General features: G+C 38.3%; 4 protein-coding genes across 5 annotated transcripts; 3 read left to right on the top strand and 1 right to left on the bottom strand.

The window, feature by feature from the left end:
* Positions 1-15,769: 15,769 nt before the first annotated feature.
* LOC149024892 (transcription repressor MYB6-like) lies at positions 15,770-17,333 on the top strand. 2 transcript variants are annotated; one of them, XM_089143019.1, is made up of 3 exons: positions 15,770-16,034; positions 16,129-16,258; positions 16,414-17,333. In XM_089143019.1, exons 1-3 carry the CDS (start codon positions 15,893-15,895, stop codon positions 16,841-16,843), a joined length of 702 nt encoding a protein of 233 aa, XP_088999145.1. In that variant the 5' UTR covers positions 15,770-15,892; the 3' UTR covers positions 16,844-17,333. The 2 variants fall into 2 exon arrangements, with proteins under 2 accessions (XP_088999145.1, XP_088999147.1); XM_089143021.1 differs by having other exon boundaries at positions 15,771-16,022; positions 16,414-17,332.
* A 12,008-nt stretch (positions 17,334-29,341) lies between these two features.
* On the top strand, positions 29,342-32,383 carry LOC149024891 (U-box domain-containing protein 11-like). The gene is made up of 4 exons (XM_089143018.1): positions 29,342-29,702; positions 30,154-30,270; positions 30,339-30,785; positions 30,900-32,383. Exons 1-4 carry the CDS (start codon positions 29,415-29,417, stop codon positions 31,968-31,970), a joined length of 1,923 nt encoding a protein of 640 aa, XP_088999144.1. The 5' UTR covers positions 29,342-29,414; the 3' UTR covers positions 31,971-32,383.
* A 4,666-nt stretch (positions 32,384-37,049) lies between these two features.
* Positions 37,050-40,904, top strand: LOC149024890 (uncharacterized protein At1g66480-like). Its single transcript, XM_089145088.1, has 2 exons — positions 37,050-37,901; positions 40,542-40,904. The coding sequence occupies exons 1-2, from the start codon at positions 37,194-37,196 to the stop codon at positions 40,587-40,589; spliced, it is 756 nt and encodes a 251-aa protein (XP_089001214.1). The 5' UTR covers positions 37,050-37,193; the 3' UTR covers positions 40,590-40,904.
* Positions 40,905-42,216: 1,312 nt separating this feature from the next.
* LOC149024889 (putative 1-phosphatidylinositol-3-phosphate 5-kinase FAB1C) lies at positions 42,217-52,881 on the bottom strand. Its single transcript, XM_089145087.1, has 11 exons — positions 51,323-52,881; positions 50,373-51,140; positions 50,105-50,258; positions 49,667-50,011; positions 46,000-46,812; positions 45,580-45,911; positions 45,370-45,496; positions 44,944-45,093; positions 43,262-44,803; positions 42,902-43,168; positions 42,217-42,799 (listed from the first exon to the last, which is right to left on the bottom strand). The coding sequence occupies exons 1-11, from the start codon at positions 51,805-51,807 to the stop codon at positions 42,554-42,556; spliced, it is 5,229 nt and encodes a 1,742-aa protein (XP_089001213.1). The 5' UTR covers positions 51,808-52,881; the 3' UTR covers positions 42,217-42,553.
* Positions 52,882-63,562: the final 10,681 nt, after the last annotated feature.

The following is a 63,562-nucleotide window of genomic DNA, read 5'->3' as shown; positions in this document are numbered from 1 at the left end:
GGGTTTAAAATAGCATGGGGTGGGAAAGGCCAACAAGGTCCTGATGGGAACCTGTTCCCTTTCCCACCCCAAGCCAACACTCTACCATTTTGGATTTAAAGGAAAAGTAAGAAATTTACCTTTTTCGTTTTCCCCTCCTTTTCCCACCCCACCTTTTTCCGCACGCGCCTTGCATTTTTACTTTAAAAAGCACTAGAAACAGTTTTGATTATTTTTGGAAACATAAACCATTTTTTTTGGCAATTTAATAAAATTTGCTTCTGGAAGAAAAACAATTTCAACAAGGTTTTAACAGAGTTCTTAAGTTTAGGATGTCAACTATTTATTATTGTGTCAAAATTTTTACTTGAGGAAGAAACTTTCATAAATTTCAATTTATATTTCAAAGATCACCTAAAACGACACAACAAACAATTTTTTAGATTTTCTATTTCTCAAAACAACAAACACCGACAACTGTTTTTCGATGAATTATCATCAAATAGGTCCATGCCCATCGCTCACTTCCTCCATTTTTGAGCTAGAGATGCAAGAATGGTGTCGACCATCCAGATCACAGGATTGCAGTAGCCCCATAGTCTACTGCCAATGGCTAGGATCTGACCATGTATTCAAAAACAAATTGGACTGTTGTAAGACAAATTGCGGGGGTATACATGTAAATGTAAAATTTTATTTTTACATCTAAAAGGTTTAAATTTTCGGAATCTACAAAATCAAGCCCCTAACTCTACCTGATTCAATCCCCAAATTTCCCAGACGCTATGTGCTCCTCCACTCCACCTCCTTCTCCAGCCATCATCATCGTTCCACCACCACCGCCACCTGCAGATGGAGATGTGATTTGAATCCGTTGTAAATCTCCTAGATTCTCTACTTCCCATTCTCCCTTCTATTGGCTTGATCAATCTTCTTAAAATCACTTACCCAAGAAAAAAAAAAAAGAAAAGGAAAAATCTTCTTCAAACTAACGATTCAAACTCTTATAAACTTGTTGCAGTTCTTGAAACAAATCTTCTGGATACATCTTTTTCATATATATATATATATATATATATATATATATATATGCGTGGTTTATTGGACCCTGACATGGGCATTGCTGCTCTGAAGCCATTCATCGATATCCTTGTCTGCGATCTCCACCTCCACCCATTTGTCCTTTAAACCTTTGTTAGGTTTTTTATTAAAATCTATATTATCTATATATTAAGTTTCAAAATTAGTTTTGCATTCTTTATTAATTGTTTGTTTGGTGGGGACCCGAGGTGGGTGGAAGAGGCACCAGAGGTAGGGTGGAAGAGGCACCAGAGTAAATGAGGCCCTCGACCTGGTTAAGGAGGCCCCATGACTTGGTGGGCTCTCGCTGATCTGGGTCTTAAGGTCTTGACTGGTGAGAGGTGGGCACTTGAAGGTGGATTACTCATTCTACTCTTGCCTTTCTCTTCACTCTGACCTTCTGGCCTTCCTGGTGGGGTGGTTGTGGGTTGCCTTCTTCCAGGTGTTGGGTTTTCCCGGTGGGGGTGGTCGGGGCCTTGTGGAGGGGGCAACCTTGTTCTCCTTGTGGGTTGTTCTCCCCGGGGGGGTGGTTTGGGCCTTCCCTTCCTTGCTGTGGCTTGTGCTCCTCCCCTTTTTGTTTTGTTCTTTTTTCTGGTTGTCGTGTTGTGCTCGCTTGGCTCCTTTGGGCGGCTCCTCTCTTCGTTGGGGTTGCTTATCTTGGGGTGGTGGTGCGCCCTTGGTGTGGGTGTTCTTCCTGCCTCGGTGTGCTCCCTCTCTCGGTGCGTCGGTTGCTCTTCGTCTTTTTGCTGTCTTCTCTCTCTTGTTTGCTTTCCTTTTTGTTTGGTTTGTTCTTCCCCAACACCTTTGAGCCAAAACCTCTAAAACCCTAAACCTGGACTCTAATCCTTGTACCCAATTGACTAAGCACCAAATTGAAGAGATTGAAGGAGAAAAAGTACGCAATGAACCATCTACTGTTGCCGATCTTCCCGATGAGTGCCTAATGTAAATATTTGGGTTGCTCCATTCTGTCAACAAGCGCAACACGAGAGCTCAATTGACACTGCAACAGGACTCGTTGGAGAGAAGGGCATCTCTTGCGCTCTCTAGGGCTTGCAAAATAGGACTTTAACTAGGGAGAATGAGGGGCTCTATTTCATAAATTTTCAAACTTTTAAAACCCTTGAATGTAAAATAGAAGGTCATATTTACAATTAAACCCCTGCCTTTTGATCACACACTGTTGGATTGTCTTTTGTACACTTGACTAGTAGCTAGCAATAGTCATTGCGGCAAATAAAAAACCCACATCGCATCTACCAAGAGTGGGTTCCTCATACATATGGTGGTTGTCAAATCTAAATTTATCTTTTTCCTTTCACTTCTAATGTACTAGCTGGTGCACCTATGAAAAAAAATCCTCTGCTGTGCACATCTCTCTACTGTGCACAATAGTGCATTTTTGTACCAAATGATTGGCTGAGATTAAAAACTTAATTTTAAATTTTAAAAATCCTCAATAGTCTTGTATTAACTTTGTTTTATCAGCCAATCATTTAGTATATATGTGCATTGTTGTGCACAATCGAGACTTGTGCACAACAGATGATGTTTTCCCGCACCTATGTGGTGTATTATATTTAAAATAAACCACTTAGTTTTACCTCCTCTTTCTTTCTCTTCTTCTTTTTTTTTTAACTGACAATTTTATATATTGGGGATGGGTATAAAGTGGGGGCTATATTCCTGGTCTCGAAAAAATTCAAACTCTAACATCCCATTAGGAAGTGTTGATTTTTTCTACCAAGCTGCCACTCGGAGCTAGTAACTATACACTAAAGAAGGTGAAGATCAGTTTACCAAAAAAAAAAAAAAAAGAAGGTGAAGATCAAATCACCCCATAAATGCAATTTCTGATATATCTAGCCGACTAGCACTGTTGCATACGACTATGATAAAATGGCTTTCCAAAATAACAAGGGAAAGGTGTCCCGAGACTCAGTACTTAACTGTTCGTGAAGGGTTCACATATAGGTTGGTGGTTGCAACACTTCCACATCGAGTGGCTACAGTCTATAAAAAATTAAAGAGTTAGTTGAATGGTTCATCTCAACCTTTAAATGTAAAATCTAGCTGTCGAGTCATCAACATGACTTTCTACCCCCAAAAGAAATAGGTGTACAGTAAAATATATTCAGTGGCAAATGGAAACCACTGTTTGTCTTCAGGACTTATTGTTTCGTTTTTGTTGATAAAAGTTCTTCTAGACTAGTAGGTAGATGGGAATTGCACATTCCTACAGTCAAGTCTCAGTCTTCATCTTGCTGGGAAAATTACTTAATTAGCTACAGTTAGGTTTGTGTTAACAAAAGTAAACACTCCTTGTTTCAATAACAAAAATAAAGTATTTGAAATTTGAGTTTACAAAATTAACCAGAATATAGTGATTATCTCCTTTTTTTTCCATCCGGCAATATTAAGGACTAAGACAAGAGGTTGCTATTAATGAAAACAACCATACTTCAACAGCGATCGCTATCTACTCATCTTCATCTTCTTATTCATTTTTTTAGTTTCTCTATTAACCTGCCCTTTCCTCTACCCTTTACAACTCAATTTTGATTTTATCTGATTTGAACAGGAAATCATGAATGGGATAAAAGAGTTATATAAAGCAAAACCCTAATTGCACAATCATAGGAGCATTTGTTAGGTATTGAAGGGGGTAGTAGCATAGTTTGAGGCTTCCATTTATTCTTTAGTTTAATAGCTACAATTACCACACAACCAGATATAGATGGGTCTTTGAATGAATCATTTTTAACACCTTCTTAGGCTGTCAGTAATATATAATTCTTTTTCTCTTCTACTGATCTTCCAAGCATTTTGAAATCCACAAGTTTGACCTTTCTGCTGGTGTATTGTAAGAAAACAAAGAAGAAATGATGAAACCTTAAAAAAGCCAGTGAACAACGGGCTGAAGAGGTAGCAGCGGCCAGCATGAAGGTCATCGATTTTGGAAGAATAAAAGGTTGGGCTAGGGTGAGAGGCTGTATTGGTGGTGTTGAACAAGCACAGAGGAGTAAAGGTAGGATGGTGCAAAAGATCAGGATAGATGTATAGGAGGAGGCAAAAGATGTAGAGGATCAGAGGATTGGACTCGAGCAACAGGGGAGGTATGTTCATGCGACTCTGCGAGGCATGATCAGTGACCGGGGAATGATATTCTTAAATAAACAGGGCCCAGGGGGAAGTGTTTTGGCCAGTTTTGTAAACCCAAAACTCAAAACAAAAGAGTGTTTACATTTGTTAACACAAACCTCATTGTGGCTAATCAATTAACCTTCCGTCTTTCCTTCAAGACATACATTTGGCAATACAGGGTTCTTAGGGTTTCGCTTAAAAAAATAAAAAAAGGCAAAGGGTTTTTTTAGGGTTTCACATCAAATGCCAGCTGAAGAAAGTGATCTTCTTATTTTCTAAATCTGATTCAGAGGTATGATGCTTCGAGCCTGCCGAGGATTACAACCCATATCGTAGACGTACGTTCCTTGACGCTTGGTTTGATCGATGTCGACCCTCAACCTCTCAGGCTCTTAGTTCTTCCCCTGCTTTGATTACCGTGGGCCGTGGCGCGTAGGGTTCGACTCTATGTGTCAAAAAGGCGATTCTGTGATCTGTTCTTCAGTACTGCTCGTACCTCCAGACATCATCGCTAAGTCACTGATTCAGTTGTTGCAACTTGCAGGTCACTTACCCATGACTCTTACAACCCAACTGGCTCAACGATCCATCTCACCTCCACGTCAAACCCATCTGGTATCAACTCGCGCGCAGCTCAAGGCATGCGCACCGTCGGTGGGGATGCATGGGCCATGCAGTGATATACGACGGTTTTGTCCAAAGGCATAAACACAAACAGTTGTCACGCACCACTGGGACTCTACGCTCATTTGAGAGTTGGCCCTGTCATGGGGAATCCACATTCCACCATCGAGTCTCTTCATTGCATGCCCCGTTGACTGTTAATATCACGTAGAGTTTCCTAACTCGTCGGTCCTTAGTCCTTACCAAACCAAACAGGCAAACACCCACTTAGAAAGTGGATTTACCTATAACAGAGTTACGTTAACAATTTGTGGTAAATGGCCGGTGGCGCAAAGTCTTGGCCGGCCAAGAAATAGAAGACAATTGTACGTAGCAGAGTTCACAGAGAAAGAGCACAAGGCTTTCCATCAATTTTTCTTAGCTTTTCAACAGTTTCTGACTTTGCTAACAGAGTTCACAGAGCTTTAATTAGTCCTGTGCATTTAACGCGTTGGATTGTTTTATGGGTTCCGAAACTGTGGATGCAAAATTTCAGTTGAGCAAGTTCTGAAATTTATAGAAATAGCAAACAAGACAACCAGTTACCGTCAACTTTGTATAGAAATGGATTGGTTGGTGTCAACATGTGGCACCTACTCATTGCCTAACAACTTTTTTTTTCTTCCTTGTCCTGCAAGATCAGGATCCATGAGTCTGAGAAGAATAACCATGAAGCCTCCAAGTCTCCTTGATTCCTCTCTGCCATGAAGCTCGGTTGAAAAAAATTACACATTCTTATTATGATAGGAAATATACTCTCCGAGTCTTCGACTCCATGCAGTCCATATTTTTTCCTATATAGTATTGTTTGTATTCTCTTTGGTCATAAGAATGAAAATCTCCTTTCATTAGATTTCTTCACTAATTTTTTTTAAATTTCTTAATTTGGTTATAATTTGGTCAGAGTATTTTAATATAAATAATCGTTCGCTTGTCTTTCAAGCTAGAACTCAAAAAACAACTTCGACTACCAACAACTAACAACTATACTTTGATGCTTTTTAATGGGGGACCGTTAGTTTATGTTAGAGACTTTTTTTCCATACACCATTAAGATATAAAGGAGACTTTCTATTATCTAGGTGTACGATCATTCAACTTAAATAATAATAATAATGAAAATAATTGTCACTTCATGATCATTCGAAGAATATGAGCTTCTATGAGTGGTCCATCTAGCTAATTCTATAATATAGGGAAAGATTTTTAATTTTAGTTTTAGTCATGTGATGATTTAGAGGACTGGATATATATATATATATGGACATAATAAAGGAGAATATCACCCATTGGATCACTCATGTTATGCATGGTCCCCCGCCCTATGTCTACCTACGAGTGCAAATGACATGATCACCACTGGCCAAAAAAGATAGGAATGAGTAAGATGGGATAATCATTTAGCATGCATGTCAGATGCGTCCAAAAATTGATCAACTCCCGAATCCTTGTAAAACATAGTCAGATGTAGGCCGACTCAACTGTTGGAAAGCCACCTCCGAAGGTTAAAACAATAAGTGAATCACCATAAAGCTCTAGCAAGTTGCAAAACTTAATTGAAAGATGAGAGTGGAGGGAAACCATTCAGTTACCTTTCCTTTGCGTTATGCTTTATTTTATATAGGGGTTATCTCCTATTCTTGACCATTGGATTAACTCGCATGTTTCATATGTAGTCGTTTGATAGTAGGGTTTTCATTTTTCCATGTGCGTTAGTTACAGTTTCCATATAGAGCATGATTGCCTATCTTGAGTTTAGCGGGATCACATCTCCTTCTATAACTGTCGGGTTCCTTGATGCTTACAATACTCTTAGCTTTAATTCTTGAACCGGTCCTGACTAGAATGGCTGAACCGATTGTGGTCGACCTGGTTAATTATTATTTACTCATCACGAGCCCCCCATACCTAGCGATCTGGATCAGGTGATTGATCGCTTGGTATGTCTTTCTCAACCATGAACCTTGGGCATGGTAGGTGGAAGTTTAAACGACCGTTCGTTCTCCGAACGTCGCATTTATTTTCAGAAACAATATGTTTTCTCTAACTGCATTTATTATCACAAATCGTGCCTTTAACACCACGTGCTTGTGGGAATAGGCATCATCATCACACTCTTTCACTCAAACCGCCTTCATCTTTTGACCGTTGATCTTGGATTAATGCCATTCGTTGGATTCCAAGTCTCGAAGTCACCTATTCTCGATTGTCAATCTAAAACAATCTTGTACGTTCAAATCCTCCTTTGGCCTATTTAAGCCATCCTTAGCCTTCGTTTCACTTCTTCACTTTGCGTTCTTACGAACTTGCCTATGTCTGAACATTTTAGCAAGCTCCAATCCATTTTGCCCTTCGTGCACTTTGTCTTCAATTTCACTCCAAGCTTTGAACAAGTAAGTACTTCCTCTACTTGTTCACCTTTTTCCCCTCCTTCATTCTTGCTCTTCTCCCTCGGTTCCTTTTTCTTCTGTGACTCAGGGTTTTGCCCTCTTCTCTTTTGAGTTCATCTTCCTAGTCTTTTCACATCATGGGTAGTGGTGTTCACTATTATATATAGGAGATTCAAGTTATTGTTTCATACTATGAGGGGTTGATCTTTGTCAACTGAGTTTTTATCTATTTTATTCTAAGGACTCAAATTTTTGAACACATTGTGTTATAGTCATTATCTTACATTGATTTATGTTCATATGTTATTCAGTTATTTCCACCTAATTACTTGACTTTTAAATTAGATGAGATAATTTTTAATTTCTAGAACTTGCAGGGTATAATTTAGTCAAAGTATATTCACGTCAAATATCCAAAGCAGTAAATCTTAATGGGAATTATAAGTATGTAATTATATTGTAACAAGTCTATTTTAATAAAATCTTTTGAGCATTTACCAAGCTACACACTTCCTTGTACTTTTCTACCTTCATAACTTGACAAGTAGGATCTTAGTTAGACCTGTAAACGGATTGGATTTAGATCAGATACACTACTATCCAAATAACAAACCGCTATTTGAATCCGGTGGAAAGTTTCAGTAGGTATTCGAATTTGAATCCGAAATTTCATATGATATCCGATAATAATCCGATCCAATAAACTAATCGATTCTTGATGGTTGATTGTCATTTTTTTTTAAATTTCTGATTTTCGATTACTGATTTCCTGGTTACTGCTATTGGTTTTCGAAACCGATTATCAACACTTTTTAGAGAAAATGTATAACACTTTACTCTAACCGGATAATTTCTGATTCTCGATTTTTCGGTTACAGATTATAGGTTTTCGAATCTGATTATCAATCCTTTTCAAAGAAAAAAAATTTAATAATATACTCAAACGGATAAAATTTTATCAAGATATTATTCGAACAGATAAGCAATTATCTGAATTCGATTGTTTATCGACGAAAAAAAAATATTTTTTGATAAGAAAAATTATGGATTCAGACACCCTTAAATGAATACGAATGTGAATTCAAAGGTTAATTTTGGCTGTCTATTTATATGTCTGATCCTGGTAATGTCTTAGTCTATTTCCTCATCAATATCCACAAGACAATCTGAAATTGATTAGGAGCACCCTTAAGTTGATCATGGTCCACACTATCCTTCTCCATGGTTCTTTTTGATAAACCACCTAGTGTTTTTGCTTTGAAATTAAATCACTAGAAACATTTTTGATTGTTTCTAGAAGTAAAAATGCTTTTTTTAAGAATATGATAAAACTTGCTTTTAGAAGCAAACACACTATCACCAAGGTTTTACCAATGTTTTTATGTTTAGTGTGAATATCCCCATCCAAACTTTTTCAATTAAACCTAACTCATCCCCAACTTTTGCTTCGACAACAAATGTTGTTTTCAAAATTGTTTTTTAAACCATCTTTTTTTCTTAAGTTTCAACTTATATTTCAAAATCATCTAAAACAAAATAGTTCTATCAAATCGTTTTCGATTGATTTTTTTATTTCTCGAAGCAAAAAACACCAAAACTGCTTTTCAGTGATGTTGGTGCAGAATTTGCCAGAGTTATGAACTATAAATCACACCAATCTATCTAGATCTGGTTTGACCTGTTCTTGTATCCACTCCATTCTGTAGAATTTACGAAGAACATTAGAAACGAAGCCAATCAGCTGGATCGGTGCTCCGTCTCCGATGATCAAGTCAGTGAGTGAAAAAGGATTAGGGTTGCAAAGCTAAGAGAACTCAGACAGATTTCAATATTTAAGAGCGAGAAAGTGCAGGGTGTTTTGAGTGAATGAGAGTATGTTACCTTCTACCTACGCTTCCGTCCTATTTATAGATTCCCTTGATTGACTTAATCTTGCCTGAGCCGTCGATTGAACGTTGTAGAATCAATGGTTAGGATTAGATCCTTGCGTGGCTTTCAATTTGATCTCATGTCTAGTTTAAACCACCGGTTAATGCCGATCGAGCAAACCGGGTTTTGGGTAATTTGTTCACAACTAGTGAGTTATCAAACAGGTCCATGTACATCGCTCTCTTCCTCCTGTGGGTCATCCAAATTGCATCGACCATGAGTAGAGTTCTCATACATAGGGTGGTTGTCATGTCTAAATGGGTCACATTCGTACTCATATCTTTTTCCTCTCAAATCTGATGTACTAAGTGTTGCACCTATGTGGTGCATAATTATAATAAGTATAGACTAAAGTAGGTAAAGATCAAAAGCATCCTATAAATGCATTTTCTGATAGACAATGTAGAAGCTAGCACTGGCCACACATCCTATTATGATAGAACCGCTTTCCAAAATATTAAGGGAAATGTGTCACGAGACACACTACTTGACTATTCGTAAAGGGTTCATATGTATATAGATTGGTGGCTGCACCACTTGCGCATCGAGTGGCTACGAGTCTATCAAATTAAAGAGTCGGTTGAATGGTTTATCACAATCTCTTAATGAGTTAATGGCACATCAAGCTGTCGATTCATCAACATGACTTTCTTTGTTTCTAGCCCCAGAAGAGGTAGATGTCCAGTAAAATATATTTAGTGGCAAATGGAAACCACTACTGTTTGTCTTTAGGACTATTGTTTCTTTTTGTTGATAAAAGTTCTTCAAAACTAGTTAGTGGGTAGGTGGGAATTGCACATTCCTACAGTCAAAACTCAGAAGGAAAAAAAAAACACATAGGGTTTCACAGAGTTTCAAATCAAATGCCAGCTGAGGACGTACCTTCCTTGGATGCTTGCTGTGATCGATGTCGAGCCTCAACCTGTCAGGCTTCCCTTGCTTTGATGTCCGTGGCGCACAGGGTCCGCCTCTGTCAGTCAAAGACGCGATACGGTCATCTGTTTCACACTATTCGTACCTCCAAGCATCATCGCTGAGTCACTGACGGGCTTGTTGCCCCCGCGGGTGGGGTTCGCCCGCGTCCCGTCGGGCCCGGGTGGGGCGGGGTTTCGGGCGTCTGTTTGGGGCTTGGTTTTTTCGGGGTGTGTGTGGGTTTTTTTGGTTTGGTGTTTGGTCGGGCGGGGGGGTTCTTGGGTGTTCCTGTTTGTCTGAGTGTCTGCGGCGTGTATCTGTTTCACCTATTGTTCCAGCATCATGTGAGTCACTGATTCAGTTCTTTGACTTGTTGCAGGTGCACCCATGCCTCTTAATTTCTCACGCTTGAGGTAGATGATGAGACGGCATTTGCTGGCCAAGTGTTTCACGCTTCACAAGTCAACACAACCCCAATCGGCCCTTCGCTCAACGATCCATCTCTCCTCCACATCAAACCCAGCTAGGTATCAACTAGCAGCTGAAGGCTTAAGCACCGTCGGTGGGGATGCATGAACCATGCAATGATATACGCAGGTTTCGTCCAAAGGCATAAACACAAACAGTTGATACGCACTACTGGGATTCTACGCACGACAATACTGAAAGTCATTTGGGGGTTGGCCCGGTTGGGTAATCCACTTTCCACCATCGAGTCTCCTCGTTGCATGCCTCGTTGACTGTTAATATCACGTGTGGTAGGTGAAACCAGAAATAACTGCCATCCTTTTACGTTACTATCAAGGGTATCTGTGTACGTATGTGAGTGGAAGCCTGGAAGGTGATGCCAGAATCATGACCCAAGTCTGAGCCACTCGTTTTTCAGAATAACATTTTAGAAAAATAGTAGACAGAGCTAAACATACAACACAAAAAGATAATATTTTGATTGAATTAGGTTAATATATATATTTTCAGAATGCCATCAATCAATAGAAACATATTTACAAGCTAAAGAAGCATAGAACAAAATTATACAACATCTTGTGTAGAAAGAAAAAGAACTTATATTTATGTCTCAATCAAGCATCATATATTATATCTCCATGTATGAGATAAAGTGGCAATTTGCATACTCAAAATGAATAACACAAGGTCATGTTTCTCTTGTAAGTTTGCCACAGTGATTTCCTCTCTATAGAGATATACCATGATGAAGTATTCTTTTATATCATATTATTTCTGTAAATTTCTTGAAATATTTATTTTGCTAGACTAGAAAATTTTATACATGTACAAAGAATTATTAAGCTCATTCTGATAATTGGATAGAGATGATCGATGTGTTCTACAGAATTGGGATTTGTGCTTTCCTCACACATCTTCACCACATATACAAGAAATTAAGTCTTCACCTCTAGTCCACCTTGTTAGTGTATAGAAGTGTGTTCCATTCTTAAATATATGGTGGAAGAGTGTGAGGCTCGCATAATGCTCTAACATTGTGGGAAGAAAATCTAGATTTTGTTTCACACTAAGTTTCAACAAAAGTTAGGTGTTAAATTTTCAAGGTACCTGACACATGATGTGTAGAAAGATATCTTCAACTTGCCTTGTGATCATTGAAAAGAACATATTTTATTATTACTAGATAACCATTATGGGTCAACTAAAAAAAGCCATTAATTTTTTTTTCCTTTGTCCAATATTTTTGTGTTGAATCTTGCTCTCTAAATTCTAGAACTATTTTCCACCCATGACTATGAACTTTGTAACCAGCTATATATATTTTCACTACGGTGGAAATCTTTTAATCTGTGGCAGCAGTAATGAGAGGCTTCAGTGAACCGTAAATTTATCCATATAGATAGGAACCTAAACATGCTTTTTAATCCGGAGTCATCTTCACTTAGGTAATGATATATATCCCTGTAGGATCAAATCCTAGGAACAATCACACAATGAATGAAAGAATAAAATGAACACAAAAACATGCAAGAGTTTATGTGGGAAATCCTCAAGGGGATGAAAACCTAGAGCCTCCAAACAATCCATTAATTTTAACAATCTCAAAAATTAGTTACAAAGAGAGGAGAGTTGCATATTTATATCAAAACCCTAAAATTAGATATAATCAATACCGTACATATCTTAGGGTACAAAAAATCAACCAACGGCTCTTTGAGGTGCATTCCCTACAGGGGCTGCACCCTTGCCACCCTCTGCAGTCACGTAGAATGAGGACCAAATATATAACAACTCCCACTTGGGTCCCACTTGGGACTAATTTTCAATTATTTCTTCAAATAGTGGATTGATGCAATGTCTTGCTAGAATCACCTAGCAAGACCAAGAGAAGCATAACAAAATTCCAGCTTCTCCCTTGAGACTAACTTGGTGAGCATATCTGCAAGATTCTTACTTGTGTGAACCTTCTCTAACCTGAAGGAATCCTCCTCAAGGAAAGATTGAAAAATGATATCTGATGTCAATATGCTTGGTCCTCAAATGATATGCATAATTCTTTGCCAAGTGAATTGCACTCTAGCTATCACTCTGTAAATTGCAATCAACCTACTCATACCCTAGTTCTATCAAGAAACCCTACAACCTCATCTCCTTGCAAGCTTCCGCTGTAGTAACATAGTTAGGCTTGGTAGTTGACAAAGCAACAACATTTGTGACACCCAAGAAGATTGTTGCACTACCAAGAGTAAACACATAACCTATCGTATTCTTTCTTCCATCAACATCTCCAACCATGTTAGAATCAACAAAACCATGTAATTGTATATTTTATATCTATATAGTACAATGCCACATCCTTGGTACGTGGAAGATACCTAAGGATCTATTTTATTGCATTCTAGTACTCCAAACTAGGATCAGACTTATACTTGCTCATAATTCCCACTGCATGAGAAATACCTAGTCTTGTATAGACCATGGTGTATATGAGACTACCCACTACTGATGCATACAGAATCTTTGCCATTCTTTTTTATTCTTCTTAGTCTTGGGACCATCCAATCTTTTTTGTTCTTCTTAGTCTTGGGACTATTCATTTTCAAAAGATTCTTGAAATGCCTTGCTAAAGGTGTGCTAACTGGTTTAACACTATCTATGTTAAATCTCTTCAACGCCTTCGAAATGTACTCCCTTTGGCATAATTTCAGCAACTTTGTCTCCCTTTCCCTTTCAACCTTCAATGCCAAATTTGCTTTTGACACCCAAATCTTTCATTTAAAATTCTTTGGACAATTGTTTTTTGAGGTTCCTAATCTCTATCATGTTAGAACTTGCAACTTGCATATCATTCACGTACAGGAGCAAGACAATGTATGAATTTCAACTTATGTTGCAAAAATCATGCAACAAAATCATTTCGATGGGTTATTAGGGTCCCTTTTTACCTGTTATGAATATTTAATAGCGTTCCAGGGTAGAAGAAACCTTTAGCCATCTCGATTTGAGTGATGATGATTTTCTTTTATCCTTTTGCATGATCTCCATGATCTTATTTTGTCCTTCACACAAGTACTACAGCCCATAGAGCCCCTTAATACCTCATGAAAGCATAAATCTCTTTTTGTGGTCATAAGTGGGGACTTTCTTTAGGATAGAGCTTTAGTGTACGCAATTAATGTATAGCACTGAGCTGCGTATGGTGAGAATGGAATGAGTGATTAAGATTGAAATCTTGATCACTCATTTCGATTTTTATTTTTTATTTTTTATTTTTAACCATAACTACATGTAACCCAAAATATATATGCAAAATGAGTGGTCGAGATTTCGACCTCGACCACTCAGTTCAATCGTGGTCATACGCAGCTCAGTGCTGCGCATTATATGCGCTGCACTGAAGTTGAACCCCTTTCTTTATTTGCATTTAATGTAGATTGCATGGGTAAGTACCCATATGATGATTAATTCTATGCAGACTTCATCCAAATGATAGCTTCAAGAGTCTTGAAAAATAAAGCTTAAAGATTCTTTAGCAATTCTTCAATGTGTTATTATCAGGTAAATCAAAGATCAGTAAAGATGCATTCTATATAATAACCTGGAAGAAACTCTTGGCCTAACAACAAAGAGTCTTACAGCTTCCCCTTTGGCTTGCCCATCAGCAATGCCAAAGAAACCATTAATTGTTTAGAGAATCCAACTTCCGCATAAAAGCTAACAGAGAACCCTAGGAAAGTTAACTTCTATCATGGTTGATGGTTGAAGAAGCCAGCTAACTAGAGAAAGCATATCACCCGAGAGAGAACATTAATTGGGTTCTGATCTGTAGTTGGACTAAGGGGGTTGATCTTCTTCTATGCATGGAATGTATCAGTTTGGAGTAGTTGACCGTTTGGTCTGGCTCTTTGTTGTCTTACGGTCATACCCAACCGCTTCTTTGACTCTTGAAGGACAATTTAAATATTGAAAATCTACTACACCAGTAAAATTATGAAGAAAAGCATTTCCAATATAAATTGGTTTTGTTTTAGATATCCTAATAGTAATAAGAAATTATCCAATGACACTGGCTACCACTGATCTACCGACTGGTGAAATTTTGAGCTGAACAACCTACTGGTCCAAACTCATCGAATGGGTGAGATTGGCTCTTGGGGGCTTCAATGGCATTGCAACTAAACCAAGTTACTAACTTCGAGGATTCATCTAATTGCTTTCGTTGTCCTTAGCCAATGCCGTGCGGCACTGCTTCGTAACTGGTTATTAGGGTTCTTAGGGCTACCCAATCAGAAGCTCAACCAGATACGAGACAAATGAATAGAAACAAGCAAGAAAAAGAGGTAAGAGCGTGACAGCAGAGAGAGAGAAGTTCCAAGAGACTTCCTTTTCTCTTAGTAAGTAGTTCTAACTTCTAAGAAGACGAGTACGTGGAAGGGCGTGTTATCTAACACATACCATAGAGGTAGGGCACGTGGGACTCTCCAGGCTCTCATGGCTTCCAAACCCATAGAGAAACCTAGTACAGATTAAACCAGGTGGTTCTCCAGCAGGTGTATAATATTATAATTAGGCATATCTGATACTAAAGTACGCAATAAGGAATGCCTCCATACTATAATGGTAAGTCCTTCAACTCTATCTTACCCAAAATAAAAAAAAAATCCTTCAACTCTCATTTCAAGGAAACCCATGAGAGAACCCACCATAAACATCGGGGTTTCCTGGAATTTCCATCTTCTTGAGAGAGAGAGTGTGTGTTTTTTTTGTTGGTGCCGTAAAGAGTTATTAGGGTTTGGAAGTAGATAACATCGGAAGCTATCAGTCAACGTAAGAACATGTGATTGCGCCAACTTTTCTCTTCAATTGCCCTAATTTGGCCTTTTGGGTGGACTACTGTGGAATCTTATTAGCCCTTTCGATCGTCTTCCTTATTCTATCCACTGCCAACAAAAGACAAGACATACCTAAAAGAAATACATAAAAACTTTTTCCAAGAACCGATATGATTAATCTAATGTGAGTGAGATTAATTAAAATTCAGATAGAGACCTATACTTAACGGCAACTAACAACCTTACTCCACTCAACTTCACCACCTTCTCTCTCTCTCTCTCTCTAACACATCAGTCCTACAACCAAGCAGAGGCCCAAACCGCCGGTCTAAGTCAACTATCAGACCTTCACTGACTCCAACAACGTTATAAAGCAGTTCTTGTAGATTGGATTGAGTGCTCTCTCTCCCAGTCCCTGCCTTCAGTTTCTTAATCTTACTCACACTTGCATCTCTGCATTTTTGCATAATTTCAAGCGTTTCTAAGGGATTCCTGATGAGGAAACCTTGCTGTGATAAACAAGATACCAATAAAGGAGCTTGGTCCAAGCAAGAAGACCAGAAACTCATCGACTACATCAGACTCCATGGTGAAGGCTGCTGGAGATCACTCCCTCAAGCTGCAGGTTCCTCATCTAGTAATAAATTAACACCCAATTTCCCCCTTCTCTTCTTTTTTTTCTTCTTCATCATCTCATAGTACATATTTCCTGGTCTTGTTCATATCATCAGGCTTGCTTCGGTGTGGTAAAAGCTGCAGACTGAGATGGATAAACTATCTGAGGCCAGACCTTAAAAGAGGCAACTTTGCTGAAGATGAAGAGGACCTCATCATCAAGCTGCATGCACTCCTAGGCAACAGGTTTATCATCCTTATCTTTCACAATTCCGAGTAAAAGTTTATATCTTCACTACCAGTATATTAATTAAACCTTATATTAATAGAACCAATTAATACTTTGATAACATGTGTTATCAGTATTTCATGTTGAATAGTTTTCCTTTTGATGGTTCCAGGTGGTCCTTGATAGCAGGAAGATTGCCTGGGCGTACAGACAATGAAGTTAAGAATTACTGGAATTCCCATTTAAGAAGAAAGCTGATAAACATGGGTATTGATCCAAATAACCATCGGTTGAACCAGAAGCTCCCTCGAACCCAAATTTTATCCGGTAGCGACACATCTTCTGAATTAAAGACTGAGGCATGTGAACAGCCATGTAAGCCTACAAAATCTCAAGGGGATAATGATCAGGTGTCTGATGCTGGAAGCTGCCTCGAGGATGGAACCTGCAACTTACCTGATTTGAACCTTGCTCTAACCATGAACAGTAGTTCTTTTCCTTCAATTCCTATGGTGGAGGAAATACCAAAATGTATGGATTCGAATATTACCAGGGAACAACTCGAAAGTGTTCCATCTCCTACACTAGTTCTCTTTAGGTGATGGTATACTATTAGTTAGCAGCTACTTTTTATGTCCTGTGAAATCTGTCTTCAAGCGCAAAGAATCAATGGCATTCGTATTTGTTAGGGTGTCTCTTTGTCGATGGTTGAACAAGGTATAAGATATAACTATGTTTCGGTGCCAAGGGAGAGTCAGTGCCAAACAATCCAAGTCTTCTAGTGGTGAGTTGAGTCTCTCCTTAGATTGATAGATTTTATTACTTCTGTAACAAAAGCTCACTACATATGGGGTGCTTCATTACTTCATCTAAATGAGTAATTACTGAAGTGTATTGTAAAGTTATCTACCAATATAACTGATAGATAATTATATATAGGCACTTGTTCATGTATTCTCCACTTCAAGTTGTGGTTATACCACTGTGGCCATGGAAACTAATGTAGATGAATATCTAAGTTGTTGTTTACTCATCAATTGTACTTGTAGCTTCTCCTTCTCAGAGATTCTCTCTCTCTCTCTCTCTCTCTCTCTCTCTCTCTCTCTCTCTCTCTCTCTCTCTCTCTCTCTCTCTTCCCAGTGATTCTTCACAGGACATAGTTTGATAAAGTTACATTTCTGGCTTTGTGACAGAATTGTGCAAAAGCAAATCATTTATTACCCCCCCCCCCAAAAAAAAAAAAAAAAAAAAAAAAAAAAAAGGGAAGTAGGGATATGTAGAAATCAATTCAGTTATTGCCGGCAAGGATAATAAATTGACAGCATAAAGGTCCGATTCCTCTTCGGATCCATCACTGCTAATTAAGGATGATGTTAATTTAAGTTGAAGGTTTTGGAAGAAAATAATGCCTCTAAGCCGAAACCCTCATCATCTTTATTATCATCAAAAGTGTATCAAGGCTACCGCTCCGTGGGCATCCTCAAGTGCCTCAATTCAGTTATTGCAGGCAAGGATAATAAATTGAAGATATATAAGCAGATATATCCATTTGGTATAAATTAATTTATCCACACATGTGAATAGAGCCAATATTAGGGCTCATGATATTCATATCTAGTGCCTGTTATAAGTAAAATATCAGCTGCCAACACAGAGCTGTTCTAGTGGTTGAAACCAACGCCTCTTAATGAAGAGGTCGTGGGTTTGACTCTCGCTGAGGCATATCAATATCCCCATCCTTCGGCTTAATAAAGCCTCTTTGTACAAAAAAAAGAAGTAAAATATCAGCTGCTCATAATTTCAATTTGTATGCCAGGAGTTTAAAGTTGTATTCTTGACAATGCAAGGTATAGAAATTTGCAAGCAATCCAGCTGGCCCTGAGCAAGAAATGAAAATGCAAGTTGACATAGCTAAATTGAATGCATTGAAGTTGTATTAAGCATTACCAAACATTCAAAGCAAAGATATTCTGGGAAGGTACACGATTATTTGCCAGACTTTCGTTTTTTGCTCTTCGATGGAATAGTTGAATGCGATTCAATCTTCCACTAGCGAAATCTCTCGTGACATATTAATTTTGACCAACTCCGACAAATATTTATGCAAAGCTAGCCATGGGATTTCCCTACACTTCAATCCATCTACCACTCAAAGTGTAAAAAAGAGAAAGTTAAATGTAGAAAATTTATTCTTCTACTGTCTTCTGCTTAAGATTTTTACACTTTTTCTTTTCCAGATACATTTTGGTTTGTCAGCTACTACTTCATCACACTCAGATATGATGGCAAAACTTTGTTAATTTCCAATTTTTTGAGCTCCCCGGAAAAGAGCAAGAGCCCACCTAATTTTACTAGGAGAGAAGATGGGATAACTTGATAGCCTAAGAGCAATTAATTCATTGTTTACTTTTCACTGAAACGAATGGATATTCCATGCTGGAATTGTCGAAAATTAAAATTCAATTCACATTCAAATGGGCATCCAAGGAGGATGAACCAAATTTAAATTCTGAGACTATTAAAGAAGAGGGAAATGAAGAAGCTGCAGCTTCTTGTCTCCTTTTGCTATTTTTTACATCTTCTTTCCCATACCTAAACAACTAAATAGAAAACTGTCTGCGACAATGGAAATTCCAAACTTCGGCTTTAAAACCATAAAACTGGATAGTTTAGGGTCTCTACTCAAACTGGATTATGATAGTCGAGTTTCTTGAAGTTTTTAGGAGATGAAGGGAGTAGTTAGTTAATCAAGAACCACGGGAAGTTTCTGGGTATAGATAACTATCAAGAGACAAAGCCTTTGTTTAGTACAGCAATCAGGGAGAAGCAAATTTTATCTAAAACCCCTTCAAGCATGGAGATGCAGTGATACAGTAGAAAGTTGGCTGCAAGCTTCAATCTTACAGAATGACGAGTATATTTTCCTGCTTTGTTTGTTGTATCCAGAATCATTTTTTATATAAAAAAAACAACTAACTTAAACATCAATTTTCAATACTATAATCATTTTCAGGAGGAAAGTTTCAAATCTTCTGCCCCTTCCGCAGAATAACGAGGCATGTGTAGAGGGCCATCAGCTATGACTGATATGGCTCAAAGGTAGATGAGTTGATCAGCTATGACTTCGATATTAAATTTCAAATCGAAAGTTAAAGAGCAGTGAAGTGATGGGTTAACCTCTGTTCCTGAATTTCAAAGAGTCATAAGTTGTTGTCGTTCTTGTTAGATTGGTGATGTGCCATAACAGAAGATCTTTTCTGACATGATTTGCCAAGTCTAGGCTCACCACATAGCCAATCTTGGTCCAAATATGCTAGTTGTGGTGGGTAGGGTGGCGGGAATGATTTTCCTTAACTGTTTCATAACTGTCTTAAATGAAAATTTGGTATCTCCCAGAAGTGGATTTTGTTGGTCAAAGATATAGTAAACCACAGAAGACATCAATCGAATTTTCTGTTAACGGGAAAACTGTAGTTGGAAGATTAGTTTAGAAGAAGAGTGATGGTAGGATTCACTGTTGCTCCCGGCATTCCAAGTTTTTACAACTGGATGGATCAAGCAGCAGCTTCAGCTTACAATGGATCTGGACCAGACTACCAGGGTTACAACTTAATTATAACATGAATTTACATACAAAAGGAAGATAGCTATGCTAGCAAGAAAAATTAAGTTCAAGAAGAAAGGAAGGATTACTACTGTATAGGAAAAAGCATTATGTGCCGTTGTGTTGCCTAACAGCAGCATTCTCATGAGGTCAGCCCAGGTCCGAGCCTATGGGATTCACCTGGGGTAATCCCGGATGGTGAATCTACGTGCTCGGCTCAGATTTATTCCTGTAGTTCTCTTATGAGAGGGCTTGACCTAACTCCACTCTCATGATTCTATGTAGCTCTCGAAATCGCAAATGAAACCCTTTTACTTTGACCACGAAAGAGATATTAAGACATATGCATGTTAGAGATAATGGATGCACAACCATGAACGAAGAAGAATACAAGCAAAGCACACAAGGGATTTAACGTGGTTCGGCAAAACCCTACCTACGTCCACTAGAGAGAAAAAAAGTTTCACTAGTTCCAGTAAACCTCACACTACTCTCACACCCACAAAGTATTACCCTTTGCTTCGTGTCTCCTAGGCTATCCCACAGAAATTATTTATACGGAAACCTAAAACCCTAATCCCAATGTAATTACAAGTTTACCCCAGTACTAGTAATTGACCCAAACCTTGTTTCAATTATTAATACAACCAAAACCATAATTACATAGACCCACAGAATACAAGACACCCAAACCCAACAATCTCCACCTTGGCTTGAATTCTGCAAATCACCTTGAAGAAAAACCGTTAATGATGTCTCTCTACAATCACCAGTCTCTGTGTATTCTCCACACCTTACCGCATGGCCTACATCCCCTCCAGGGATGCTTTTGTACCGCCATCACTAAACCAGCATGGCGCACACCCTCCACCTGAGGTGTCTCGTACAGCTCGCCGCTATACGATGTGATGTGGCTCCATCTCTCCTGTCACAGCCAGCTCCGAGAGATCACTGCCACTCACCAAATCCAAAGCGAAAGTCACTCGCTTCTTTCCAAATTTGCCCATGTTTTGTGCCCGAACAATCTGCAAATTCTGTCTACCTGTACCCCTTGCCAAAGTGTCAACTAGAGCTCCACCTGTTTCAACACTCCCTGCAAGCCTCTACAACTTAACCAATTGATACGGAAGATTCATACCTGACTGGGTCTACTCGGTCGGGTCTCCACATACACTCAGTCAGGACCATAACCGACTAAGGTTGGTCAAAGCGAGACATATGCTTGACTAATAGGGAAACCGTTCTCGATGAGGAAGGTCAACTCCGTTACGATCCAGACGAGTCCAACGACAAGAAGGCTTGATCTTAGGAGAAACAACAGCCTCCGCTAGGTAGACTTGCCAAATACATAAAAGGTAACACTTACAGTATAAGAACAAAAGCATACCCCTCCGGTAAGCATCCAATACATTTTGAGCAAGTCTTGTGTAATTCTTGCACGGGACCTTATTCTTTCACTTTCTTGACTTAGCCATCGGAGGCGGTTGCCTGGTACTCTAGCCGGCCCGCATCTAACCCTTTTTGCAGGACTCATTGTCTACGGCTGGAAAGTGGCTTAGTTAGGAGCAGCATCATCATAACTGTGACATATCACCAATCATCTTTCCCCGCATCACAACCATTGATCCCCTTGAAACCTTGAGAACTCCACCTTCAAATGACCATCTGAAACCTTTAGAATCTAGAGTACTCAATGAAATCAGATTCTTCCTTAGATCTGGCACATGTCTAACCCCAGTCAAAGTTCGCACAATCCCATCAAACATGCAAATCCGCACAGTCCCAACTCCGACAACCCTGCTTTCCGCATTATTTGCCATCTTGACTGTACCACCTTCACATGCATGATATGTAGCAAACTGATTCCTGACTGAACACATGTGAAAAGAACACCCCGAATCTAAAATCCAATCTGAAGTATTCAAACCTGATGATGAAGTCAAAAGGACATCATCTCCTCCATCATCACTCATAAGACAGCAATAGATGATTCATCACTCTCCCCGTTTGTCCTTTTCCTATCCTCCTTACGCCTTAGACAATCTTTCCTTATATGACCTCCTCTTTGCAATAGTAACAAGTTACTTTGCGACCAACAGACTTTGAGTGACCCCTTGACTTGCTAGACCCCTCCATTCTCCCATTTGATCTTCCTCTACTATGACCACCCCTTACAAGCAAAACACTTCTTTCATCTGACTCCTTATTACTGCTATTTTTCTGCCGTGTTTCATTCATCAGCAATGCAGTAATAACATCGTCAAGTTTCAAAGTATACTTACCAAAAAGTAATGTGGTCACAATGTGATCAAATGACTGAGGTAATGATGCCAACAAAAGTAACGCCTTGTCTTCCTCCTTGATCTTCTCATCAAGAGGCAACAACTCCGTCAAAATCCTGTTGAACTCATCCAGGTGCTTGTCAAAATTTGCTCCCTCTAACAACTGAATGTCATATAACTGTTTCTTTAAAAACAATCGATTTGTCAACGACTTGGACTTGTACTGCTCTCCAGCTTTGCCCAGACTTCCTCTGGATCCGCCAACCCGATGACTTCACGAAGAACATTATCCGCAAGATACAATTGGATCGTACTATTTGCTAGATCCCTCAACTCTTGCCAATTGTCTTCCATCATCGCCTCTGGCTTTTCTGATTTTTTCCTGAGAGCCTTAACAGTCCCTTCCCGCATAAAGATGTTCTTCACCCGTTGTTGCCACAAGGTGAAATCGTTAGGACCATTAAAAAGTTCTATGGAGAAATTAGAACTCTTCACCGCCATCTGATTTGTGCCCTTCATACCCGTCAATAATCCAAAAATCCTGTTCGTTGATCTCCATACGAACTCACAAAATCAATACTAACATAGCGAAATCTCCTCAATTCGTCACTTCCACTGAGTCCAGAACGTCCAAAAACCTTATGAACACTTAACTCCGTACAAAAAAACCTTCACACAAAATCCTGTGGAAACAACTTGTACGGTATGATCAGATAACACAAAAAACAAAAAAAAATCTTTTTTTTCTTCCGTCTTTTTCACCACCAATTTTTTTTTAAAACTCTTCCATTCCCACTTTTTCACGCCAAACTCAAACTCAGCTTTACAACTTCTTTCTTTCTTTCTTTCTTTCTTTTTTTGTTTTTTTTTTTTTGTTTTTTTGTTTTTTTGTGTGTCAAATGAATGTAATAATGATTGCATTTAAACCAAAGAAAAAGTAAAAAAAAAAACTTCAAAAAAACCGCTGAACAACAACCGAACAAACACGTGTTCCTTCTTCTATTTTTTTTTTAATCAAACTACAAGAAAAAGAGATAAAAAAAAAAAAACTTCACGATTCTAGATCCAGAATCGTACCTTCAATCAATCCGTCGAAGCCTTCTCCGTTCTCCTAGCAACTATCCTCTCCTTTTTGGATCTTCGCACACCTCCGGCGACGATCCACCTCGCTCTAATACCACTTGTTAGAGATAATAGATGCACAACCACGAACGAAGAATAACACAAGCAAAACACACAAGGGATTTAACGTGGTTCGGCAAAACCCTGCCTATGTCCACCAGAGAGAAAAAGAGTTTCACTAATTCTGGAAACCTCACACCACTCTCACACCCACAAAGTATTACCCTTTGCTTCCGTGTCTCGTAGGTTATCCCACAGAGACTATTTATAGGAAAACCTAAAGCCCTAATCCCAAAGTAATTACAAGTTTACCCCCAGTACTAGTAATTAACTCAAACCTTGTTTCAATTACAAATACAACAAAAACCATAATTACATGGACCCACATAATATAAGACACCCAAACCCAACAATGCAAGTGCTAACATAGACCATACTCATCTATATAAAACATCTTGGTATAATTTTGTTTCAATCTTGATATGTAGAAGATTGACTACATTGTGAAAAGAAAAGAAAAAGAATTGGGGGGGGGGGGGGGGAGGGTTGTTTACTGTATTTTTTTTTAATTTAATCACAACTCTTTGATGTGACTTATAATGAATTTCAACATTTGATAAGAAGTTGTGACACATGTCATACATCTACAAAGAAATAGACTGTATAAATTTTTGATGTCTAGGAGTTAGAAGGCTAAGGGATGTTAACATGGCATGCTTATCCAAGTTAATTATTATGGATATTAAGCGCTTATATCTTTTGATAGCTCATTTTTTGAATCATGAGGGGGTCTTAATATCAACACATGTCAGATCATCTGTTTTATCTGGTATGGAGAAGGACTGCCATAAAGTCTTAGAGTTTGAGCATTGGACAGTAGGGAAGGGGAACCAGATCTCATTTTGGTCAGATCAGTGGCTTGAGGCTTTTAAAATTTCAGAGGCTTTGCAATTTCCAGCCTTGGTCATCAATCATCTTGAGAGTATGATGGCGAAGTTCCTTTGGAGAGGGGGGCCGACTCAGGTTTTTACAAAGTCTCTTGAATATGTAAACCTGTTGAGGAGGGCGGCCTTGGTGTTAGGAAGTTGGATGACTGGAATCTTGCTGCTATGGCTAGGCATATTTGGTCCTTTTCAACTAAAAGGGAGACTTGTTGGGTTCGATATATTTATAAGAGGTGGCTCAAAGAAGATTCTATTTGGTCTTTGAAGGAACCTCCCCACTGCTCGGTGACTTTCAAAACCATTCTTAAGGCCCGATTTGTTTCTAGTTCTTGTATTAAGTATATGATTAAAGATGGGAATGATACTCTTCTTTGGGTGGACCCGTGGTTGCACGGTGGCCCTATTGCCACCAATGGTATCCTCTTGGTTACAACCTTTGGAAGTAACAAGTTTGATCGGGTGGCTTTGTTGAGGGGTGGGGATGTATCTTGGAGTAATAATAGAAATGACTTAGACATTGCCAACAGATGGCCGGAGATTGTGTCCTGCAAGGTTTACCCTCGCCTCGTTGTTGACACTCCTATTTGGCTGCCTTCCACTGATGGTGTGTTCTCCCTTAGCAGTGCATATGAAGCCATTCGGCGACGTGGTGAGAAAGTTACTTGGAACAACATTTTTGGTTTTCCTCAGCTCAACCTAGGTTTGCCTTTATCACCTGGCTGGCCTTCCTTGAGAGATTAACCACCAAAAACCGTATGGTTGCATGGGGTGGCGTCATTGATTTTTCGTGCTTTTTCTGTGGTATTCATGAAGAAAGCCATGACCATTTATTCTTTAAATGCCCATATACGATGCACATGTGGCGTGATTTCCTTACTCTAAATGGTCTCAGATTTCATGGGCGGGTTTCCTGGCAGGAGGAACGCAATTGGATAATTTCCAAATTCAAAGGGAATTCTCTCATACAGCAGGTTCAGAAATTCAGCTTGAGTGCTTTGATTTATCGGATTTGGGAAGAGAGAAACTCGAGGATATTCAATAGAACCACTGTATGTCCTAAGAAAGTGTTGCATCAAGTGGTTGCCAATACCAGAAAAGATTCTCTTTTCCACAACGGTCAATTCTTGACGATGCCATCTCTAGAAGCTTCTTCCATCGATGGAAAATCAAGGTTAGTTTTACTTTTAAAAAGGCTCTTGCAATGTCTTGGAAGAAGCCGCCTCTTGGGTGGACATTAATTTGTTGTGATGGTTCCGTGAGGAATGAGATGGGCAGCTATGGCACTATAGGCAAAGATTTGCAAGGTCGATGTATTTTTGCTATTTTCGATTGCTTGGTGGAGGGCAATATTCTTTTGATGAAGCTGCAGGTTATCAGAAAGGGGCTTCTACAAGCTATTCAGCTTCACATTCCCCGTGTGATTATCCTTTTAGACTTTGCTACTGCAGTGGTGATGGTGTTGAGGAAGTCTTCAATTCCGTGGAAGGCGGTAGACATTGTGGAAGACATCAGAGTGATGGTGTCGCAATTTCAAGGGTGTTTATTCAAGCATAATTTTTGGGAGGTCAATACTTGTGCTGATTTTTTGGCTGGATTTCTTTTGTGCCGGGGGAGGTGGTCTTTGATTGTAACCTTCTTCCGCCCAGGTTGGCTGAGCTTGTTTATAGTGACACCTCTAGCAGAACTTATTACCGTCTGTAATCTCATGTATAGTCTCTTCTTTTATTAATATTATCACTACTTCTTCCAAAAAAAAAAAAAAATTTCAAGTGGCGCATTGGATGGTACCGTAAGAATGCAAGGGTGAGTGTTTTATTAATAATGGGTGCGTATATGGAATTTTTCCTACGGTAGACTCGGAGACTAAGAATATTTTGGTTGAGCTGATTTGTCAGGTTCAACTCCTAGAAAATGATAGGGAGGATAGAAATCACTTACAGTTTGAGCTTGATGGAAAATTCTTGGTGAGGTTTGCATGGGAGGGGGTTAAAGAAATATTCCAAAAAGGTAGGATGGAGTGGAATAGTGTGGAAAACTAGGTTGATGCCTTATCAAGTGATATTTGGGTGGAAGTTGCTGTTGAAATATGGCTCTTTGAGCATGAATGAATGATAATTGCTCATTAAGGAGATTTTGTGGAAATAAATGCATAAAATAATTATGGACCGTTGGGTATTTTAAATTCCAAGGATGGTCTATGCATGAAATATTAATGAACGTTTGGACTTTACATTTCCCAAGCAAGCTTCATAGATGGAATATTATGGGACTATTCATTTTGCAAGGAACCTCTCATTTCCTAATGTTGGTTAATTAATGACCAAAGCTTTTCATTTCCCAAACTTAATTGATTAATAACCGAAACTCTTCGGTTTCCAAGTTTGGTTGTAAATGACAAAAGCTTTTCATTTTCCCAAGATTGTTAAATAGACATTGATGGTAATATGATATATTCATTGTACCTACCACAGATCTCCACTATAAAGTGGGATCCCCCCTTGATGAAATAGTCTTTGGGACTTTTCTCTCTTCTGTTTTAAAAATCGTGCTAAGATTGCTTTTAGAGTCTTCTTAATATTTTTTGAGTCTTGTTAGTGTTTTGAGAATCCTGTCGATTTGGATTTTATAGTGATTGAAAGAAGACACTTATCAAGTTCGCCATAGCGGTCTACTTTTTGCTAAATATACCGTTGTTTGTCGTTGTATCTCGGGAGACAAACATCCATTGGATCCTCAAGCGCGCATTGCAAGGGACGAATTGTTGTAAATATGTTTACAACTTATTAATGTTATTTTATATAAATATCTGTTTTAATTGTGTCTTTTATCCATGGTTTTATTTAGTCCCACATTGGGTTGAGATGATTTGATTATATGGTTTATATCTAGTAAGGGCTCATGTATTATTAATTTGTGCGACATGAACCGAGCCTGAATCTTGTTGTGACGCTGCCATGGTTATATAGATATATATTTATATTAATAACTCTAGATGACTTGGGACTTGGGGCCTTGTGTCGTGGGCTTTGATCCAGAAGGCCCATTTTGTCATGGGCCCTATTATGGAAAGCCCACTGCTGGGTGAAAACATGGAGATGCCATTAGAGAGGCACTCTCTTGTAGGGAGGTCAACTGGATAGGTACCTTCCTGAAGGGAGTTGAGCTGAAAGGTACCCTCACAAAGAGAGGTGACCTTACCCTTTCACCCACAGCCTTTGGGGCTCTATATAAACCCATTTTCGTGTTCACTCTGGACACTGAATTTTCCTCCTCCTCTTTCTTTCTCTCTCTCCCTGTTGTTGTTCTGTTAAGCATGAACATAACCCTGATACACCTTAAGCAACCTTTCTGGGGTGCAACCTTAAAGGTTGGGCTGACTGATCTTGGGGTGAAGACAGTAAAACCCGTATTGTACAAATCGGGGTGTCTAAATACCTTAAAGAAAGTACCTCTGGTACGTTTCAGCTCAAAAGAAGTATTGTGAGAACAAACGTTCAAGTGTTTTTGCAGATTCCTTAACAACGATTCAACAAGAATCTCTGTTAAGGAAAGCGTTTGATGTGCCTCAACGATTTTTCTTCTTTGTTTTCTGCTTCCGATTCAGGTTCTACTTGGGTGTATTTCATTTATCATGTTTCATATCATTGATATATTCACTTAATTGGTGTCATTTATTCCCTAATTTATTATCAATTTGGCCAACAATCTTAAATCACATTTGAGTTTTAGAATTGTGAGGTTGAAATACGGGTGATGACATGAATGTGAAGGCTTCTTTGGCCCGACTCAATCATTGACAGTTTTGATTCATGTGGATCACCATGAGAAACTTGAAAAGTTTGGAGGACTAAACTTTAAAACTGGACAACAAAATATTTTATTTTATTTAACAACTTTGAATCTTGTGAGATTCTTAAAAGAGGATCCTCCCACTGTTGGAGAAGATGGGTCAAATGCACAAACTTTTGACTCGTGGAAATAATCTAATTTCATATGTCGGAACTATATTATGAACAACTTGACTGAGACACTCTATAGTGTGTATAGCACAAAAAGTTCTACCAAGGAACTATGGGAGTCCTTAGACCATAAGTACAGATCTGAGGATGTTTGTGTTAAGAAATTCCTTGTGGGTTAGTTCTTGAATTTCAAGATGATAGACTCAAAAATTATGATGAGCCAAGTTCAAGAACTCCAAATGATCATTGACAAAATTCATGCAGAAGGAATGACCATGAGTGAGTCCTTCCAAGTAGCTGCAATCATTGAGAAGCTACCCCATGTGTGGAAAGACTTTAAGAACTATTTGAAGCACAAAAGAAAAGAGATGAATGTTGAAAATCTAATTGTTAGACTTTGCATAAAAGAAGACAATAAAAGCTCGTAGAAGAAGTTCTCTATACTTCTTGTTACCAAGGCCAATGTGGTGAAGCATGGTGAAAGCTCCAAGAACAAGAAAGGCAAACAAAAGTTGGGTTTTAATATGAAATCTAAAGGTGGAATTTCTAAGAAACCAATGTTCTAAGGAAAATGTTTTAATTGTGACAAGATGGGTCACAAATCTAAAGGGGCTTTATTAAGCCGAGGATGGAGATATTAATATGCCTAAGCGAGAATCAAACCCACGACCTTTTCACTAAGAGGTATAGTAGAACAGCTCTATGTTGCATACAACCAATATTTTACCTAAAGAAAAAAAAAAAAAAACCGTGGTATCTACGTCTCCATCTAATTTATCTAAGCTCCTGGCACTTGGAAAGACATTCATAAATAAGGGAATTTTTTTTCCTTTCTTTTCTTTTTGGGTATCATTCAATTATTGGGTAAGAAGAGAAAAATTGAAGTTGTTGATTTTTTTCTTTTCTTTTCTTTTTTTGGGTTGTTAAAAGAAGAGGAAAGAGCCATCTGGTTGTCAAATTATTCCATATTTGTAAATAATTGAATAATCCATTCCATGGCCGGCCATCACCTTTGCAGTTGTTGAAACTTGAAAGTTGAGAGTCGAGACTACCACGTTCATATTTTCCACACTCACGCACACAGTCTCAAGCGCTCAGTTGGAAGTGGAATTCACAGTTTAAGAAAACATTGACAGTTTTATTATTATAATTTTGTGAAGTTATTATTATTATTATAATTATCATTCCAATGGATTGTTACCCTACCCAAGGAGGAAGAATTGAAGGCAGAGACAGGGTAGCAGTGAGTGTTCGATCTTACAATGGCCATGGCCGGCGGAGACATTGGTGCCTCGGCTCACCGGCTGCTGGAACTCGTTCACGACGTCGGGCGGATTAATGGGTTCGCAGACATTTACGAGCAAGAGTTCACGGATATAAGCAGGAGAATTGGGCTTCTTTCTCAGTTATTTGAGGATATCAGGGATTTGAAGGGTGATAACAATGCACATCCATTTAGTTCTTCTTGCTTGAAAGATATACTGGGAATACTTCAATCTGCTAAGCGGCTTCTTCTTGTTGATCCAAATTATGATTCCAAAACCTCTCCTGTAAGTGCTTTCCTTGCTTTCAATTCACTTCACCACTGCATTATTGTTGGGTGTGATTCAATTCCAATCTTGGGAGCTTTTAGACTCATCAATTCTATAATCTGTTCATTGTCATTGGAAAAGGGTTTTAATTCTGCAACCTTATACACTAGACTTCCTAGGGTTATTGCGGAAGTAATCTCTTCTGTAAATTATATGGTTTTTCCTTCTTCATATTCTCTTGATTAAATTTGTGTGACTTTACTGGTCTGTGGTCTAATGAGATGACCCACTTATATTACGCCCAAATCCTCACACATTATCAACCCAGGTACATTTTTCATTCCTGGGTATTCTCAGCGCCAAATCTATATCTTCTCAATATAAAATTGCAAAAATGTCCACGGAGAAATCCTTTCTGCCGATGTTTGGCTTGTAACCCTTCAAATGTGCGTTTTACTGGTTGATCTAGGATCTAGCTCGCAAGAAAGTCACCTTCCAGTTGCAATGTATATCACGGAAATTGGAGAGAGCATTGGGTAACATACCATATGATCAATTCAATATATCTGAGGAAGCACGGGAACAAGTAAGAGTTCAGCCATACATAGTGCTTTTGACACTGCTGAACTGCCCTAACATTTTGTCCTTCACCAGGTTGAATTGGTCCGAATGCAATTGAGAAGAGTAACAAAAAGGAGTGGATTCCTGAATCCAGAAATAGTTTCTCGTGCCCTATCGAAGTCTCCTGACAAAATGAATATGCCAGACTTGGGTAACAAAGTAACTGGGAGCTTGTATATTGAGAACATGGGTAAGGTTGATCAACAATCTCAAGCAAGGGTGGACACTATTCCTAAAGTCAATTGTAAGATGGGGCAACCTATGGAACAGACGATACAGGAACTAGAAAGGCCACATAGCCATTCTGCATCTTCTAAGCCACACACTTTGGACAAAGCTGACTCAAACAATGAAGATGAGATGGGTGGCAAGAGTTCAGAGAAAGCTAGAAAGCCTGATACTTCCATTATTCCTGATGATTTCCTCTGCCCAATATCTCTGGAATTAATGAGAGATCCAGTGATTGTGACTACTGGCCAGGTAAGTTTGCTGTCTCATATGTCGAGTAATGTTTCTACACTCAAGTAGCTCCAATTGTGGGCCTCTCAAGCACATAACTTCTTGTACTCATATTTTTCGATCCTTGATATGCAGACTTATGAGAGGTCATTTATACAGAGATGGATAAGCGATGGCAACAGAACATGCCCAAAAACTCAGCAGAAGCTTCAGAATTTGACACTAACCCCAAATAATGTGTTGAAAAATTTAATTAAACAGTGGTGTGTAGAGAACAATGTTGGGTCACCAACATGCCCACTTAACAGTAGGATTGAAAAGAATGATGGATCATTTAAGGTTGTTAGTGGGGAAATTGAAGCTATCAATGCTCTGGTCCGTAAGCTTTCCAGTAAGTCTATTGAGAATCGAAGAAATGCCACAGCTGCAATTCGGTCACTCTCCAAAAAAAGCACAGAAAATAGAATACTGATAGCAGAAGCTGGTGCGATTCCAATTCTGGTCAAGATGTTAACCACAGAAGATGTAAGAACACAAGAGAATGTGGTCACTTGCATACTCTACCTCTCCTTATACGTGAACAATAAATCACTCATAATGCTGGCAGGTGCAGTTCCCTTAATCATCCAAATCCTCAGGGTAGGAAGTGTGGAAGCCACAGAGAATGCAGCAGCAATCCTTTTTAGCTTGTCTCTTGTAAATGAGAACAAAAAAATAATTGGTGAGTCTGGGGCACTGGAAGCTTTAATACAGTTGCTTCAAAATGGAAGCTCAAGAGGGAAGAAAGATGCTGCAGCAGCACTATTCTACTTATGCATTTATAAGGGAAACAAAAGTCGGGCAGTGAGGGCTGGGATTCTTGTGCCTTTGAAGCAGATGCTCACAGAATCCGGCAGCATCATGGTTGGTGATGCTCTCTCAGTATTGTCAGTTCTTGTCAACGACCAAGACTGTAAGGTTGCCATGGCAAAGGCAACGATAATTCCTGCCTTGGTAGACCTGTTGGTGACAGACTTGTCCCATAACAAGGAGAATGCTGTAGCCATTCTGCATTCTTTGTGCAAGAAAAATGCTGAGAACCTTGAATGTATTTCAAGGCTTGGTGCTTTTATACCCTTGAGCAATCTGGCTAAGTGTGGCACAGATAGAGCCAGGCGCAAGGCTTCTTCACTGTTGAATCATCTTCAAAAGTCGCAGATTCTGTAGTAGGGTCATAGCACCGGAAGGATTTTATTCACCCTTTTTACATTCCTACCATCGGAAATTAGTTTTACACTGGATCAAAATTTTGGATGTGAACTATTGAAATAACAAAAGCTGGCTAAGAGTGGGACAGATAAAGCCTAGTGCAAGGCTTCTTCAATGTTAGGGCATCTTCAAAAGTTGCAGATGCTGCAAGGGTATGGTAGCAGTGGAAGGATTCAATGCATCTCTTTTTACATGCCATGGGGAATAGTTTTTAACTAGACCAATTTTATTTTTTATTTTTTGTTTGTGAGAACTGTACAAGATAAGAAGATACAGTGAATAGTTTTTTAGGGTGGATGATGCATTGAACTTACTCCAATTGTTTCCTCTGTTTATTTCTGTCTTTCTTTTGTGACAAAACCATTCAATAGTATCTGGTTTTACCAGGTCAACCAGATGTTCCTCTCTCACCTTTTCTTTTTTACAGTTCTCCCCATAATGATCCTTTTGAATATCTATTCAATTGACACATTGCAATTACTTTTGATTCTTTAGGTCAGCCATTACAAGTATCCATAGCAGAAAATGTCATATTCATACCCTGTTTCTGTCTCTTGAATCCTTGAATCTCTATCCTCTTCTAATTGGGATGCAGTTGAATTTGTCTGTTACTTCTAATTTCCCAATCCATAATGCAGAACGTGTTATGATCAGGAAACTAGCAGGTATTAGGAGGAATTGGAAATGGCAGAAAGATAAAAAGATTAAGTGCAGTTTCCTGAGTATTCTAGTGAAGCCATTATTTATGCTGTCTCTTCTGTGTGAACCTATTAGATTACAAGCATTAGTGAAAACAGGATATCAAGCACGAGTAATGGATGGCTAAGCTCCATAGATACAAAGACTCACTATGAATCTGTTATCCATACTGTCCTTTTTCAGCTTATTTTAGCTTGCAAGTCTTTGAAAGAAGCTCCAAAATTTATCATTTTAAGAACTGCTCCATATGCTCTTTTTGATGGCTATTATGATCACAAAGAGAAACTTGTCTAGAGCATCTGAAGATAGTGACCAAGGGAAGCTGCTCAATTATTAGAAATATCCATTTCAGTGGATAAGATCATGAGATCAGAATTGTATAAATCCTGACCAACGACATAGTCCGAGTCAAAATATCTGATAACCATTGCGCATCAAGAAGGAAAACTCTTCTTGGTAAACAATGACGTGCATGGTGGTGGACTCCAAACTGGATCAAAATGATCAGTCAACCATGCAATAGAAGCCCAGACTTTTATAGGGTTTTTACGACTGCTGTTGGTTAATTTTCTTAGCTGATGTGCTACATATCAAAATTTCAATGTGGCCTAGAAGATTGGAATAGAGAACTACATGAGACTTGCTTTCTCTGGAGCGTTTTTTGGGCCATTCTAATATCTTTTCTTTTCTTTGGTCAAAGGCTGTTCTGATATCACCTTATAGATAAACATGCTAAAAAATTACTTAGAAATTCACATTTTCTTGAAGAGATTAGATTTATTTTATGATTCATTTATTTAGTTAGTTTTCAAACGTGATGAAAACAAATTTGGACACGGTTGAGTGAAAGAAGAACTTTGGTTGTCTATGATGGGGAAAGAGTTATCATTGACGCCGTTGATAGATAGAGTCCGAAATACTATTTTCATTTGGATGGACTATGTCTTAGAGTTTGAAATGAATATTGTATCGTCATAATTTTCTCTCATTTTTCTTCCATGAATCGTATTTTTCCGCGTAGGTAGTTTGATCGTTAACATTAAGGCAAGTCTATTCCTTGTGTACTATCAAAACTTTCTTTTTTTTTTAGAATATCATATGACTATTAATCAAAGATGAAAAATTAGTTGAAAATTTTTGTATTTATTTGAAGAATTAGAATTATCTTTAACCCCCCCCCCCCCCCCCCTAGATCCCTTAAAGGACCAAGCTAGAGCACAACCTTGACAACTAAGAATGCTTTGTAAACAATTGACATAAACCACCCCCCCCCCCCAGGGGGGGGGTTTGTTTAGGCCCCCCCCCCCCCCCCCCCCACGGGGGTCATCTCCACTAAGGAGAATCGGTTTGTCCCCCTCCACTATTGAATCCCCCCCCCCCCCCCCCCCCCCCGCCCCCCCCTTTGTTCCCCTTCCCCCCCCCGTAGCCTGAATGTCATGGAATGAGAAATAAAGGTCAAGAGTTAGAATTTGAGTAATTCCACCATTCAAGTTAGTCCACCTCATCACCATGATCAAGACCTTTAAGACCCATGACCAATGTCATGAAGAGCCTCATAACCAAAGCGCCCATGAGGGCGGGCCCCCCCCCCCCAGGGCCGGGGGGGGCCCCCCCCCCCCCGGGGCCCCCCCCCCCCCCCCCCCCCCCCCTGCCCCCCCCCCCCCCCCCCCCCAAGGGCCCCCCACACAAACAAAACAATTAAATAAAAAAAATCAAAAACTATATTTTTGAATTTTTATTTTTTATATATTATATTTTTTAAAAAAAAAAAAAAATTTTTTTTTACGGGGGAAAAAGGGGGTTTTTAAAATGACAACATAACCATATTTTAAAAATGTGAATAACATTCTCACCTTGCTTGTGGGGATATTTTATTCTTTTTAACAGACACTTGATAAATTTGACTCCTCCACACACCCCCCAGGCCAGGTGATCCATGCACCGAAACTGTTTGGTTTATTGTAGTTTCTTCTACGTTCCTTGCTGTTTCTCTATGATTGATTTGTTAAAGCTAATAGTTTGGAAAGTTTCCACTTTGACTCTCATCATCGATCCTAAAATATTTTATCTAGTAGTTTTGATATTTTATGTGAGATGTTTATCTTCTTTGTTACTTTCATTTTTGTGTCAATCTAGATAACCCATCACAGTCACGATATGTAATAGGTCATATTCAATCATTTTACTATTTCGATCTTCTGTGTATTTATAGAATAAAGGATGAACATTTTGATTTCATCAACTTGGATTATCAATTATTTAAAGGAACTCTTGTTTTGGATTGTGATTCTTTGACTATTTTAAAAACTATGGAATGATCTTTTCAAGTCATATATGATCAAAATTCAAGTTTTCTATACAAGGATTGAGTTCCTGATAAGTTGGCCGATGTATTGGTCCCTTATTATATTCTTGTGATATTTTGGACCATTTTAGGGAGTATTACTTTGATTTTAATATATTATTCTGTAAGAATTAATTCATGGGTTTTTTGTTTTCTTCTAGAAATAAAGGATGAAATTTTAAGGAAGTATTAATTACTTTGATTTTAATATATTATTCTGAAAATTAATTCATGGGTGTTTTTTGTTTTCTTCTAGAAATAAACGTTGAAAATGAAAATTTGAAGTCACAAAATTTATTATTCTAAATGCGTTATAATAGAAACGCCAGAGTCCAAAATCCAATAAGCTATTGATTTCCTAGCAATATGTAATATCTTCACCATGTGTCACACTTTTTTGGGGAACAAAACTTGCACACCAAAGTATTTACGCTTATATTGCAATACTCGTACACCATCTTTGCATGCAGCATGCTACAAATAGAAAGAAAGAAAGTATTATGGTTAAGAAACATTTATGATAAATTATTCTTCCAATCTAAGATATTCGAGTCATTCAATTTTGTGAGCATGGTTTGTTTGAAATGTTTAAAGTTAGACCCTTGACTTAAAAGTTTTTTGTGTATACAACTAGTGCCACGAATCAGTTGGAATTACTTAAAACTTTTAAAATTACTTCTTAAAACACTTCACGTAATCCTGTAAACATAAATTGTAATTTGCAAGCCAAACATGATTAGCTATATGTGGATTATGAGGAATCTGTACGAAACGCCCCAGCGGTTGTTAAAATATCATCATCCAGATATTAATAGCAAGAACATGGTTACAATCAAATTTTTTTAAAGAATTTTGAATTATTTTATTGTAAAGTTTTATATCAACTAGTTAATTATTTATTTATTTATGCATTGGAATAATGTTTTCTCTATAGATTGTTCGTTCATCAATAATGATGTGGCATTATGATTGCACGATTCTAGTTGTTTTTTACTCGTTTGCATATCTATTATTTATAGATCTCCATCTAATCGAAAGAAAAGACTCAATTTTTTTTTATGAATACGAGAATTTTATTTGAAGGACTTAAACTACCCATCAATGATTTCCACCCCATCTAGAACATGTAACGAGCAAGGTCCACATACATCTAGAGTTAATGTCTATCACTCTTCACGTGATAAAACCCTCTATAAGACAAGTTTGAGTCTTTTCTTTCGATGTGTAGAAGATAATGCTTCCTTTACAAATTTCTATCAGTGTTTAGAGGTGAGTCTTCAATGGGTCCTTCTTAAATGTACAGTGTAAAGCTGTGAGAAGAGCACAATTCGTCACCGGAGTTCCCACAAGACATGAATCTCCCATTTGCACAATGCTCACCTATACCAACGAGGGTAGCTGATCTGGATTCGTAGGCAAAACCCTATTATATATTGGAGACGGTTTCCATGTGAGATGATTAATTAATTATATTGTTTAATTAATATGAAACGGGATTTCCATAATCTTTGGGATTTGGTCAGAGGACCAATTAAGATATCCACGTGTATGGCCACGATGCGCGTTACCAGAGAAAGAAATAACATGCATACAGGTACGATGCGTGCTACTGTATAGGGACATACGTGTGTTTCTTACTCACTCGACCATTCTGGCATCAAGGAGAGGAGAGGGAGAGTCCCATCCCATGGGCCTGGCTGAGTGGCTGGGCCTGTCTCTTCGTTGTGGGCCACCACGGTTCACCGTTATAACGGCCTAACCTACATCATCACATGCATCACCAATAAAAAGATGAAAAGAATCTCCCCAAAATTTCACGGATTCACACAAGAACGAGGAAATACTGGACAAACGTTATTCTCTTATCTTTATAGATTAATACGTTAATCAATATTTTAATCACCTCAAAATACGGCCCACATATCACGGGATTTTAATCTCACTCTCCATTTCGTCTTATAAGTAGTGTGTTTGCATTCCTTTTGTCCTCACTTCCTCTGCTAAAGCTAAATTTCATATAGGTTTCAGAGACTCTGAAACCCAAAAAACAGAAAAACAGAGTTTAGTTCCGCTAGCTAGATCGTGTTCTTGGCTTGAAACAACAGCGAGAGAGAGTTGTTTCAGAAAACAGAGCAGAAATGGGGAATACACTAGGAGCAAGGAGGAGAACAGCGAAGGTGATGACAATAGATGGAGAGACGGTTAAGTTCAAGACACCAATGAAAGTAGGGGAAGTAACTAAAGACTACCCAGGTCATGTTCTTATAGAATCAGAAGCAGTGAAGCACTTCGGCATAAGGGCAAAGCCTTTGGAACCACATCAAGATTTGAAACCAAGGAAACTTTATTTCCTCTTGGATAGAAAAAACTTCCCTGAACCAGAGAAGAAGAATATTCTGCAGAGAAAGGTGAGGCCAGGGGTTAGAATGAGTGCAACGGAAAGGATGGAAAGCTTGATGTTAACTCGAAGGTCTGCTTCAGACCTGACGTCGGTGAAGGAAAGAAGCCTAGTGAACGATGCTGGCATGGTGAGGGTGAAATTAAGGGTACCCAAATCGGAGTTATCGAAGCTGATGAATGAAAACCAAGATCCGTCGCAGGCGGCGGAGAAGATCATGGATCTGTGCATCACTAAGACGACAGCGCTGAACATTTCCGGCGACGAGGAGGAGGAGGAGCAAGACGACATGTACACCAAGAGTGGACCTCTCCTCGGTTATGAGTACAAGAGTGGGCCTCTCGTCAGCTACGACTCCAACGACGAAACCAAGAGCGGGCCTATACGACCGCATTGGAAGCCAGCTCTCGGCAGCATCAAAGAGAGTAGCAACCGGCCTCGCCGTGAGGTAATTAAATCTTCCTTCTTTTCTGTCTCACCCACCCAACTCACTGAGTCATGAACTTCCTTCCCCATCTTTTTTTGTGGTTTTTTTTATCTTTTTGAGATGAGTTCAGGCTAGGCTACCTTAAGCCCACCTGGACTGCATCCTTAATTGGTTGGGGTTGTATGAGACGATTCGAACTCTTGTTCTTATACTATGGAAAAAAAATATTTTTGTCAATTAAGCAACTCTCATGGTTAACTCAACTTTTGAAATCAGATCCTCTCCATCTAAGCGGGTTATCTCCCCTCCCCACCCCACTAGCAAGCCCAATTGTGAAGAGGGAAGGACCAAGCCAGTCATAGTGACCTCGGGCTCACAAGGCTAGGGGAGGGGAAAGGTATAGAGAGACAAACTTTAGAACCTTGTGACTTTCTTGGACTTACTCCCTCTATGTAGAAAGAGCTTTATTTGGTCCCTCTACGTATAGCTTTATTTTGGTGTTGTGCATAAACATGTAATTCAGTGCAAACTTATGGACAGTCAAGGCGAAATCTCAACCCACTAAAGCCTTATACACATACCAGAATATCACCACCACTACATCCTCCTCAAGGCGCTTTTTATATAATTAATATAGGCAGGACTTCTCTCTTGGTCCCGAGGGGGTTCGAACTCTGACGTCCTACGTGTAAGCATTAGGCTTTGCTAACTGAGCCACCATTCTAAGGTTTTTCTTAGTATCTCTTATTTTGATCTATTTCATGCTAGACCTTATGATTGGAAATTTGGAACTAATGGTTTCGATCAAGGGCCCGTTTATGTTTCTTACTGAGAAAAAAAAAAAATTGAAAATCAGAGACGAGGATGAGGCGTGAGTCACGGACTCACGGGCGGCCGGCCGACAGGGCGTTAAGAGCCAACAAGAAACCAATCCACATACCAACCTATGCTCAGTCCGTATCTGTGACAGTTGGCTGACGTGACACGTGTATTTTCATGTCTTGTCCTTTTTACCGTTATGTCTGATTTGTCAAATATTCATATCGCTTTACACCAATTTTTTTTTTATATTTAATATATTCATATTCATATTGCTTTATCGTCTTTTATCACACTCTACCAAATTCTTTTTTATCATATATGAAAGGGGGGCCTAGGACTCTCTGTTTTTGGTTGGAAAACAAGGGCTTAGCTATGAACGGTGATAAAATAACCTTCTCTTAATAAATGGTAGGGTAGGGTTTTGTCTTCTACTTTGGAGAGTGGAGAAATACAAACTCATGGCATCTATCTTATGATTAAATGCTATATAAGCAATAATTCTTATTGTATGATAGAGTGTCGGCCTTACAGATTTTGTTTTTTTTTCTTTGGATGACAACTTGAGAATATTAACCTTGGTTCGTTATAGGATGAATCATGCTTGCTATTATGACTAATGGTTGTTGTTTTGTTCTTTTCCTTCGCTCAAAAGATATTTGTAGATATTTGACTTAAATTTTTGTAATAGTTTACCATTAATAGCTTTCAGATTTTCTATGTATGTATTTCCTGAAATGTGATTGGCGAACAATAAACACTAAAGATTACTTGACAATCTTATCTACTTTGATGGGAGTCCTACTTGCAATGTTGGTGTAGAAATGCCTTCGACACTTAGATGTGGAGGGACACACCCTTCTAATATTTATGTCTTTTTCATTAAAAACTAATTTTACTCTCGGTGTTGACTTTAAAGTTTTTCTTTTGGCAACTCTCTTTTTCTTTTGCTTCTTTTGATTTTTAAAATCTCACCAATCACCACAACTTAAAGGCATTGATGTTGGTTTTTCTTTTCTTTTTTAACTTCGAACTTTAGGTTCTGATTTTTTATTTTGGTCAACAGTTTCAACAGCTTAAAAGGCTAGATTTTTCCCCCACCTGAGACATAGCATATTGAAAAAAATCCCCCAACTTATGTAAATCCTAAAACCCCATTTTTCTAATAAATATTTAAATATTTAAATATTACTAATAAATTTGTTAAACGTGGTAAATTTATATTTTTTTTGTGAGATTAGTTAAATATATTTTGAGAAAAAATATTTTATTTTTTTTTTTTTTTGTGAGAGTTTTGAAATAGTAGTGTAAAAGGAATCGTACATTGGACATGAAAATGCTGGCACGTCTCACGCCTGTAAGAGCTGCTCATGCATGACCTTTATGCAGACCCCAGAGCAGCTCATAACCTAGGGAGGGTAAACAAACAACCAGCTTCTTCCATGTAAATTCTTAGATTTTGCCTGTATCCAAACACACCCCAACATGCACTTACGTGAACAAGCAAGCAAACTTGACCATTTTCTTATGACTTTCAAGTGACGCTTGAATGATCTTGAAGCTGTTGAACTTGAACGTGGATTTTTGAGCCACATTCATGTGATGATGTTCTGGGCTTTCACAATTTCAATTTCGTTTTCGTTTGGTTAACATGAATTCTAGTAGGGGTTGCCATCATTGACCCGGATCTGTTTGGCCGGTCTAGATTTCAACCCGGTCTGACTTTTCATGTTGATATTGTGTGATGTTCAGTAGAGGCTGGGGTTCATTGATATCAATGCTTAATAGTTTTCTTCTAGGAATTTCACTCACTTCTTTTGCTTGCATTGTTTGGATTTGCAGAAAAAGGTGAGTTTTAAGTCCATGAAAGACGAAGAAGAATTGGAGTAATTAAGCATATGCTAATTTCTATCTCCATATTTTCTACAAGCGACAAAAGTAACACTCGGAGAATCGTTGATGTGATTGGTAGGATTTCAGTCGGCGGGGTCTTTACAACCAGATCAACCGTCGTACTACAAATTTCAATCTTGGCGTTCGAAAGTTTCTGGTCCCCCCTCCCCACCTTTTTCTTTTTTGGGGTTCACTTCATTTTTTTCGTAAAACATTTTTGTTTTATTTCGATGGTAGCGAACCCGTCAGCTTGCTTACTATACGAACGATGAGTATATGTAAATTCATGTATAATATTAAAGTTTGTCTTTCTCTTACATTCTTCTCATCAAGAAATTGTAATTTTTTTTCCCAATTTTTTTTTCTTGACTAATAATTTTTATTTAAAGCAAATTATTAAGAAAATTGTGCAAAATATTTTCGACAAGGTTCAAACTTCAAAGTTCTGTCTTGAATTCAAAATCCTGAAGAGGCGGAACTACCAAAGAAATCTGCGACCATGAAGATCTTATCAGTCGTCGTCAATTATCACATGGGATGCATGGAATGCATGGGAAACGAAAAAAATCACTTTTTCCTTTTTCTGGTCAGAATCTTGAAACTTTAATTGAAAGAGGCCCAATTAAAAGATCTGGAAGAGGAGGTACAAGGAGGATTTACAACGAAATGGGTTGAATATCCGAATTCGGATCATCACCCTTGACGTTTGTGCTCCTCGACAGGTTTACCACCACAAATTCAATGGGACTTATCGGTAAAAAATAATAAAATAAAAAAATAAAAAATCTCTCCATCACCCAACCCCTGGGTCCCCTGTATTCATGGTGGTAAAGCTGTCGGGGAGCACAAAGTGCTACTCCGACGAGTAGCTGATCCAAACTTGAAATATCCCACCAAGCACGAAACAAACTAAAGAAACGATAGTCTGCTAGAAAATTATCGAACCTAGAAATAAACTGAAAAGCAACTTGTTCAAGATTTTTCCCATAATTTTAGATATTAAAAGTTTGGTTGGTGGCTTTGACTACATATCTTTCACTCATGTGCCGAGTGAGACAAATATAGTTGCAGATGCTTTGGCTAAAGAAGGGGCGTTAACTCAGGAAATTTTTTTATATGTACACACCCCCTACTCATATTAGGTTTTTGAAGCTATTTGATGTTTTATCTTTATGTTGTAATCGTGGTTTTTCTTTCTAATAAAGATATTTCTTATAAAAAAAGAAAAGAAAAGCAACTTGTTTGAAAATTAGAAGCCAAGTTTTGAATCTCTAAAACTAGTCGTCTTACATTAACTAGTTTAAAGAAATATCATAGCTTTTGAAGAGCCAGAGCCATGGATTGGCAATCCGTTTCCAAGAGCAATTTGGAAATGCCAATCGAACTAGCTAAAAGCAAGCTGTCTCTAATTGCTTCTAAACCTGCTAGAGAGGCCAAAGAGGTGAAGATGCTTCTACATTGTTCACACTTCATAGTGTTTGTGTATGAAGCAGTAATCTGGATTTCAAAAGATGGTAATCTGAAAGGAAAAAAATCACCTTTTAACTCATGGAGAATCATTTTTTGAAAGATTTAGTGTACAAAACCTATGAACCCATCTCTCTTTTTACTAGAAATTGCTTGTGGAAGAAGAACTTGGTTTTCATGTTTTGATTCTAAAACCAACCAGAAGACCAGACAGAAATGACTGGTTCATAACTCAGAAACAGAAATTCAAATCACTGAAATCGATATTTAGGGGAATTTCGTTAATAGGTCATGAAAGATACAACTGCTTATAACTTTTAGAACAAAATGGCAGAACTCAGCCTTTTTTTTTTATTATTATTTATTCAGAATGGTAGATTACAATAAATACAATGACACTGATCCCTTGTATTATTCAGGAACAGCTCGTTGTGGGGGAAAAAAATGAAAAAAATAATTGAGGAAGTTAAAAGAAAGCACCCTAAAGACCGGGATCATTGGTCAGGCACTGAAAGAAAATAGTTGGACATTGCTTTTCTGAATCTTTTCTTGTACAGATCAGGAGAGATAACTGTTGGAGGTTCATTTTTGGGTCCACCAAGGATACCTGATGTCTTCACCCATGTCTCCAAATGCTTGTCCCATGTATATTGCCTTATGTAATCAATGATCCCCAGAACCAATTCCTTCCTCTCCTCATCCACCCCAACTAGCAGAGAATAATCCATAACATCAACTGACTGTGAGACAGCAGAACCAGAATAAAGATCAGTATATAATAAGGATATTGAATCACTCAGAGAAATTCTCCTAATCTATATCATGAGTTTATGGGAAATTACCGCTAGAAAGGCTGTATCGTTCCATATTGCTCTCTCTAGGCTTCTCTTGGCCTTGCTTCGAAGAAACATGGGTTTTGTGCGCAGTTCTTCCAATAGATTCGTATCCCATAGGACACTGTCCTTCCCTGATGTATCTGGATTGTAGCGAGATCTAGAAGAGCCCTTTAGATCATAGACTTTTGAGATACTCCTTTCAAAGAAGAGATTCTCCATCACCAATAAATCCATTTTAATCTCCCTTCCGCCTTTCGAATTCCTCACAGTGACCTATCAAAGAGAATATACATATATATTAGCAGATGGGGAAAATGATAATATCTGCAATCAATAATCGACATAGATGATGGATCGAGGCTCAACCTTATAAATACCAAGGATTTTAGCAAGGCAAGTCGGGCTTCCTGAAGTAAGACAGTCTGCCAAATATTTGAAATATTGGGGTGCAAACTCCCCAAAAGAATCCAACTCTGTCTTAGTGACTTGCTTGACAATAAACCTCTCGTCCAATGTCTTTGCAAAATACACATTGCTCTTGCCACCCTGTGCACTCCAACTTCTGCACCGGCTTAATGAACGTATGAAGTCGACTTCATTAGTACAGCATTTCTTCCTAAGAGCATCAAATTGCTTGGCAAAGTAACAGGTCACTGAGAATTTTGCTTTGCCTGTGGAGGATGACTTATCGTCAAAAGAGATCTTGACATGAGGAGATCTCTTGTGATCTGAGAAAAAGTTCCCTATTCTTGACGTCACATCTTCAGATCCATAACTTCGTTGGAGGATGTCATCTGAGTCCAAAGAGCCAAACGACTGCCAACTTGAAAATGTAGATGCAGACGCAAGTTTATAACTAGATGAATTGAGATAGGAATCCTCTTTGTTGCTCTCATTTGCACTCCACCGTCCCTCATGCTCATCCAATTTAGCCATAGATTCCTCATAGTCCTTTGAAATAAGAGCATAGGAAATGACACTGGTGGGTTCATCATCGTAAACAGCAATAACAATGTTATTCCGGCCTGTTTGTGGAAGTAGCAATCGAATCCCTTTGCTAGCAACTCTTGAAGCAGTTGAGATGAAAGAAGGGGATGGATTGACGACATCTATTTTCTTCATCTCTCTTGTCGAGACATGAGAGTAGGTCCTTCGCATCTTAGAAGCAGGATTTCTAGCCACACCCTTGTAATCTCTAGAAGCTGGGAAACACCTAACTGAGGACAAATACGATGTAGACTGTCCTTTCCGTATACTATCTTGGATCCTTAATGCAGAATCAAATGAATATAGTCTCACAGGAGACATGACCCTTCTGCCAGATGGTTGATTCCTGAGACTTACAAGTCCAACTGAGCCACCATCACTCCCATCTGGTTGTGATGCTTGAAGAGAGGTAGCACCCTCAGGTTGTTGCCCCTTGCCCATCCACGCCAGATCTTTCTTGCTAGAAAAATTTGAAGGAGAAGAAGGAAGACTCTCCAAGGATGCATTCTTGACTGGAACCTCTCCGTCCACTTGTATGTCTTGCAGCTGGTAATGATGGCCAGAGGCCATCTCAAGATCTTCATGATTATCACCCTCGATAAACATGTTTGTTGATGGGTCCATTTTGGTCACTTGATTTGAGACAGTCTCCAGGGCTTGCGAATTAGGCTCTTCCATCAGCCCTGACTTATTTTCTTCATGATCGGAGCTGAGTTCATTTCTCCATTGTCGAAACTCATGGGTAGAAGGAGACTTGGAAATTGAGTTCTTCGTTCTAAGAAGTGAGTCCAATGAACATAATTTGCTATCCCAAACAAAAGAACTAAGTAAGAGGCAGCGTCTCAAATGGTTGAGCTCCAAAATGTCAACTGATGTCTGACCTGGGTGCTGATCCTCTATGGTAAATGATGGTAACAAATTCTGTCAATATGCAAAGCAAGACTGATTCAATGTGCATGGAGTCGTTGAAAAAAACACGGGCCTCAAATATATAGACATCAGTTAATTTGAAATTTTGTTAGAAAAAAATGTGTCAGGTCCAATTTTCAACAGATACTTACATCGTATTCATTTTTCTCCTTTCTTAGAAGATCTTTCAGCTCAATAACACGATTATGAAATTCAGTAATATCCACAGATGTGCCTTTCTTTTCAATGCTTTCAAGAACATCAAGTATCTCTACATACAAGGAGTCCTTTTTCTTGGACAGCTAGAAAAAGAATCACTCATCAGCATGAGAATAACTTGGAATAAGAAAATTTACCAAAATACAGAACAGTCACCAAGAAGACCAATAGGATGGGGCAAAATTAACATAAATGATCCCAAAAAAAGTTCATGCATTCAGATCAAATCTTATTGAAGCTGCAAGTGATGATAAATTTAAACACAGCAAGAACAGAATGGTCAAAGCCAAGAAAGAAAAGCCATTATTTATTGAAAATAATTTGTAAGTAGCACTGGACTAGCAGTTTAGATTGCAGACCTCCTCTGCTTCTTTTTGGACCCATATTTGTTGAACGTGGACATCAAATTCCAAGACTAAGGGAGGCAAATGAACGGAAAGGATGTCACTAGGCGCATACCGGAAGAATGCAACCATGCTCCCAGATCTGTGAAGAGATAATATGATAAACAATAACGATTAACATATATATCTGTGTGTGAGTTAGGTGACTAACTTCATGGTACATACCCATAGTAACGAAGGCAGTCCCTCTGAAGAGAATGACCGCAGCTTGCAACACGATTAGCAGTCGCATGATTTGAAAAGCTAAGCTCCAAAAATTTTCCAAAAGAAAGCCCCCATGCAGCATCTGACATAACCACTCTACGAGTTGCAGGTGGAATGCCATCAATATGTGCACACTTGAGGCATCGGTGCCACATCCAAATCTTCCCATCCAGTTCTCCAGGCAACTTTACAGGGGAAACATCCTTAACATTTATTGTTAGACTGCCTAGCTGGTGGGTATAGCATAGAACATGAGCATCTGGAGGCAAATTACAATCCTGGCAGAGGGTTGCCTGTAAATTTTGAAAGCAATGAATCTAAGAGTCCATACAGAAAATAACCACAATGAAGTTCACCAGGATCCCAGGTGCAGAATCAGACCTGATTAAACAAATCATCATGCAGATATCTTCCAAGGGGTTTATCAAAATTGCCATAGAACTTAATACGAAAGAGCTGTGACCGTCCACAAACTGTTCCTTTTGGCACACAACGGCTGGAAAAGGAAACCAAGATGCTCTGATGATTGTCAGCAACTGAAAAATATTCTCCTGTGACCTCATTCAAACAAACTCCTTCAGTGTTCATGAGCTCAGGAAATCCTCCCAGGTGCTTATGATTTCTTAACATCACATCCTCCTGAATGGAGGATTCTAGATCCTGTTGAGAATGGCTTCCATTATCAGAAGGAAGCAGAGATGAGCCCATTAAGGCATCATACTGCATCTGGGCATGCGGTTGCTTAGCAACAAGCGGGGCTGAATGTTCAATGTGCGAATCCTGAAGTGCCACTCCAACTCCAGGATCATTAGTACCGGGAGAGGATACATCCATATGACCACCATTAATATTCTGAACTATGGGTTCAATTTCTGTAAGTGGCTCATTTTGAGTAAAGACATCTGGGGTTGGATACCCCAATAAATCAGATGCAACAACACAGTGTGATTCATCAGTTGGATCCTGGCAAACAGTAGACTGAGTCGAACCAGAAATTACAGAAATAGCATGATCAGTTTTGGTCACCCTTTCTGGTATTGCAATATGAGATTTCAGGAACACCTTAGGCAGACTTGCACCCTCATCAGCAAGGAAGGAGGTCTCCAGAGATAAATGATAGGCTGCAAATACTGCAAATTGAACTACATGTTTAACCTTCTTTAGTTCTTCCCGACATGTGCCCCTCAGCAGGACCTATGAAAAAACAACAGAGCATCACCCCACTTGACATAATGTAAGGGGAAAAGAAAAAAATCACACACACACACACACACACACACACAGAGTAAATGGAACTGATTGATTCAGTAGTAAAATTTTATATTTTTACCTCACAACAACAATAAGTGGTCCATAAGAAAGTTCAGATAGAATTGAGTTATACAACAAAGTGTAAAAGAAAACGGTATACATAGCCACACAATTTCTTGCACATCAAAAATCTCTTAAAATTGGTTGGAAAGGTGCACCCTATTCCACTGGGTGATTATACAGTTTCTTCACCCACTTGAAAGAAACCTAGCAACATACAATACAAAAATATTAAGGGTAATTTTATCAAGCTTGGTGCAAATGAAACTTTATAAAGAAAATAGTAAAAAGTATACTAAGAATAGCAAAAATAAGATAGTTGGTGATGCTAATTTGAGTGATACCAGGGACAACCAAAATTCTGAATGACATTCAAGCAACCTAAAAAAAGTTTCAACAGGTAATAAATGAGGGACCACACTAGTGCAAGGAAAGTGTCTAGAGTGGAAAGACAAGCAAAAAATAACAAATCGAAGTTATGCAAATAAATTAGCAGAGGAATAAAAGAATCAGATGTGAAAGAAAACCACATCAGCAAACAAATATTAAATAGGGAACTGAAATCTCTACGATGAAAACCCTTAAACTCAACAACTAAATGTTAGAGGCTGAAATAAACAAGCAGGCCACTACTAACTGGAATCGATGGAAGCGAAGATGTAAAATAGCAACATAGCTTATCATAGGAAACAAGCCAGGACGCTGAGGCATTTCACTACCATTATGTAGTTTATACGAGACAACCATATGACAGGTATGGGAATGAAATAAGAAACTGCTATAAGTGCAATGGAATTCTTTATCTGCATGCTTATATCCAGTTTGGTATATCACCCTACAAAAGAGTGAACCATACAGACACACAGAAGCACAAAATATTAAAATCCATCCTTCATAAAAAATCACATTTGATGCCAAACTCCATTCTCCCCACTCCTTCGCACTGTATTTTCCATTGTTCCAACGGTCTTTGGGACTTAAAAATAATCCAGGCCAAGCACTGCTGAGCAGATGACCAAAAAATCAAACCACCCATTCCTTCATTCTGAATGGAATCTTTGACAAAAAAAAGTCTGTATATTGAATTGTTGCACCTGGCATTCCATCCGAGCAGTCCACCCATCCAGTATGAAGATCCATGGGGTCCAACTATACATTCTTTAGTTCCACGATCACATTGTGTCAATTCATGATCTCACATGCATATTAATTGATACTAAAAGACAAACCGCGTCACTTCCTTCTGATACAACAGGAAGTAACCAGACCCTCTTCCTCCTAATCCATCCAATCCCTAAAACCATTCTTCTAAATTCTAATCATCCCAAACATATCATTTCTCTATTTTCTGCATTCTCTTTCTGTTCTTAAGCAACTTCATGAGCCATATTCCAAAATATTATTTTAATTTGAAGCAGAGATCTTCATGCTCGATATGTACCAATACTAGAGAATGTTGGGGATCGCATGACCAAATGTAAGATATTCTTCCACTATTCATCCCAAAAAAAAAAAAAAAAAAAAAAAGATATTCTACCACCAGAAAAGGAGGAAAAAAATCATTGTGTCCAAATTAGATTCATACAGTACCAGGCTAGTTTACAACTTCTCACAATAAGTGGAGCAAAATTCTGCTAGGCATTGAAACATTACACATTAGCATGAAAGCACCAGTAATATAACTGACGTAGGTCAGGGGACGTTCTAACATGAGTTTCATTTTGGAATAAAGCCCAAATCCTAGTCTAATGGGTTAATAAGTAGCCTAGTGAGTTATAAAGGCAACAGATTTAGTATTTTTATCCTTTCTACTACATCGACCAAATCTGAAAGCCCTCTACATGAAGGATAGGTGGCCCCATACAAATTTAACTAGTTAATTATACCTAGTCCTCTGAAAGAATTGAAGTTTTGGGGTGACAATATGTTGTTGGGAATGTCAATAAAAGCTTGACGGTTAATTGTGATACATCTTGATAATCTTCAGAAGTCCTGATGTAAATCCTTGGAAATCTACAGGACATCAAGTCTAGGAGAAAATTCCAGTGAGGATCTAGAGCCCTCCCAACCTCTCCATAAAAGGTATGCACAAGTCAGCATTTTGAAAAGTCAAGATTAGAATGAAGTTTGCTGTTTACTATTGTTTTGTAGGAGAGGGACTACAATGGAAGTTTTTCCTGGTGAGATGCTAGGTGGGTGGTGAGGCACTAACCTAGACTTGAGGTGAGACTCTCCAATTCATGTCTTTCTACTTTTATCTTTTGTAGTATATTCTATGCACGGAAATTTAAAGTAAGTTTTGAAGTTTTTTAGTTGTTCAATCACTCCTTTGAAGGATAGTTGAGGATATTAACTGTTGCAGTCTTACCCCCAAAAGTTTTGGCTGGGAGGCTGTTTTGATGCCTTGACCTCGAGGCTACAACTGTTGTGCATTACCTCTTATTCAAATATGAAGTTTCACTAATACCTAATCACTTTTAGGTGCTGATATCCTGTTATATTGGATTGGTTCCTAAACTTGTCATCAAGTTAGACCAGTCTCTATTAATAATCCATTACCAAAATCTCAAATGGCATCCCAAAACAAATTAGATATGACATAGAATCATAAGAAACCATCTCCGTGGAAGGAGAATATAGTACAACCCATAAATTGGACCTGATCATAGAGAAACTTTATGTTGAATCACGGATCATAACAATGACAATACATAAAAGGATGCAATGTAAGCATTACCGTGCAACCCAAGCGCCTTGGACAACCTTCAAAAAACATCAATGTCTTAAATGATTTCTTATTGGGCTGACTTGAAGAAGTACATTCCTCTGAAAATCTTTCCAGTCGAAAATTTTCACACTGCCCTAATCGTGCTTTAGAAAGATTATCAATTGATGGAACAATACCAGCACCAGTGCACCTGGCTATGCGCTCCAACAATGGTCTCTTTACATTCAATACTAAGGAAATTTCCTTTGCCAGAAGATATTCCTGAACATATGAAGATACAGTTTTCTCTACCAGTAGAACATTAGGGTGATGAGCCTCTATCCTTGAAACAACCATCTTGAGATATTCAGTTTCCTATCTCAAAACAAAAAGAACCAAAAGCCTCAATGTTATGGATTAATCTAACAAAAATGTAAGGAAATAAAAGCATATAAAGAATAGTGAAACCTGGTCGAGTAAAGTATCAAAAGACGCCAATTGATTTGAAGCTCTTTGGTACTCTAATGCTCCAGCCAAGAGAAGCAATGTAGGTTTTCTGTATTGTGATGTCATGCGTTTATGTTTTATATTTTTTGTACAAACCACTCCCTTAATAAGGATGCTATGATGGAAGGAAGGAAAAAAAATATATGAAAGGTGTCAGTTTCAACACATATGCAGGAAAAAGTAAAAGATGTAAAGTATCCAAAAAACCTTAGCCTGTTGAAGGCCATACCTTTCACTTGGAGTTCCTGACACTATACACTTAACCTTTACATAATCACCGGGATCCATACTGCCTCCCCTGCTTGCATCTGTTTTTACAAAATTAGAAGCTTGCCATGCAATTGATGTAATTATGTCCAGCCAATCTTCCCCCCCACTGTTGTTTCCTATAAAGATGCCTTCCCCTTGTAACAATTGTGACACAAGAGCTCTAAAATGCCCATGTACCACAGCTCTAAGAGGTTCTTTCTTTCCATCATTCAGCTTCTCTTCAACTGGCAACACAACGCTATCAAGACTACTAGATGAGAACATTACACTTGTCTCTCCAGCATCATCATCATCCTCCAAATTATATGCAAAGTAATTGTTCCCCGACTCATCCTCTTCATCATCAGCTGGTGGGGGACACCAGATCAGACCATTGTTTTCAAAATCTAATGGCAGCGGTACCTCTTCATCTTCAGAGCAGTACTTGTTTTCACCATCCTTGTATTCTGTTTCTTGATCTTTTACACCGACATTAGTCTCTTCATCAAAGGGAACATCATTCTGGTGCCATGAGCTCATCTGTGGCTGCTGCTCAGAAAAACCAACTCCAGGAGAGTGAGTCATCTTATAAGGGCTTCCTATTGGACTAGAAGCTCCTGATGTGACACTGTAAAACTCATATCTAGCACTGACACTATTTGAATCAATATCAGAGAAGTCTTGGAAGTATTCACTTGATGGACTGAAAAAATGCTTTGAATTGTCCTCCCCATCTTCCTCTTCACTCCTACATTCAGATGTTGATATGAAACATTCAAGATGCATCAACAAGAAAAATTAAATTAGTTGGACAAAGTGCATTAGGGAAAGAAATCAGAATCCACCAATGAAATAAGTTATAAGCTAAGAGGACAATTTTCATTTTTTTGCTTGGTGTACTGGACATAGAAAAGGAAGATAAGATTGCACCTGCTGGAAGAGCAACGGATAGAAACTGGAGACAGGTAACAAATGGATGATTCAATACTGCTAGAAGCAACTACATGGGGAGAAGAACCATGACTTTCTGCTTCAAGAAAGTGGGTGAGATGGTCATGCTGAACCATTTTGCTGTTGCTAGCAACATTTAAAACTTCATCACCTAAGCAAGGAACTGCCTGTTCGGGTTTCCACTGAGTAGATGAGTGATCAGTTTTATCACCATACTGCTCCCCAGCTTCATGCTCACTGTTGGCCTCAAAGCAGAACTTACAGCGTCTGATCAGTCTCTCATCTTTGGTGCTACTTTCCCAACCATCTGATACAGCAGAAGCACCAACCTCCTGTATACACTTTCGGCACAACACACGACCACAACTTTGACAATGGAAGTGAAGGCTGAACTCAGTTAAGTGCATTTCACAATTGCAACACATCCTGCAACTGTTGTCAGCCATCCAGACTTCCCTGGACATACCGAATAAAGCAATTCCTCCGCAAGGGAACCAATAAATTATCTACCAGATCTAGAAGTGAACTATCAAGTCTCACAATTGGAATCCCCAGCTATCAAACCCATCACAAATCTATATTCTTCTTCCTCTTCTTATTCCTTAATCTCAAAAAGGTATAAATTTTAACAAAATGAAAATTATAGAGTTGATCGCAAATCTCTGAATTTCCTTAAACAAAAAATATATAGTTTTTTTTCCCTCACCAGAAGACGTTGAAAATTATCAAACCCACAACTAAAACAGTGAGTTAGTTTGCAAGGAATTTGTAGAAATAAAACTTTAAAGGTTTAGTTTGTAAGCTTTTCCAAAAAAAAAAAATATATGGAAGAAACGCCATATCCCTTACTGGAGACTGAAGAAAGTCATAAGCAATTCAGCGTACCTGAAAATATAAACAACTAAAACAAGCATAAACCCCTATAGAGATTCAAGAGAAATAAGAATCTCAGGGATCAAGAAGAAACAAAAGAAAGCACGAAAAACACAAAATTTACAACAGATCAAATAGTTGATTAGTTGACAACAACACCACTTTCAATGTCTGAAACAGATGAGAGCAAAATTGTTCCCTAAAAGGACCTGCTCAGCGGTCCCTGAATCACCAACTATACATCCGATGAACGATTCGGTCTCAAGTCACAGAAACCAATTCAGGAAACAGGTGAGACAATAAGGAGAAAAGGGAAACCGCCTAATTTCTAAATCCAGATTCAGAGGACAGCCCAAATCACACCAAAATTTCAAGAACCAAAAATACCCATTTGATTTCTTCACAAAATAATTACTCCTGAAAACAGAACAGAAGAAAAATCTAAGTAGAAGAAGAAAAAAAAAACTCATCTGGAGTGGGCAATCGACTAAATAACGGGGAGTATGAGAAGCAATAGCAGAAGAAGAAGAAGTATGGAGAAAGACCCCTTTCTCTCAGACTCAATTCGCATCCCGAACGGCACTACCCATTGCTTTTCTCCCATCTTTCCCGGCGGAGCTTTCATTCCCCTCTCAAAATATTTAAAAAATTCACAGAACCAAAAAAACAGCTCTCTTCACACATTACCCATATATTTATAATGTATTTAAATACAGGTATTTAATTTTAACACCATTTTCTTGTATTTTTAGTCTCCTCTTGTATTTTAACTACCTCATCAGTTTAATTAGTTTTAATTTCATTTTCAGTGTTGTCTCAGCGATAAGTCAGCAACAGAGGAACCAGTCCAAAAGAAATCTTACCCAAAAAAACAGTCCAAAAGAAAAAAAAATATATAAATATCCAGAGAAACAAAAGGCAGAGAAAGAGAGAGAGAGAGAGAGTCAAAGAGACCGGTTTGGAAATGTTTGGCAAAGTGCTACATCTGATCAATGTGGCGTGCTGAAAGAGTGGATTTCTCGTTGAATCCAATCCATTTGGCATTTTTTATCCATTTCTTCGTGGCTTCATCTTCTTGGCCTTTTCTGATTTTTTAAGGACATATCACACTACTATGATAAATAGGTAACAAAAGGGATGAGAGTTGTACCCTATTAATTGCTTCATCATCAGTCATCATCTCCATGACCCATATGGTTGGGAATTGTGGTAGATCATTTTAAGGGCAAAATTTATGAAGTGTATGTATCATCATTTATTTTGAGAACGAATTGAGGGGAAAGAATAAACCCTTGATAGGGATTTCATCACTACAAGACTAGTCAATGGATTTTTGGTTTCCCAACCTTAGCCATCCACACAAACCATCATTTGGAATTTCATATAAAAAAAATACAATTAATTTGTTCACATTGTTAGTCTACCCCATTATAGTTAAAAAACATCATCCGCTCTACACATTTCTCTGTGGTGCACAAGAGTATACTTTCATACTGTGGCATGTGGAACATGCTAAGTGGAGGGTTACGATTAAGGGGGTGATTTTAAGTATTTTTTTTCTTTTAAAATTTTAATACTCGTTTAGTTTATTACTCGCCCATATAAACAAACCCATTCAAACACCTCTCCTTCCCACAATCTTCATTTAGTTTGAGACTCCCTCCTCCATAATTCTTCTTCTCGTTTGTCCAAAATAAGTAAAATGATAATAGAAATTATGTAGAGATAGTGGTGGAAGCAAAATCTCAACTAATAGAAATTTCTGAGAAGAGATCCAACTTCAAAATGATTTTTGAGAAGAAATCTCAATTTGCAGAATCAGATTATTTCTCTTTATTTTTATTTTTTTTCGTTTTTTAAGTTCTCTGTGTTCTTCTTATCAATTCATTTTCTTCTTTCCAATTCCTTCACATTGGGCTCCTCTCTCCTCTTGAGGATGAGAAAGTTCTCAACTGGAAACAAGAGTGGAGAAGAACAAGAGGTTCAAAGAAAAATGATGGAGAAATTCCTCCTGAACTATATGGTGGCCTACATGTTGCAAAATGGCTTGGCATACAAGTTTTTCCAGTGACTCAATTGGTATAATATCCAATATTATATAGTTTCTGTGCAACTACCTTTCTCATTTGAGAGATGGTGGAGATATTCTCAGATTTTTGTAACAATTCAACAAACTCTGATATAGTGATAAAAACTTGACAAAGAGATGGTGAGAAACTTCTTGAATCTTGATTCGTTAATGGGGAGTGGTGCAGGCCATGTGGAATTAACACTAGAGCTTGCTTGGAAAAGTGGGTGGATCACTTACTTTTAGGTCTTGGATCGACACTCTATTGGTCAAGCTTTGTTTCTACCAAATTTGGACTTACTGGTTTTACCTCTGACATTGATTTTTTTCTCTCCTACTAAGTAGAAATTTTCTTCAATTCCTTGACAAAATATAGAACAAAATGTAGTTGCAGTCTTCATCTTCTTTACATTAGAAACAATATAGTTGCTTGAATTATAGATATAGTTGTTGGATGAATTACGATAAAACTCATAACATATATGTGGATGTAAGTCATTTTTCCCCTATAATTTTTCTATGTTATTTGCTAGGGTTCTACTTTTCGAAATCCTATATACATTATTAGCTTTAAATTATATCAACAAGACCCACTTCTAGGTTTTCCTAGAAAATTTTAACATTAAATCCTTCCAAACTTGTCTAAGTTGAAATAAAAAAAAAAATTTATTGTATATTTTTGTTTAGTAAAAAAAGTTGGGTCATTCAGATTAAGACAAAAATTCTTAGAATTCATTTGATTTTATTAGTATCCTTTCATTTCATGCCCTAAGAGTTGAAGTACTCATTGTAAGGTTCAATTTTCAAAAATATTGATTAAAAAACAGCTCTTTCACCTAAGGAAAGACAATAATAAAGAGCTGAGCTAACTGGATAAATATTGCATCACAAAATTTACCCCAATCACAGTATGTATATGCATTTAATGTTGTCATCTCTCATATCAAGTGAAAAAGCTTGGTGAAAAAGTGCCTTATGTATACAACAAAAAGCATTAAGAATGATAAAGAGTGTTGGGGAAGGTGACATTCATGACACCTTTTTATATACTCATGCATATCATTTGGTTACAGCTACAAGTTCTAACTGTGTTTGGAAGTGTGTACATTTGCCTTAGTTGAGAGCCAATCTCTTAATATCATTTTATTTACACAAAAAGGATAGATATCTGATTTATAGAAACAATATATTAAGTGTTGGCTCTCAAATGTATATGTAGCTTAAAAGTAAACCTCAGAGGGATGCAATGTCATTTTTTCATAAAAGTAAAGAACAATAACTTTTATTTCTTACAGCATATAAAATTTCATGAAAAAAACTAATTGACATGTTTTGAGGGAAAAGTAAGTGTATTAAACCACCATTTTGCTTCTATTATTCTCATTTTTACTATTAATAGTATTAGGTTTGAAATTAGAACTTGATTGACTAATAATTATTTTAAAATGAATGTTAATCCAAATTGATATTTATTGTCATTTCCACTTCCATTCCATTGATTGGTCTTTTGGTTTAATTGGTTCAAGGTAAATTCGATTCATAGTTTTACGTCAAATCAAACCAAATTAACCAACATAAAATATGGTATGATAGTTTTTCCATACAAAAAAAAGGAAGAAAAAAAAAATCGATCTACATTCTTCACATATTTAGGCATATCCTTCATTGCACCACTACTGTTATTCTTATGCATTTTAATTTTATTTTATATTCTAATTTTTTTCTTAGCAAACTTAGATTGCACAAAATTTAACATACAAGAGCTAGATCTAAGAGGTCTATAGGTCAACTAATTTTTGGTTTTACATTAAGGCATTCAGATAGGACTAATCAACTACATTTCAAAACTTTGCATAGTTAGTTCTTGCTCATTTAATTGGATAAAATAAACAATAATTACATAATATTGGATGTATTTTGTTGTCACAAAGTAGGTGGACTATAAATTTATAATATCACTAATTAATTAACTCATCTTATTCCTTACCATTGTTTAATCTATGAATGAAAGGGGGATTTTCTTAAATAACTTTTTAGCATTATGTAATTTTAAGCTTCCATTGTCCATGAAAAAGACAAGATTAATAATAATCAAAATAAATTTAAGAAGGACATAAGGGTTAAAAATATAATATTACAACAAAAAAATTTCCCTTGTAAAAGTCAATGAAAAAAAATACATATTTTGACTTGCTTCATGTGAAATACTTGGGAAATAAATAAAATTGTTTCATACACACGAATAAGAACATAAAATATTATGTATATCAAATCATTATATTAAAAAAATAAAAATGAAAAGCCTCAGTGAAATATTTCTATTTTCTTTTAATGTATATACAAAGTCAAACTTTTTTAGTTATTTTGACAATTTATTTTCTTATAGCATTATTACAGATATAATACTTATATTTTGTAATAGAGAGGTTATACACTTATACATATAGGGAAGACTCAAGAGATGATTTGGTCCTAAAAATATCCTAACTTTAGACTTCTTACTTATAAAATGTTTAAGTCTTTTATCAACCAAATCCATCACTTGGGGCTCTCTTATTCGTTACATGATTAATTACCACTAAATGGTAACTTTTCTCTCTCTGAATAATGATTCTTCTAAAGATAGAGGGTTCTTAACCTTGGATTAATTTCAACTGATGATAATGTCCTTTCTAGAAATCAATGGTGAAGTTGTGACTATGACATGCACCATTTACTAAAAGGTTTCTAACTATAAACCTACTAGTCTTCAAGGTCAAATACAAAGGAAGGTAGGTGTGAAATGTGACTTTGTATAGTTGATTTCTTTGGCAATCTATATATAAACGGACAACAACCCACCTAACACATGAATAACTATTACTATTCTTGCATCAAATGGGTGGTTTTTATGTGATAATAAGGTAAATTAACTAGAAGCAGCAGTTGAATTGGTAAGGTAGCATCATATGTAAGAAAATATGAAATCTTGAATTTGACTCCTCGCAATCTTAGATTACTCACTTAAGGTAGTATTATATATCTTGGGTAACTCTTTTGAACGGACAGAAATTTTGATAATTATTTCTTTGTTCTTTTTTGCAAAGTCGGTTCGTGTAATTATTGTGACCTGTAATGTATTGTCTAGATTGAGATCTTGACTGTGTGTTTTGCAAAAATATTGAAACCCACTTTTACGCAACGGACGGATGAGATCAAAATCTTGATCGAGATCTTGTGCAGCACCGAAGCACAATCCCATTTCAAGGGGTTTATTTCTAATGTATGGGAAACCAAGTCTAGTTTGTTTATCCAACAGCATTTTCACATCCATTACACATTCGAAAAGGAGACCCACATCATTAGTGTTTAGAGATGAACCTCCAACTGAACAAGTGTGTAACAATAGTGTTATCCTCAATCGATCCTGCCAACTCTAGGAAAACAGCTGAAACAGCTTGAAGGTGGGTAGAAGAGCCACATCCTATAGATTAGAAACTGTCAATGAGGGCCCACCCCCGTACCCGCCGCCCCCCCTTCCCCATAACAATTCTCCCCCTTCCTCCCTTCCTATTTTCCCTGGCTCAACCCTTTTTTTCCTTTTGCTCTCTCTTTTCCTTTTTCCTTCTTTCTTTTTTCTCTTTCTTTTCCTTTTTGGTTTTTTGTTTTTGTCTTCTTTTCTTCTTTTTGGTTTAACCGCCGGTCCCGGGCCGCCGGTCCCCGGTTACCGTCCGCCGGTTTCCCCGTCCCCTGTTTATCCAACTGGTTCGAGCTGTTTTTTCTCCCTTATCATAACCCCCGTCTCAGGCCGAGCTCCATCTGTTCGTTTTAGAGTTTGATGGCGACATCTTAAACTTCCGACTAACATATTCAATTTTGGGACCCCATGCTCTAGTTTAGCACGGGGTTCATTTTCGCAGCTTATGAGCAGGGAGTTCTCTAGGCCCGAGCTTATAAGCAGAGTTCAATGGCCGCCGGCTGATCAGGAGTTCAATCGGAACTCCTAGCGATAAGCAAGGGAGTTCAATGGAACTTCCGAGTTGATAACGGAGTTCAATCGACCTGCCACTGATGCAAGGATTTCTTTGGCCCTTCTTTGGCGGCCGACTTCCGAGTTCATTTGCCGCTGTGCGGGAGTTCATTTTGGGACGCCGATACAGGGAGTTCAATTTGGGAGCCGAGCTTAACCAAGGGAGTTCAATTTTGGGAACGGCCGCTATGGCAGGGAGTTCAATTTGGGACCCCGAGCTTAACAACAGGAGTTCAATCGGCCGGCCGAGCTTAACGCGGGGAGTTCAATCGGCCGAGCTTAACGGCAGGAGTTCAATTTTGCCCGTGCTCATGATTCCGAGCAGGGTTCAATTGGAGTTTCCTCGATGCTTTTTGGACTTCGAAAATATTTGCATTTCTATTTGAAAAGGTTGAATGTAACAAAACTTGAAAAACGACGTAGCACACTTATAACAAAAATTCGAAAGAAACAAAATTTGGAAGAAGATCCTTCTTTTTATCTATTTTGCTACCAATAATATCTCCGAGGTTGCTCGCATGCCTTGTTCGAGGATTGTTTCTTCGCTAACTGGATTGCATAACTTGTAGCCCGGGGCTGCTTGTTGTATTACACGTAAGGACCTTCCTAGTTGGGAGCTTAGTAAATAGGAGGTCGTCCGTTACTTCCTTCGTCTTTCTCCGATTGATTTCTATTTAGATCCGATCGCTCTCCTAACGGGGATCTAGCTCTTTTCTTCTTCCCACCGGTGGTTGGTAGGTTTTTGGTCCGATTGGACATACTTCTTTAATTGTCCCGAGATATTAGTTTTTCAATTTCATCCTTCGATTGCACGCATCATCGGTCCTATGTCCATGATCTTTGTGATATTCGCAATATCGGCCTCACGCTCCTTTGGTCGAGAATATAATTTGCTAGGTCTTTGAGTATTCCTTGACTCTTGATTTGCATCAATATTTCGGACCTTCTTAATTTGAGAGGAGTATATTCTCCCTCTGCCGCTTCTCGCTCTCTGGTCGGCCTGCTCGGTGTGAGTCACGCACCACGTATCGTCGATCGTTGTTGGTCGACTCTTTCTTCCTCGACTCTAAAGTTTCGAGTTTCCGCTTGCCTATTACATTGCTCGTAACTCGCGTCGTTCCGGCATGTTCCGATGGCGCTCGCTCCTTCATGATGAGCCCTTGATATAGAGCATGAGGCTATCTTCTCATCTAGGTTCTCAATTTGAATGGTCGTTGCTGAATCTTCGAAGATAACCCCCGATTCTTCGACCTTGCTTAATGGAGAACAAGGTATCTTCTCTTCTTTGAGCACGTCCCCTTTGACGTGCAGAATATTCGTCCCAGTGGTCAAATCCTCGATCAAACCGTTTTGGAGCCCAACCATTCGGATGCTGATCCGGTTAAGGATCTGGAAAGATTTTGCACATGCAACTTCATGTGCTCATAAGAAGACATTCGATTTGTAATGCATAATGTGGTGCCGGGGACATGTTGTTCCATCGAACATGGTGAAGGTTGGACATTTGAGCTCTTAGGCATCTCTGCCTCAACAATAGCTTTAACAAAGGTTTTCTTTTGAGCGTCTGGTATTTTTACCGATCTTTCATTTTCTTTAGCTCTTCCTTTAATTCGTCAATTTGCTTGTTGCGTTCTTCGTCTTTCCTTGGGTCTTTTTCTCCTTCTTCGTGTCGAACTTTATCCACTGATTAGTGCGCTTGTTGATCTTCTGCTCGAACTCCGGAATAGTGTCTTTTGCGTTCCTTCTCCGGGTGCTCGGTTTTATCTCCCACTTTGTCTTTGCCTTTGTTCACATCTTTTGATGGTCGAGGAGCTTGGTCGGGCTTGTGGTCGGTCTTTCGGTTCCCCCTAAAATGCGGGTCTCCCGTTATCGCTCCGGTGTGTTAGATGCGCTCGTCACCCTAACCATTCGTCCAAAGCGAGATCGCTTTGGAGTCCATTAATTTGATTTTCGGTCGATTTTGCGGTTCATCGTCCGTTTTGGTGACCAATTGTTCTCGGTTGCTCGGCGTCCTTCGTTGAGGTTTTCCGTGGTTTTGGAGGAGGATTTGTTTGTCCCTCCTCTCCGTTCTCCTTGCCTTCCCCCTTGTCTTGTTTGTATCACCATGACTTTTTGATCGTTTCCCACGCGGCGCCAATTGTTCTGCCATCTTTCTCCCTTCCCGGTTGACCCAGAATGGCTCGCCGTGGAGGTCGGTTTTCACCTCCGCGATCTAGTTATGAATCCGACTAAGGAGCAAGAAGTAATGAACAATAATGATTCGATAGTGATAGTTCTATTCCGTCCTTTCTCTTGTGCTCCTTTACCTTTTATAGTTTTCCACATCGGTTCGGTGGCTCACCCTGTTTGGTTGTGATCCGACTCTTAGTCTTGTGTCCTCTCATCGTTTTCACGTATGGTTCGTTTGACTAAACATTCTTGCTCGACTTTAGTGTTGACTCTACTCAAATATGGTTATTGAGTCCCGTCATACTTTGTCTTCGGTTCTCATTTACTAGGTTCACTTTGTTATCCCGCCCGCTTGTTCCGCCTTGCTTGGTCTTCCGGTATTCGCTGTTGCCCGTTTCCCGTCCCGGTTTCCGCCGGTCCGCCGGTTTACCGCCTGTCCGCCGGTCCGCGTCCGCCTGTTTTCCCTGGTTCAGCTGTTTTTTCTCCCTTATCAGGGCCAACAATACAAAACCACCACATGAAGGATTCCATATATCTTCATAATTCTTCCTTTATTTGATACTGACTGGTCATAGATGTGTTTCCCCTGCTGCTGGGTTGGTGGGTCCAATGGCTCTCCTACATATTCCTAGGCCGCCTTAGGTTCTTTGCTCATCAAAATGGTCTACTGATAGGGTTATCAAGTACAAATAATACCTTTTCTTATTCCCCTTTGAATGGTCTCACTTTTTCCTATAATATTGTGGATTTGGGGACTAGTCACATATATGTTTTGACCAAGTATGAGTGAATAAGGAATAATTCTTCATGCATGTGCATGTATTGTGTCAAAGGTAAAGAATAACCAAGTTCTGGTGAATTGTCCCTGTTTACATGCAGTTCGATAGAAACGAAGCCCACAATTAAGGGTTTTCAAAACACCAAAATTTCTGGATTTCCAATTTGGCTGCTCTTCCATTGCTGCATTATGACTTTTCAGGCCTCCATTAACCACTAAATCATTGCGTTTTATCACCAGTTCAAGGGTTGAAGTTTGAAAATTCGACCAGCTTGCTTCAGGTTGGAACACTTGTACATGTTTTGTGGATTCGTTCAACTTTGACACTCTCACCAAACTACATATATATACAAAATCTAAGACGAGAGAAGAAGAGTGAATGACAAGTGCAGAAAACCAGCCATGTTGGCTTCCAAAAGATCAGTGAAAGTTTTATGGAGTTCTCTTTTGCTGTTACTTCTACTTGCAGCAATGGCTTCTATGGTAAGAAGCACAAGGATCATGGATGGCCGGATTTTAGGTAACTTGTTCGAGAGCCAACTTCCTAAAGGTCCTGTTCCTCCTTCTGGGCCATCACCATGCCACAGCAAACTAAATCCCTATAATCAATCTCAGGCTTTTCACACTACTGATGTTTCATGTGATCTGCCTTAGCGAAGGGACCTGATAGATTCAATTCTCAATGTCAGCTTCCCTTCTCTTCTTCTTATCTTTATTTGTCAGATTCTTTTCTTTATCATTAAATTCTTGAATTTTTGTAATTCTTTGAAGGAATATACAAATGAAACTGTATAATACTTTTGCTTCTTTTTATCTTCATCATCAAGTGTTGGTCTGCTGTAACTTGAGCTAGCAAGCAATCACATGACCTTTCACTCTATAAGCACCCACTCCTACTATAATGGATCTGATGAATTTCCTTGTCTTTAGAGTTTATGTTTGTTTCCATGAGAAGGTGGGTTTTCCAAGAAAAAAAATTTTGACATCATTTTCACATGAACTTAGATTCCAATCCAATAAGTAAAGGCAGAAAAGCTCCTAATTAAACATTTCACCTAATGAAAGTTGACATTGTTACATGACTTCTGACCTTTCAAAGTGTTATTTAATTAACTTCTTCAATTTTCATAAAATATCTTGTCTTTTAAATAAAAAGTTGAGTCAAGCATTAATTTCTAAATTATTTTATGCATTTCATTCCTATTTGTCAACCAGATCTTAAAACTTCAAATAGAGGGGAAGCCCAGAATGTTAATAATTCAAAGAAATATATGAAGCGTGCAAGCCACCCACTGGTTTTTCACTAAATGCATGCTGTCTGACTTCTTTGTTTGATTTGTTCACTTTCCATTTTCAATTTTCTAAATTGCCTTTTTTTTTTTTTTTTTTTCCATTTTCCCAACTTATATTTAAGCATTTAAAGGTGACCACTTAACCTCCATTAATATAGAGAAAATAACAAATATATAGTACCAACTCCACCAACAATTGATAATTTTCTGATGAACTAATTTTTCATAAATACCTAATAAATATATGGCCTCAAAAATTTCTATAGGTTCTACCAAAAAGGGGGGGGGGGGTGGGAAATTCAATAAGAGTAGATTAATGATTGTTTTTTTAAAAATCATTTTTTATTGCTTATTGGGATTCAATTTCTAATGAAAAGTGTCTAAGCATTTTATCTAAATGGGTCATGGAAGGATGTTCTATGAAAGTGGATGCTTATGGGAGTTCTAGAACAGAATGTCTTGCAGGTTTCATGTTTGGCATGTAACACGTAAGAGACCTTTAAAAAAAAAAACCAGCGAAATAGTCAAAAAGAAGTGTTAAGATACGTGATGAAGCCTAATGGGCCTGAGCTTGCTTTGTGCCCGACAAAGCTTGGGTTGGGCTTTTCAGACCACGCAATTGGCCCATAAATGTACTCATCAATTTATTCAAAATTAGGAGAATGATTGCATGGGTGGTTTATAGAAGAATTTGAATCACCTCTCTCTTAGGGAGAGATCATAGATACTCTCATGACACTTTTCCATCATATAATAGGGTTTCACTTTTGATTTATTTTGTTAGGCTACTTTTGTTTGTTCGAATAAAGGTGGGGTGAGAAAAAGGGAGTGGGAAAAAAATTTAAAAAAATCAAACTTTTCCAATAATAGTGTTAAGAGATGGACTCTACCCCTATCATATGGTAGAGAAGCGTCATGACTCATGAGAACGCGTAACTCTCCCCTAATGGGGAGGTGATCCAAACTCATCATAAAAAATCTTGGCACGTTTGCCCCAAACATCAAATTAGATTGATTCTTTTAACCAGAA

This window comes from Hakea prostrata, chromosome 2 (genome assembly GCF_041222555.1).
Source record: "Hakea prostrata isolate BN-2017 chromosome 2, UWA_Hpros_2, whole genome shotgun sequence".
Lineage (NCBI taxonomy): Eukaryota > Viridiplantae > Streptophyta > Magnoliopsida > Proteales > Proteaceae > Hakea > Hakea prostrata.
This window is presented reverse-complemented; position numbering and strand designations above follow the sequence as displayed.

Coding starts and splice junctions, on each gene's coding strand:
- LOC149024892 (XM_089143019.1), top strand. CDS start 15,893: ATGAGGAAACCTTGCTGTGATAAACAAGATACCAATAAAGGAGCTTGG. Junction 16,035..16,128: donor AGCTGCAGGTTCCTCATCTA/GTAATAAATTAA, acceptor TCATATCATCAG/GCTTGCTTCGGTGTGGTAAA. Junction 16,259..16,413: donor CATGCACTCCTAGGCAACAG/GTTTATCATCCT, acceptor TGATGGTTCCAG/GTGGTCCTTGATAGCAGGAA.
- LOC149024891 (XM_089143018.1), top strand. CDS start 29,415: ATGGCCATGGCCGGCGGAGACATTGGTGCCTCGGCTCACCGGCTGCTG. Junction 29,703..30,153: donor ATGATTCCAAAACCTCTCCT/GTAAGTGCTTTC, acceptor TGGTTGATCTAG/GATCTAGCTCGCAAGAAAGT. Junction 30,786..30,899: donor TGATTGTGACTACTGGCCAG/GTAAGTTTGCTG, acceptor CTTGATATGCAG/ACTTATGAGAGGTCATTTAT.
- LOC149024890 (XM_089145088.1), top strand. CDS start 37,194: ATGGGGAATACACTAGGAGCAAGGAGGAGAACAGCGAAGGTGATGACA. Junction 37,902..40,541: donor GCAACCGGCCTCGCCGTGAG/GTAATTAAATCT, acceptor TTGGATTTGCAG/AAAAAGGTGAGTTTTAAGTC.
- LOC149024889 (XM_089145087.1), bottom strand. CDS start 51,807: ATGTCCAGGGAAGTCTGGATGGCTGACAACAGTTGCAGGATGTGTTGC. Junction 50,259..50,372: donor TCAGGAACTCCAAGTGAAAG/GTATGGCCTTCA, acceptor CTTCCATCATAG/CATCCTTATTAAGGGAGTGG. Junction 43,169..43,261: donor AAATCCTTGGTATTTATAAG/GTTGAGCCTCGA, acceptor TCTCTTTGATAG/GTCACTGTGAGGAATTCGAA.